Source organism: Acomys russatus, chromosome 13 (assembly GCF_903995435.1).
Source record: "Acomys russatus chromosome 13, mAcoRus1.1, whole genome shotgun sequence".
Lineage (NCBI taxonomy): Eukaryota > Metazoa > Chordata > Mammalia > Rodentia > Muridae > Acomys > Acomys russatus.
This window is the reverse complement of record NC_067149.1, coordinates 57,612,027-57,683,467: the sequence shown is the minus strand read 5'-3', so window position 1 is coordinate 57,683,467 and position 71,441 is coordinate 57,612,027. Positions and strand designations below refer to the sequence as shown.

General features: G+C 45.5%; 2 protein-coding genes and 1 long non-coding RNA gene across 3 annotated transcripts; all 3 read right to left on the bottom strand.

The window, feature by feature from the left end:
- Positions 1–10,168: 10,168 nt before the first annotated feature.
- On the bottom strand, positions 10,169–12,829 carry Apold1 (apolipoprotein L domain containing 1). The gene is made up of 2 exons (XM_051155477.1): positions 12,552–12,829; positions 10,169–11,107 (listed from the first exon to the last, which is right to left on the bottom strand). Exon 2 carries the CDS (start codon positions 11,102–11,104, stop codon positions 10,406–10,408), a length of 699 nt encoding a protein of 232 aa, XP_051011434.1. The 5' UTR covers positions 11,105–11,107; positions 12,552–12,829; the 3' UTR covers positions 10,169–10,405.
- Positions 12,830–40,467: 27,638 nt separating this feature from the next.
- LOC127197552 (uncharacterized) lies at positions 40,468–62,475 on the bottom strand. Its single transcript, XR_007831694.1, has 3 exons — positions 62,344–62,475; positions 41,074–41,211; positions 40,468–40,710 (listed from the first exon to the last, which is right to left on the bottom strand). It is a non-coding gene; the product is annotated as an uncharacterized LOC127197552 (long non-coding RNA).
- A 4,603-nt stretch (positions 62,476–67,078) lies between these two features.
- Positions 67,079–71,225, bottom strand: Cdkn1b (cyclin dependent kinase inhibitor 1B). Its single transcript, XM_051155478.1, has 3 exons — positions 70,241–71,225; positions 69,572–69,705; positions 67,079–67,396 (listed from the first exon to the last, which is right to left on the bottom strand). The coding sequence occupies exons 1-2, from the start codon at positions 70,713–70,715 to the stop codon at positions 69,584–69,586; spliced, it is 597 nt and encodes a 198-aa protein (XP_051011435.1). The 5' UTR covers positions 70,716–71,225; the 3' UTR covers positions 67,079–67,396; positions 69,572–69,583.
- Between the last annotated feature and the right edge of the window lie 216 nt (positions 71,226–71,441).

Here is a 71,441-nt window from a genome sequence, read left to right as displayed (position 1 = left end):
TTTGAGCCACAGCAAGGACTTATCTTTCAACACACATTAAAACTGGAGCGTTAGAAGTTGCCAGTTGCTTCTCGGTCCTGTTCTCACCTTTCCTGTGGGTTCCACATCAGCATGTCTTACAGACTCTGCAGCTAAGACCCCCGCTTCTCCCCACTCCCCATCACTACTACTGTGGACCTTCATACTGTCTGGTATCCCACAAGGGCTGTAAGCAGCACCCTAGGAGAGGCCCCTAGAATAGCACCAAATGGGTATTGACTGATACTTGCCCAACGAAAGCATAAGAATAGTGTACAGGGGACTGTCCTGTGCCAATATTAGTGCCAAGTCCCCAGAGCTTATTCATTTCATGAGTGTGCGGATCTTAGGGATGTTTGAACCTGGAGGGATCAGCCTCCGTAAGTGGTGATTGACCAGCCAGTCCTGTGGGGAGAGCCACCCTACAGTGTGGCCTGGAGAAAGTGGGTGTAGCAGGGGTGAGGGTGTGATAGCAAAGCCACCTTCCCTAGCAAGACTGCCATTTGAGCACTAGATTCCCGCAGCCCACTCCGGTCTTTAGGTCATTAGAATAAAAGATGTTTTTTATCTAGGATCCTAACCCTAAGATATAAATAAAACATGAAAATAGTGGTTCTAGCCTAGTCAACAACAACAAAAAAACATGGATGTTATATTAAAACCCTTGCGTCAAAATCCATAGAAGCTAGGGTTTCAAGGTCAAGTTCACTCTACTGCTTGGGCAATAAAAAGGAGAAGCAGCTTTGACTCATTTCCTGGTTGTTTCAGATTCATTACATACAGCACAAGTGTTTTCTTTTTAAAGGCATGCACGATTAAGAGAAACACAGGTTGCTAAAGAAGGGAATGTTTATGAAACTCCTTGGCGACCAGATCCTGTTGCCATGATGACGTGATGATGATACGCACATACATTTTGCCATGATGACATTCACAGCAGTGCTGCCACGTTTTAAAACAAGAAGTTTTCCAGCATAATGAGCTGACAGCAAGATGATTGCAAGCAATAAGCATGAGCTGCTACGAGAGTTCCTCACTCAGTGATAATTTAGCACCTTTTGAACTGTTTCCAAGTGTGGGGCAAATCCACCCCATGCTGAGGCCATGGTCTTAAAGGAGAAACAAGCTAATCCCCTCACTCTCCCTGAAAGACATTGCTTGGCTTTCTTCAGTGGTGTATGATGGTCTCTGATTCTTTTCTCCTGGTCATTCAAAATCTCTGGGCTGGGCTGGCGTAATAGTTCAATGGGTAAAGGTGCTTGCCGCCAAGCCTGACGACCTGAGTTCAATCCCCGAGGCCCACAGAATGGGGGAAAACTGACTCTGCACGGGGCCCTGGCTTTAACCCCCAGTTTCATGAAGATATACACCCCTATGGGTGAATATTACCTACCTATTTTTGCTTTAATTGCTTTGCTTCCTGTGTGTTTCTCCCTCCTAATCACCTACTAACTCGAACCTCCACCCTGCCCCTGTTCTTTCTGACTCAGCCCCTTTAATAGTCCTACAGTCCATCATTATTTATGTTATCTTAGCTTGTCCTTAATGATACCACCGCCCTAATGCACTGAGGCTGCGGAGCAAACCCCATAGGAACTCGGTATGCCTCTGAAACCCGCACTCAAACTCAGAACCAAGTCCTATTTATTTAGAGGTTTTTTTTTTTTTTCCTTGACAGATTCAGTTTTCCAGGTCTGGAATTCAGAAGAATCCTGACTCAACACACATACATTCAAGCAAACCATACATACGCATAAAATAAAAATAAATATTTTCTTTCTTAAAAACCAAATAATTTTAAAAGGAAAGGAAAGAAAGAGAGAGGGGGTACATTTAGTGAAAACAAAACAAAACAAACAAACCATACTTCAGGAAAGGTATAGCTGAGAAATAAGCCTTTAGGAGCTATGCAGACAATGAAGTTACAAGCTAGGCACCTGGGATACTCGAATTGCCTTTTCCATCTCTCTCACGTAGCTCAGTTTGGCCTCCCTCTTACTACCTAGCTGAGAATAACCTTGAGCCCCTGGTTCTACATCCATTTCCCAAAAGCTAAGATTATAAGGGTACAGCATATGCTACCTCTGATGGAAGCGGAAGAGCTGTAAAAATTGAGACGGTTTCACAGAGAAGAAGATGGATGGGGGACTCTACATGGTGAAACACGACATCAGAGCCTCTGTGATGATGTACAGTGCTCTTCCTATGTCCACTCAACAGGGCAGGAGCCAGAGGCTCCAACATGGGGACACTTGTGATTCCGTTTCTGTCTCTAAGAACCTTGGAGTAAGCACAAAAACCTTCAGTAAGAGCCACAAACGCAAGGCTTTTAGACACAAAGTCAGAGTGAGACCACATCTGGCTGAAATCACAGCATGGCCCTGTGGTGACAGACATGCGTCGCAGGGACACAGCCGGACCTCTCTTTCTCCTCTGTATGCTCCACCTGCAAACTTCTTACTCGGCCAGTTTCATAGTTCTTTACCTCACTTAATGCCCATCAAATTCAAGTTGACTCAAGAGGAAAATGTTTTCCAGCTAGGTCCTACACTGTTCAGGAGTGAGACATAGAAAGCGGGCATGCACCATAAAGGGCTGGGTGAAGGCAGGAGAGCTAAGAGGGTAGCATTTAAGAGTCTAAAATTAGGGGACACTTGAAATTAGGGCTGGAGGATAGAGAAAAGCTACCAAGGAAGTTAAGAACCAGAAACAACTGTAGAGACTGCTGTGAGAATTCAAGAGAGGAAAAAGGTTTTAAGAACTGATGTGTAAGCCGGGCAGTGGTGGCGCACACCTTTAATCCCAGCACTTGGGAGGCTGAGGCTGGTAGATTGCTGAGTTTGAGGCCAGCCTGGTCTACAAAATGAGTCTTGCACAGCCAGCTAAGGCTACAACAGAGAAACCCTGTCTCAAAAAACAAAAAACAAAAGCAAAAGAGTTGACATGTGTAGGGCCCCATGTTTGGTCACCAGCACTAAAAACCAGGAAGTAAGGAGAAAAGAGGAGTGAGGGAGGAAAAGATAGAAGGAAGGAAAAAGGAACTGAGAAGCTAGGCCTGAGGAGATAGCACAGTAGGTAAAGAGCTTGCCAAAGTAGCAGGAGAACAGTTCAGATTCCTAGGACATATCTGTAACTCCAGCGCTGAGGGGGTGATGACCGCTGGACCCCAAGAGCTAGGTTTCAAGCTAGCCAAAAACGTGAGCTCCAAGTTCAGCGAGAGACCCTGTCTCAAAAAGAAGGTAGAGAGCAGTCGAGGAAGACAACTGTTACCAACCTCTGTCACGCAATCACAACCACACACACACGAACACCACATGACAACTGAGTATTTGGTTTTTTTTTTTTTTTTTTAATTAAAAGATGTAAAAATTAGGTAGTGTAAAAACATCATGATCTCACAACTCAACAGGTCACAGTCCCTCGCCGAGGAAAGTCAGGGAGAGAACTCTAGGCGGGAAATGAAGCCGGGATTTACCGCTTGCTTTGCGGTGGTCCGTACAGCCGGCTTTCTCAGAACCCCGGACCACCTGCGCATGAGCAGCACCACCCACGGTGGGCTGGCCTCCCACGTCAATCACTAATGGAGGAACTGTTCCTCGGGCCAATCTGATGGAGGCAATAATACCTCAAATGAGGTTTCCTCTTCTCTAATGACTCCGGTTCATGTCAAGGTGACACAAACAAACCAGCCTAGGCAGTGCACAGTGTCAAATGCTAGAGGGAAGTTAGAATGAACTGCGGACAACAGATAGCGTTTTATTGCATCTCAGAGGGTAAGGTCAAAAGCAATTCACCCATATGAAGCATTAGGGCTGGGCATCGCTTAGTGGAGCCCAGAGTCTTTATCCATTCTCCCACCCACTGACTCACCTAGAAGCTTCCACCAGTGAGTCTATACAGCTGGACTGAAAGTGAGAGCACACCCTAGCTGGAAGAAGCTGAAAAGTGACAAGCAGGCTCAGTGGTGGTTTTGATGGAGCGATCTCAAGAAGTTTCATTTTATAGAGGTCGGTTGATCCAGTATTTCAGTTTCTGTTGCTGTGACAAAGCACCCTGACCAAAAGCAACTTCGGGAGGAAAGGGTTTATTTGACTTCCGCTTCCCAGTCCGTCATCCAGGGGAGTCAGGGCAGGGACTCAAGGCAGAAACTGGAGCTAAGAATTGAAGCAAAAAGACGCATAGAGGGTGCTACTTATTGGGTTTCCTGCGGCTTGCTCAACCTGCTTTCTTATATCGTCCAGGACTACGGGGCACGGGGGCGGGGGGAATGGACGCGGGGGGGGGGGGGCACGCACAGGGAACTGGGCACTCCCACATGATCATCAAACAACAAAGCATCCCACGGGCTTTTACCCACAGGTCATTTTGGTGGGAACATTTTCTCAATTAAGATTCCTTCTTCCAAAATGACTCTAGCTTGTGTCAAGTTGACATACAACTAGCCAGCATATTCAGTAACCCCTATCTTCACGGCTGTGTTGCCCTCTGCTAACACCTAAAGTCTCCACGCTTCAGCAATTAGAAAAATTCCTGCCCTTCTTATCTTTCCAGAGTTTAGTTGGGTTTTGGTTTTTGTTTTTCACAAGAGCTTCACCCTTGGTTTTGGATTCCCTCCCCCCCCCCCTTTTTTTTCTTTTCTTTTTCTCTTTTTTTTTTTTTTTTTTTTTTTTTGTTTGTGTGTGTGTGTGTGTGTGTGTGTGTGTGTTTCGAGACAGGGTCTCTCTGTATAGCCCTGGCTGTCCTGGACTTACTTTTATAGACCAGGCTGGCCTCGAATTCACAGTGATGCACCTACCTCTGCCTCCCAAGTGCTGAGATTAAAGGCATGCGCCACCACACCCAGCTTTTTCCCCTTTATTCCCTCGTTCTTTTTTCTACGTAACTCAGGTTGGCCTTGAACTCATAAATCTTCCTGTCTCAGCTTTCAGAGTGCTAAGATTAGACACATGAGCCACCATGCCAGGCAGAAATACGTTCACTAGTAAAATAGCTAAGAGCATAACTCTAGAATCAGTCCGTTCTAGGATCCAAATCCCAGGTTACTCTCGTCATTGGTCCCTCTAGCTCCTTGCTGTATCTAACAACACAAGGTGACTAGAGTCAATTTGCTAAGATTGTTGTAAATTAAATGAGATAATATGGTCAAATTGTACTTCAAACAGAACTAGTAAGCTCTTAGTAACTGATAGCTATGATTATTAACTACCTTACAAGAAAGGCTTTATGTCTTGCCAGAATCTAATTTAATAAGCACTGAAAAAAGTATAGGCTTTGTTTGTTTGTTTTTGGAGGCAGAGTCTTAGCCTAAGCTAACCTCAGATTCTCTAGGTGGCTGACTCTGGCCTTGTGCTCCTGAGTCTCCTCCCTCATCTCCCAAGCACTGGGATGCTATGTGAGTACCACCAAGGCTACCTGAAACAGCAACAACAACAATAATAGTTTTTAATTATACTGTGAGAGTTCCGTTTAAATCATAAGGCGAAGGCAGTGCTGCTTGTTGACCTAGAAAAAGCAGCTTCCGTCTATGAGAAAGATTAAAGGCAGAGAACTCCCTCCCTGTTCTACCTACATAAACAGGTACCTCCGCAGACTTGGCGTGGGAACCAGTCAGTGTCCAGTTTGGGTAGGGAGACTGAGACCCGTTGTCAGTGGTTCCTCCTCCTCCTCCTCCTCCTCCAAGGCAGGGCCTCTTACTAAGTGGCCTAGGCTGTTCCACAACTTAAAGTTCTTCCTGCCTTAGCCATCTGAGCGCTGGGATCAATCACCACAACCAACCAACCTTCATTTTTTTTTTGTTTTTGTTGTTGTTTGTTTGTTTGTTTGTTTGTTGAGACAAGGTTTCTCTGTGTAGCCTTGGCTGTCCTGGACTCACTTTGTAGACCAGGCTCACCTCGAACTCACAGTGATCCGCCTGCCTCTGCCTCTTGAGTGCCACCACCACCCGGCCAACCTTCAAATTTTTAAGATGTGCAAAAGCTTGCTTTCTAAATAACACAGGAATTCCTGTATATTGTTTGATTAAACAAATGATTCATATAACTTAAAACCATTCAATGACAAAGATGGGATTAGTAGTTATGAGGGAAAAGAAGTAGGCTTGAGCCACTTAATCCAGTAGAAAGGGAAAGACGAATTTACTACTGTGGAAAAAAGTCAACTAGGGTGCGCCATTCAACTTTATCTCCACTTATCACTACACAAACTCTTTTTAAGACTTATTTTTAGTCTATGTCTGTATGAGGGCATGTAGGTGCCCACAGAGGCCAGAAGCCGGCATCAAACCCCCTGAAGCGGGAATTCCACATAGGTGGGAGCCATCTAAAACAGGGGAACCAACCTGGGCTTCTCTGAAAGAAGGGCAGAGACTCTAACTGACCTATCGCTTCAGCCCCTGCACAACTTCTTTGTCTAATTTTCTGTATTTTCATACCAAGCTACTGAAGGAGAGACGTAGGAAGTTTAGTGTTTGGTGTATCCAATCTAAAATGGTCTCTACAGCACTCCTTTCTCTTTCCCAAGCCCCCAGCAAACACTTTTACCTTTGACAGTCACCATATTGGAAATGGCAGGAGCCTAGGGCAAATAAATACAGAGGAGTTAAATACCTCAGTAAGATTTCTTTTCTTTCTTCCTTTTTCTTTTTTTCTTTCCTCCTCCTCCTCCTCCCTCTTTGGTTTTTTGAGACACGGTATCTCTTGTAGTCCTGCCTGTCTGGACTCTTTTATAGACCTGGCTGGCCTTGAACTCATAGAGATCTGCCTGCCTCTGCCTCCCAAGTGCTGGGATTAAAGGTGTGTGCCACCATGCCCGGCTCTTTTTAAGATTTATTTTGTATGTATGAATTTTTTGTCCACATATATGTATGTGTACTATGTGCATGGCTGGTGCATGGGGAGGTCAGAAGAGGGCATCCCATGGAATTGGAGGTACAGATAGTTGTGAGCTGTCAGGTGGGTGCTGGGAATCAAACCCCAGTACTCCGTAAAAGCAGCAAGTACTCTTCATCGCTGAGCCATCCCTCCAGCCCCAAGGATTATTTCTTAATGGAACAGAATGTTGCTTTATTGGCGCTCTAAGATGCAGGCCCTAGGATGTATTCCCTTAGCTGTGAAACACAACAATCCAGGGAATCGTAAAGCCAAGAAAGAAACATAGAAACACTCCAACGTTTAGAATGAACATGTATTTTCCAAACCCTGGCATCTCTCTCTCTTCTTCTCTTTTGCAACAAACCCTTCCAGCCCACTTGCTGATAGAACGAAGGCCATAAGGGAAAGCCCATTTCACAGTCCCATGAAAGAATTACACAATTTGTCTCTACGATCGACTGTACTAAATTTTGCTAAGCCCCAGCAAAGTCTCCAATCTTCACAAGCTGCTCATAATAAGGAGAATGACCAAGTGGTCTCTCCTAATACAGCCAAACAGTGAATTAGTCAATCATGTTTTTGCTTTTTGTTGTTGTTATGGTTTTGTTTGGGGGGCTTTTTGTTTTGTTTTTGTCCTTTTTTTTTTTTTTTTTTTTAGATAAGGCCTTATTATGTAGCTCAGGAACCCTGGAACACAAACTCTAAATCCTTCTGCCACCATGCCTTGCTTGTAGGCTGAGTTACTACCATGTCCAACTATTGACCAAAAGTAGACACTCTTCCATACATGAGCACAACAGACCACTGATAAAAACATCAGAAGCTTAGTGGTTTGCTATACTCAAAATACTGCCATTTTGTCTTAAATGGAACAGCTCAGGACTAGAGGAATGTAATCGAAGGTGATTCATGATGGCGTCAGGGAATGGCTTTAGCTGAATGACATGAAAGGACAGTGTGACCTGTACTCCAGCATCCACACAAGGCAATCTAAAAATGACACCAGTTCACAAAAAAACAAAACAAGCTGTGCATGGTGGCACATTCCTATAATCCCAGTACTCAGGAGGCAGAGACAAGCAGATCTCTGTAAGTTTGAGACCAGCCTGGTCTACATAGTGAGCTCCAGGACAACCAGAGCTAATGTCAAAAAAAAAAAAAAAAAAAAAGCCAGTATCAATGTCAAATTAAACCATGATATAGCTCAATTAAAATTTACATGAAAAGTAAACACATATAGAAACAGCAGCCCCCACACACACACTCCCAATGCCAAAATTACATTTCCTTAGACACATGGCCATCTTTGGGAAGCAGAGGGGTTGCACAAATGTATAATATTAAATAATTAAAAAATATAGCCAAGGTTTCTTGGGTGTGATCCCAAAGACTCTCCAACGTTTCTTTTTACAATAATTTAGGAAAATAAGGAATAAATTAGAAGTGCTTACTTAAACATAGACAACAGGTTTTTTTTTAACAGCCCTAAAGTAAAAAAAAAAAAAAAAAAAAAAAAAAGTATCTCTACAATAACACAATCTTATAGGACAGAATTTCAGGTTTCCAAGGTCTAAATGTTTCCTTCCTGTGTCTCTATCACTCCATCCCACTCTGAAAAAGGTTTTCTTCTTCAAGTCAAGTGTTTTCTGGCCAAGTACCTTCAGGACACATAGGCTTAATCATTCATGTATTCCACAAGTCAAGACTCCATTCACTAGTTTAAAGACCAGCTTAATCTCTCTATTCAGGACCCCACCCCCACCCCATTTCCATCTTACTTACAAGGATCATGTAAAACACTAGAGGGAAAAGTCCTCCCTGAGGGGAAAAGACTAGAAATTCAAACTTTACCTCCTAAAAAGAGCCTCTTAAGACTCTCATTCAGGCGCCAGGCATGGTGTGACACATGCCTTTAATCCCAGGCAGGAGGCCAGCCTGGTCTACAAAGCAAGTCTAGGACAGCCAAGGCTACACAGAGAAACCCTGTCTGGAAAAAAGACTCCCAGACACCTGCTATTCTCATTATTTTCTAAATGTGATAGTTAAATAAAAGTAAATGTAAATAATAGGAAGTAATTAAATAACTCATTTTAAATAAATAAAGATGTTATCTGAAGTTTTCAGAGAATAGAGAAAGATGTTATGCTTTGTTTTGTTTTGTTTTGTTTCTGGTAAGTTCACATTCCTTTCTGTACCAGTTTCTACAAGGAACTGGCAACACTGCCCTCTAAAGGGCCTGTGGTTTTCAGTCTCTTAGTCCACAGGGAACAGAGCTTTACCAGCACACACGCAGCACAGTCTTTCTCCCGGCTTCCGGGCCAATCTGTCCTGACTCTGAAGACGACAGTGTCCCCTGGAGAGACTTTGAAAAACTGTAGGGAGCCAGAAGTTAACGTCTTTTGGTTTTGGTTTTGGAAGCCATGGTCTCATAATCCTGGGTGGCCTTGGGTTTACTCTGAACTCCTGCTCTCCTGCTCTCCTGCTCTCCTGCTCTCCATCTCCAAGTGCTGGCTTTACAGGTATGTCCCACCACACTAGGCTGGAGATAAGCATTTGCTGCCATGGTTTTCAAACGTTAGAGGCTTCAGAATCAAGCCAGTGGCGGGCCATGATGGAGCCCAACAGTCTACATCACCAGCAAACCGCCCCAGGCCAGGGGCTACATTTCGTGAGCTCTCACCACCATCTGTGTTTCACTGAGCAAGAAGCCATGTGGCAACAAGATAAGATGGCTAAGTCACACGATGGTATGAGACGAAGCCTGTGATAGATCCAGGACCGTTTAACTCAAAGGCCGGTGCTCACCCTAGCTAGCATGTTAATCATCCTTTTTATTCCTAAACACCCCCCACACACACACACACACCAGCTTTTTTATGAGTGTGGAAGGGGTGGGTGTTCGAATTCAAGTGACTCTTCAGGGGGTTTTCCCTCTCAGGGTACCTGAAAGCATGGGTCTGAAGCCATTCTGGAAAAATCAGGCTGGGTCTGTGGGTTCACAAACTGACTAAGGTGGGAAGAGTCGGGCGAGACAGCTCTGCAGCCCAATCTGGGTCTACAACTCCTACAAAGACAAGAAGGGCCTTTCTTGTTCTGGACTCTGGACTTCTGTGTATCAGAAACTATAGACCCAATGTTGAAAAGTAAAAGTCTTCTCTTGGCAACATTTGAAAATCTCAGGATTCTAGTAAGAACTTAAGAGGTCCCGGGGGAGACACCTCTCCCGATCTCTGCTCAAAACCATCAAGGTGTCCCCCCACCCCACCCCTACCGCTCCCGCAACCCCAATAACTCTAAAAGAGGGAGAGTCTGTCTGCCCAGCTGTGCGCAGCCGGAAAGGATTTTTGACCGCCGCCCCAAGGTTAGTGTTTAGGGTCACATACTCAATTGGGATTACACAAGTGAAAAGTCCTTCACACATAAGGAGTTGAGGACCGACTGCAAGAAGAGTTTCAGCCATCCCTGCCCTCCATATAGCTAAAGGATGCTCTTAGAAAAACGTGTTGCATCCTGCTTGATCAGCAGAGATGGCCGGCTTTAGTGCAGAGCTGGACCCGGGACTCCAGCTGCTCACTAAGTTCATCCAGGGCGCCGGTGCAGGTCTCCAGGCTCTCAGACAGTTTCTGAATCTTAGCCTTCAGCACCGCCTGGCTGACTTTGGTGGCCCCTTCCGCACGCCTGGGGATCAGGAAGCCACGTGAGCCGAAGAAGACGATGAAGTAGACAGAGTTGTAAATGGCCATGGAGGCGTCCCTCCCGCTCTGCAGCAGCTGGCGGTCTCGGCGGCCCTGCCACTGACAGAAGAACTCCAGGCAGCTTAGGAGCTCGCGCATCTGGTCCTGGCAGGTAGCGGCGATCTCCTGCACCCTCCGCACCTCCCGGGAATTGCAGAAAATCAGAGAGAGGTCGGACGTTATGGTGACTGCCCCTCCGGCGGTGGCCACCCCTAGGCCCACGGCCGACGCCACGAGTGAGGCCCCCAGGGTGACTGGGCTGAGTGACAGCCCCACGATGGCGGCCACCGCGCCCGCGGCGCTCAGAGAGCTGCCAGCCACATTGGCCGCCAGGGAGCGCTTGCGTAGACGCTCGAGCCTCCGGGCCACTTCGCGCAGGCGCAGCACTTGGCCATGCAGCCGACCCCGGCGGTCCAGCAGCAGTCCTTGGAAGCGCCGTAGCGCATCCGCGCCCTGCGGCTCCCAGGCCGCCCGCCTCTCCATGCCCTGCGGGGATACAGACACACAGTTAGCCTGGAGTATTCGCGCCCGCCGCTGCCCCAGGCTAGAGCTGGCAGGGGCACAAGAGGGAGTCCTCAAATATTTAATAGATCTTGGGCTTGGGAGTGTGGGTAGGTCGCTTGCCTAGTGTTCAACCCCCAGATTTAATACCCAACGGCCCCGAAATGAATACATGAATAAATAAATAAATATCGGCTGCTACCACTCGGGACGGGGAAACGGGGCGGTAGGTGTCGTGTGTCAAGTTTTCAAAGGCCAGGTCTGGAGTCTGGGACAAGTCACACAAGTTCTCAGAACCCGTTAACTGTGCATGCAAATAGAGATTATGCAGTCTTCTGCTGTTCTCCCAGGGAACAGGATGTATGGACTTCATCCTCTGGCAAATACCATTTAAGCGGGAAGAAGGAGACTATTAGAAGGCTTCTCCAATACGACACTTTGCTGTTTTCAAGATGACCCTTGGGCTGAGGGTGTAGCTCAGTAGTAGAGCCGTTGTCTGGCGTGACACCCTCATCCTATACCCTGTCTCTCTCTCTCTCTCTCTCTCTCTCTCTCTCTCTCTCTCTCTCTCTCTCTCTCTCTCTCTCTCTCTCTCTCTCCCCGTCCCCCCCTTTCCTTTCCCCTCCAGTCTCCCCTCTAATCCTAGGACTTGGTAGCCAGAGGCAGAATCATTGGTTCAAGTCCAATTCCATCTAAATATTGAGTTCTAGGCCATCCAAAGTTATATAACAAGAACCTGCCTGAAAGCAAGGGGGGAAAAAAAAAAGAAGTGGGTAGGGGGTATAGCAACTCACTGAAGGCTTTTTTTTTTTTTTTTTTTTTTTAAATCAAGTTGAACTGAAGCCAATAAAAGGCGACTAATGGAGAAAGCTGAACACACCAGGGTAAAAGTTCATCCGTCCTGGTTGCCAGAGACCCCCATTTGCATATTCACTGTACTTGCAACCAGTCAGACCTCCTTAAAGGTGTCAAATCAGACACAGGGCAAGCGTATCAAAACTGAACTATCAGGGCAGAAGTTATTAAATATTTCGATCTCTCTCCACTGGTTGTTGTTATTTTGTTTTCAAAGACAGGCTCTTACATAGCCCAAGTTGGCCTCAAACCCCTGACTCTTTTAGCCTCTGCCTCCTGAGTGTTGGTACTCCAGGCTTGAGTCAGCATGCACAGCCGACCCCGTTCTCACCTATTAAGATGACGGATTTTAGAGGCAGGCTAGAAAACCTTCTCAGTGCCCCGTGTAGAACACTGGTTTGACTCACAGGCCCTACTGTTCCTTGCTGACCTCCATGACCTAGCTGACTGGTAAGTTTTCAGGTTAAAAAGAACGAAGGAGGAAAAAGTCACCCCAAGTACACAACGGCCCAAGAGGTGACTCCCATGTCACCAATCCCATTTCAGATGCATCCCCTTGAACTCCCCCACTTACCCTTCACTCTGGCCTCCAGGAAAAAAAGTGAGAGACCGTTTCTGGATGAGCATGCTTTATAGTTCCCAGGAGCCAATGACCGCTCTGGGAAAGCCTTGTCTCATTCTGAGAAGTTGCCATTTCCTGCCCTGACCCCTGCTGCCTTCAGCCAGGATATGACATGTTGGAAAATGAGCCGCTAGCAAAGCACGTCCCGTATTTAGGAAATGAACATTATGTGTTCGCTTTCCCCTCTAAGCGCAGGAAGAGAACCACAGGCTCTTCCCCAACTTGAAACAAGTGCTGTCATCTCCCAGTGGGGATACCCTGCCTTTCCTCTCCTGAGAATAGCTACTGACGCCATCGGGGGAGGCTTTCCCACATGCCTCAGGCTGCCCAATTATAGTGTTTCTTTGAGAGGACTCCACCAGAGAATAATTTTCAAAAAGAAATAGGAGGGGCTGGAAAACTCAATTATGATTGATAGAGCCACTCTCGGCCCATTTCAAAGAGCTTTGAGGGCCTGAGTAGCTGAAACTACCCATCGAGGCGGGGCAGTCAACCCCAAGGAGAGCCTAAGAATGCAAGGCCACGCCCACAGGAAGTGCTGCGTGCAGTTTGGGGCATCTCCAGCTGTGGAGAAGACACAGGAGGTCTCAGAATGGGCGGACTGCGGGCCAAAATGCGTCAGAAAAAATCAGTGGGGTCAAGCTACCCATCGAGCTAATTATACACTTTGCATGGCCGCAGGGACATGATGGCTATCTTCTGTGTGCATACCCAGACCAGATCACAGAGAGCCACCATCCCTGAAGCAGTCGCAGGTGGCTGGAGATTAACAAGGAAACCCAGCCATACTGAAGGGCCCCAATACAGGAGCCATTATCTGACACTGTCGGTTTCAGATTAGAAAGTCCAAACTGGTTTTCTCTTAAATGATTCATGTCGCCTGCTGGGGATGTGGTTGCCCGGCATGCAGGAGGCCCTGGATTCTACCACCAGCTAGCTCCCCATAAACCCATCATGGGACTCACACCTGCAATTCCATCACCTGGAGGTAAAAACTTGAGGATTAAACATTCAAGGTCATCCTCAGATAACAGAGCTAGTTGGAATCCAGCCTGGGCTACACGAGACCCTGTTTCCAAAACAAAACAAACAAACAAACAAAATCTTCCTGGTTCATTTGGAGTTGTTTGCTTTGTTGTGTGAAGTGGAGTCTCACTATGGCTAGCCCTGAGCTCATTAAGTAGAGCAGGCTGCCGTTGTGCTTGGGTTGACCCTCTTGCCCCTGCCTCTTGGAACATTAAAACCCCTCACCTTCGTATGGACAATCTATCCATCAGAGCAATGCCTGCTGCATTTGAACCCAGTCAAGCTTTAGTCTATATTCAAGTGTTATCTGAGCAACATGGCTCCAGTGCCTACTTGTATTTTTGATATCAGAGGCAGAACGGCTGGGCATGGTGGCACAAGTCTAAAATCCCAGCACCAGGAAAGATGAGCCATCAAAGTCAGCCTGGGCTGTACAGTGAGATTTGGAACCACAAGGGCCTGAGTCCTGAGAACCCACATTTTTAAAAATGCCAAGTGGGGCTGGAGAGATGGCTCAGAGGTTAAGAGCACCACCTGCTCTTCCAGAGGATCTGAGTTCAATTCCCAGCAACCACATGGTGGCTCACAACCATCTATAATGAGATTTGGTGCCCTCTTCTGGCCTCTAGGTATAAAAGCAGTCATATACATTAAATAAACAAATAAATAAAGCCAAGTGTGGTGTCTCTGGTTGCTCAGCCTAGGCTACTTCAGGAACCCTATTTCAACAAAAGAAAGGAAGCCAGCACACAAGGAACATTCAAAGTCATTCTCTTACCCCTACATGCATGTGCCACGTACACATACACACACATACAGGGGTAAACCTCACAGCTTTGAGGTTCCAGCGCAAGACCTGTTAGCCCCATGGCTTGGACAGCACATCAGGGCAGAGGTGGGTGCCAAGATGCTCATCCTTTCAGAAAAAGCAAAACACAGAGGAAGCAGAAGGAATTGGGTCCCATATGATGATCATCTTGACGGCTATACCACCAAACACACCAAACAAAGGACAGCCCTTTCAACAAGCCTAGCCCGGAAAAGGTCCACCTACAGCAGTGTCAGGCTGCAGAACAAGCTTTTAACTCATGGGCCTTATGGGGCCACATCCAAACTGCAGAAGGTCAGTATGAGCTATACAGTGAGGCCCAAGCCAGCCTGGGCTACAAAGAGTTCCAGACCAGCCTTAGGCTACAGCATGAGACCCTGTCCCAAAGAATTAAGAAGAGGGAGGGATAGGGAGAGGAGGAGGAAGAAGAGACTCTAAAATCACTGGACGTGCTTTTAATCCCAGCACCGAGGAAGCAGAAGCAAGTGGATCGCTCTGATTTTGAGGCCAGCAAGTTGCCAATCAGTGGGGCATTTTCTTCTTTAGTGATTATGGGCATGTGCCATTCCTGTGCAGGTGCCTGGTCCTGGAGTGTATAAGAAAGAAAACTGGCAAGCAGGGAAAGGCAAGCCAGCAAGCCCTGTTCCTCTCTGGCCACTGCGTCAGTTCCTGCCCTGACATCCCTGGATAGTGGAGTACAAGAAAATATAAACTCTCTCCTCCTCAAGCTGCTTTTGGTCACGGTGTTTCATCACAGCAATAGAAACCCTGACTACGCCTGGCATGGGGGCGCACGCCTTTAATCTTAGCACTCAGGAGGCAGAGGCAGGCGGATCACTGTGAGTTCGAGGCCAGCCTGGTCTACAAAGTGAGTCCAGGACAACCAAGGCTACACAGAGAAACCCTGCCTTGAAAAAACAAAAACAAAAACAAACAAACAAACAAAAGAAACCCTGACTATGACACATGAGCAAACATAAAAAAATAGAGTGCTGGAACACATCTGCTGTTGTGCACTCAGGAGGTAGAGTCAGAAGAATATCAAATTTGAGACCATTCTGGTTTCATAGTAAGATCTGGTTGGGGTTGGGAGAAGAAGGAGAGGGAGAGGAGGAAAATGTCACTGTTTTCATAACAGTGTTATGAGAAGCTAGCATTGAATATCTCTTTGGAATATTCTATCTCCTGGTAACAGAGTACTTATACTGAAGGCTTAAATTTTTATTTAGAGAGAAGGATATGTGTGTGTGTGTGTGTGTGTGTGTGTGTGTGTGTGTGTGTGTGTGTGTATACAAGTTTGTACATGTGAATACAATGCCCTTGGAACCCAGAAGAGGGTGTCAGATCTGGAACTGGAGTTATAGGCTGTTGTGAATGGCCTGTATGGATGCGGGGGGCGGGGGGGGGGGTCAAATCCAGGTCCCCTGCAAGAGCAGTAGATACTCTTAACCACTGAGCCATCTCTCCTTAGCCCCTGAAAACTATTCTCAATGCTTTTGCTTTGCTGTTGCTGTTTTCTGAGACCAGGACTCATTATGTAGCCCTGTCTGGCCTCAAAACTGAGGTCTGCCTGCCTCTGCCTCTGCCTCTGCCTCCAATAAGGACTAAGGATGTAAGCACAAATACCAGCGTTTGCTTTGTTTTTTGAGGCTAGATTTTAAGCAACTCAGGCCAGCCTATTACACACAGGCCGAGGCAGGCAGACCTTAAAATCCTGATCATCCTGCCTCCTCCTCCTCCTACGTGCTTGGATTATACGCATGTGCCACCACACCAATTTCTGCAGAACACCTTAGGGTAGCTGGATTGCACGAAATCTCAGCTATTATTGTGATAAATGGATGGAATCCTCCGGCTCCAAAACTGAAACCATTTTCTTTTTCTTTTCTTTCTTTCTTTTTCTTCCAGATTGGCCTATGATCTTTATTACTGTGTACACACGTATCCTTAAATGCCAGCCTGTGCTCTTTTTTTCCTACTTAACATTCCTGCCAGTACATAAGTCTCTGTGTTGACAGTTCTCACCTCTGTCATTTTTAATAGCTATATAATAATCCCATTGTTTGCTCAGTCATTTCCCTGTTAGACACTTGGACAGCTTCCAGTTTTTTACTGTTATAACTACGGTTGCCAGGACATCTGCGTAGGTTTTCCTCTTTGAATCCCACCCCCCCAAACACCCTCTCCAGGAGTATTCACAAATGGGAAAGCAGCAAATGAGAGCCGATGCCTGTTACAGGTTACTATGTTTCTGTTCAAAAGAGCCAATCATTGTATGATCTGCCCCGTGACTCAGAGGCTTTGACACATATACAGAGTTTTCTTTTGCTGATGTTTGCTTCGGCTTATTTCAGCTCCACTACTGTGGATAGAGCACCTTCTGTAGGCCAGATGCCATTCTAGATCCTGGGTTTGAAACGTTAAGCATGGTGTGGTCCCTGCCCTCAGCAGATGGTAATCTGTTGAAAGAGAAAGACACAAAACAGACCATTCCAATTTGGCATGGAAAATATTAGAGACGCGTGCAGGAGGTGAGGAAACAGGGAGAAAGTACACACTTAGGAAGTTCTAGAAAGACTGAGACACTAGTACGGAGCTGAGCCTGTAGTGGGGGGCGGGGGCAGAGGAGGGTCAGCTGCTGAGGAAAAAGACAGAGGCACAGGGGAGTGTCCAGGATACGTCAGGCACTTAAATCCTGCTGAGCACAGAGAGGAGCCAGGACTAGAGAGGTTGAAGTCTCTACAGATGCTGCGGACTGATCAGTCAGTGCCTCATGGAGTGAAAAACCACCTAAGGACTTTTGTGGCCTTGAGGTGGCTTTGGCATCTCTGTCAGCTATGTGAAGGGTGGCTTTCTTGCTTTCTTTCTTTCTTTTCTTTTCCAAGACAAGGCTTCTCTGTGTAGCCTTGGCTGTCCTGGACTCACTTTGTACACCAGCCTAACCTCAAACTCACCGCAATCCTCCTGCCTCTGCGTGAGTGGCTTTCTTAATTAAGTACATAGCCAGGAGATACATTCTTGCTCTTTGGTTAAGCCCACCTAGGTCATATTTAAAGCTTGTGCTCAGCTGTAGTACCTATCTGCTTACCTTGTATTGGTCAATAAAGCCAGTAGCCAATAAAACACAAAAGGAGAGGAAGTGCCCTCCTTCCATTTGGAGAGGGAAACAAGAGACGCTCCTCTGAAGAGCAGCTGCCTGAGAGACAGCAATTCCAAAGTGAACACACCACCACCACCACCACATTTTTTTTTTTTTTATCCATTCATCTTCTGTAGGACTTCTTGGTTGCCTCCAAGTGTGGGTGGTTATGAACAAAACTGTATAACATCAGTGCGTAAGTTTCTGTGGACCTAGTTTTTAAGTTGGAGTAAATACCAAGGATCTTATTGCTGGATCTTATGGTCAGACTATGCTCAGGTGTGTGTGTGTGTTTGGTTTGGGTGGTTTTCTTGTGGTGGTTTTGAGAAGGGTGTAGGCGTCAGGTTACTGTGTCATTGGTTGCAATCCCTGTTCTGAGAATCTCCTGTCTCAGTGTTGTGTAAACACTGCTCCCCAACTGTCCCTTGGTATGCCAGTAAAGCAGCTTACAGACAATCGCTGAGCAGGGGAGAGAACAGACCTGGACTTCCTGCCAGCCAGGAGAAGAGGAGATGAAAGAGGAAGTAGAAGATTCAGCCATGGGAGACGTCCAAGAGAGATCAGAAGAGGGAGCTGGACCAAAGGAAGCTACAAACTGCAAGTATCTCTGGGATATTCGCTAGGAGGAAGCCAAGTTAGCGTAAGGGTTAAGAATAGTGTAATAACTGCTCAGTTCTTGTGCTGTGAAGCTTGTCTAAATAATAGGAAAGAGTCTCAATTATTTGTGTGATGGCAGGGTTAAGACACAAATTGAGAAATAAACACAGTTTTATAAAAATAACACTAACAAAGCCGGGCGGTGGTGGTGCACACCTTAAATTCCAGCACTTGGGAGGCAGAGGCAGGCAGATCTCTGTGAGTTCGAGGCCAGCCTCAAGTTCCAGGACAGCCAGAGCTGTTACACAGAGAAACCCTATCTCGAAAAACCAAACCAAAGCAGCCAAACAAAACCCCCCAAAAGGCCCTGTCTTCCTAAACACTTGCACCATTGCACTCTGTTAGCAGTGAGCGAAAGGCCCTGTCTACTGTTCCACCAGCAGTTAGTGAGTGCTCTACACTTCGACTATTGTAATAGATGTGTAATACACTGGTGTGTACATATGAGAGAGAAAGAAAGAAAGGGAGAGGTGTTTGGAATAAAACCCAGGGCTCCAAGCATGCTAGGCATGTCACTAACTTTTCAGATTTATTTTAAAGATTTATTTATTTATTGTTTGTACAGTAAGTATTCTGCTCGAATGTGTGCCTGCAGGCTGGAAGAAAGCACCAGATCTCATTATAGATGGTTTTGAGGCATCATGTGTTTGCTGGGAATTGAACTCAGGACCTTTGGAAGAACAGACAGTGTTCTTAAGCTCTGAGCCACCTCTCTAGCCCTATTTATTGTATTTTTAATTAGGTGTGTACATGAGTGCAGGTGCTCCAGGACCCAGGTTCTTGTAAGAGCAGTAAGGCTTTTCACTACCGAGTCATCCCTCCGGGCCTTCTTCCGTACTTTTTAGAAACAGGATCTCATGTATCCCAAGCTAGCCTCAAGCTCACTAAGTAGTGGAGGGTAGCCTTGAACTTCAGATCCTCCCAGCTCCACTTCCCAAGTGCTGAAGCACCACACCCTGCGATGTAGTGCTGGGTAGCAAACCCAGGGCTTCGTGCATGCTAGGCCTAGCACTCTGCCAACTCAGCTCCGTCCCCAGTCCACCCTTCCTTTTCCTTACCTCTGGAAAAATATGATCCCCAGCATAGGAAGGAGTATGCTGCCACTGAAATATTTGGATCAGCCAGGCGTGGTGGCACACATCATTAATCCCAGCACTCGGGAGACAGAGGCAGGCGGATAAGCTGTGAGTTCAAGGCTAGCCTGGTCTACAAAGCGAGTCTAGGACAGCCAAGGCTAACACAGAGAGACCCTGTCTCGAAAAACCAAAGAAAAAAAAAACAAAAAAACATTTGGATCAATCCCCAGAGGCAAGGTCACAAGACACTGTCTATGCTCTTTTCAACATGACCCTGCCCTCCTACTCTTTTGTCCTGTGCTAGACTTCAGACTTTTATTTTGTGCTGAAAATTCCTCTTTTTTTCTCATATCTAGAAGATGACATTGTGCTAAGAGTCAACAAACAAACAAACAACAACACTAAAATGAGGGTGGGAGTGAAAAAATAAAGAAAACATTAGAAATAAAAGTTTCCCTCTGATTTTCCCTCTTAGAGATAATACTGTCGTTGACAGTTTACTAGGTGTTTCTTTCTTTCTTTTCTTTTCTTTTTTTTTTTTTTTTCCTTCCTCTTTTTTCGAGACAGAGTTTTTCTGTGTAGCCTTGGTTGTCCTGGGATTACAGGCCTGTGCCACCACGCCCAGCTAAGTGTTTATGTTTCTGATAAATCAACCTCCTGGCTCCTGCTCCATCTGACTAGTCTTTAGTATGTTACCCAGACTGGACTTTAACTACTGGGTTCAAATAATACTCCTGCCTCATCCTCTGACTACAGTATAGAACTGTAGCATGTAACACTAAATACAAAGAGGGGTCTAGAGAGATAGCTCAGCAGTTAAGAGCACTGGCTGCTCTTACAGAAGACCTGGGTTCAAATCCCAGCACATACTCAATGGCTCACAAAGATCTGTAACCCTAGTCCCAGGAGATCCTATGCCCCTCTTCTGGCCTCACACGCACAGCACATTACCCATAAGGTGCCATTACATACATGCAGACAAAACCACCCATATACATAAAATAAAAATAAAATACTATAATATTTTAAAGATGTATGTATTTATTTTACGTATATGAGTGTTCTGTCTTCATGCACACCAGAAGAGGGATTCAGATTCCATTTAAGATGGTTGTGAGCCACCATGTGGTTTCTGGGATTTGAACTCAGGACTTCTGGAAGAGCAGCCAGTGCTCTTAACTGCTGAGCCATCTTCAATACAAGATCACAATTTTTTAAATAAATAGAAATGTAGGGTTTCTTTTTTTTAACACTTATTTTTGATCGTCAAGGTGGCATGCACATGCCAGGATGTGTGTGGAGGTCAGAGATCAAGCTGCAGCTTGTGGGAGTTGGTTCTCTCCTTTCTCCATCTGGGTTCATGGGATCAAACTCAGGTCATCGGGCTTGGCAGCAAGCACATTTACTCAATGAGTCATCACACTGATCCCATAGGTATGTGTACTTCAAATGTGTTGTTAATTTTCCTTCACACGAATAACATATTGCACATTGATATGCAGTTCTTTTTTAAATGAAGAGTATATGGTACAGTGCTGGGGCTGGGGCTTGGTGGTAGCATGTTTGCTTTGTTCAGTATGTATGAGAACCTGGGCTCAATGCCAAACTCTGGGGAAAGGGTGGAGGGGGAGATAGTGTGACAAGCAAGAAGCCTGGGGCTAACCTGAGCTACATACATAGTGAGACCCTGTCTCAAAAACAAAGAAATAAAAAATATGTTCATTTGAATCATTTCTCACAGAGGTCCTTTTTATTTAGACAGTAGTCCAGGATAGCCTTGAACTTAGCAATATTCCTGCCTCAGCCTCCCAAGAGCTGAGGTTTCAAGTGTGATCTTCTGGAACACAGCTGGAGAGCACCTTCACTTTTGGACATTCTCCCAAAGGGACACTTGGCTCTGTTGCTCATAACAGGGACTGGGTTATGACTCATTTGTCTGTCCAGTCCTTTACTAAAAAACAAATACCTAATCCCAGCACTCGGGAGGCAGAGGCAAGTGGATCATTGAGTTCAAGGCCAGCCTGGTCTACAAAGTGAGTACAGGAGAGCCAAGGCTACACAGAGAAACCCTGTCTCAAAAAACCAACCGAACAACCAAACAACCAAACAAAAAAACCCACCACAAATACCATATTTTCAATTGTTTTGTTATCAATAGTTCAGTGGATATCCTTTTGTGTCAAAACTCTTATGTTTCTTTTTTTAACTTTTTTTTTTTTTACTTTATGTGTACGAATGTTTTGCCTGTGTGCAAGTATGTACACCACGTGCGTGCCTGATGCCCAAGGAAATCAGAAGAGATGTTGGATCCATGTCAGCTAGGATTATATAACAACACCCAGTCTCAAAATAACACAGAGGGAGGGAGGGAGGAAGGGAGGGAGACAGACAGACAGACAGACAAAGACAGAGAGAGACAGAGAGACAGAGACAGAGAGCTCTAAAGTCTAAATCTGATAATTTTCTTTACTTACTTAATAGAGATTCAACGATTTCCTCTCCTGGGGACACAGAACTAATGAGCAAGAAACAAACTCCAGCCACAGCCAAACATTCATATTTAAGCCATTAATCCAAAAGAAATCATGGATATTTTTAACCCCCAAATAAGTGTGTCTTTATGAGAGTTTCTGAATCTTACAGCTGTTCAGACAGTGTAATCCTTCCATCAGCTTTCTGTCAAGGAGAGAACAATCGCTAACTGTTTGGACTAATCTGACCAGAAAAGGTTCCAGTAGTTTCCAAGTGTGTTGGATTAAGCACATGATTACAAGTAAAACCCAAGACAATCTTGATGATAAATTCTACAGAGCATTCACATAATAGACAACTTCTGTTTGTGACCCAGATGCCAAGACATTCGCCACAGTAATTCCATCTTTAAATTTACACATTTAGTATCTCAAAAGCGCTTCAGCGCTGTCTGTAAGAAGTGACAAGCAAACTAAATTCCTATTGCTAAGAAAACAGGCCAGGGGAGCATCCATAACATGGAAACTTTGGTGTGTGTGTGTGTGTGTGTGTGTGTGTGTGTGTGTGTGTGTGTGTGTGCGCGCGCACACGCGCGCGCAGATGTACATGTGCCAGTGGAGGCCAGCAGGTGACAGTTGGTGTCCTAGTTTCCTTTCTGTTGCTCTGACCCTGACAAGATGCAACGTAGAGGAGAAATTTATTTCCCCTGATTTTAGTTTACCCCCACGTCCGTGCCCTAGTACAGCATAGCAGGAGGCCAAGGTGGCAGGAACGTAAAATATCTAGTTACGTCATACCCATGTCAGGAACAGACAGGGCTCCGTACGTGCAAGCTTCCTGCTCAGCTAGCTTTCTCGAACTGTGTCAAGGGCTCGTATCCCAGGAATGCTGCCATCCACACTGAGGCTGGGTCTTCAGGCAAGCAAGACAATCCCCTGTTAGCATGCCCACTGACCAACCTGACCTAGCAATCCCCAAGTGACACTCTCTCCCCAGGTGATTCTAGGATGGCCCAGGATGGCAACCAAAGCTAGCGATCACACTGGGTGTCTTCCTCAAATTCTCCCCTACCTTATTCTGTGAGGCAGGCTCTCTCGCTGAACCTGAAACTTACCGGTTCACAGTGCTTAGATTACCAGCACACTCTTTCGGTGGGTGATGGAGACGACTGACGGGTCTCCATGCTTTTGTGGCAAGCATTTCACAGATTAAGCCATGTCCTCAGCCTTTGTTATTTGCTGTTATTTTGAGACAGGATCACATGTACGCCAGGCTGGCTTCAAGCTCACTATTAAGTTAAAGATGACCTTAAATGTCTACCTCTGCCTACACCTCCCAAGAGTTGAAATTAAGGTAGGGGTGTGTGTGTGTGTGTGTGTGTGTGTGTGTGTGTGTGTGTGTGTGTGTGTCCGTCCTGCAGCTGGAGTTACAGATGGTTGTAAGCTGCCTAGTGTGGGTACTGGCAACTAAACTCTCGTCCTCTCAAAGAGCAGCCAGAGCTTTCAACTGCTGAGCCATCTCTCTAGCCCCTGAGTTGCCATTTTAAAGTACACTTCTCTGGCTAGCTTCTCTCAGGAGACTGAGGCAGAAAGATCACTGTGAAGATGAGGTCAGTCTGGGCTACATCGTGAGACCTCGTCTAAGAAAAAAAGAAAAGGAGGAGAACTTCCTTGATTACTGAGACCCTTTTAGAGGTCGTTTGAATGAAAATGACTTCCTACCCCACTACACACCCCTGCAGGCACTATTGGGAGGTGTGGCCTTGCTGGAGTAGGTGTGGCTTTGCTGGAGTAGGTGTGGCCTTGTTGGAGGAAGTGTGTCACTGGGGGTGGGCTTGGGGTTTCAGATGCTCAAGCCAGGCCCAGTGTCTCCATCACTTCCTGCTGCCTGCTGATCCAGGTGTAGAGCTCTCAGCTGCCTCTCAAGTCCCATGTCTTACTGCGGCATGCCTCCATGCTTCCCATCATGATGATAATGATCTAAACTCTGAGCCATAAGGCAGCCACAATTTAATTATTTCCTATATAAGAGTTGTCATGGGCCTGGAGAGATGGCTCAGTGGTAGAGCGCCGCCTGCTCTTCCAGAGGTCCAGAGTTCAATTCCTAGCAACCACATGGTGGCTCACAACCATCTATAATGTGATCTGATGCCCTCTTCTGCAGAGAAAGCACTCATATAAAATAAATAAATAAATAAATAAATAAACAAACAAACAAACAGCTAGTGCTCTTTAAAAAAAAATTGACTTGCCATGGCCATGGTGTCCCTTTACAGCAGCTGAAGCCTTAACTAAGAGGCAGTGAGGGCAGGACTTACCTTTCTGTATTTTCATATAAAGTATCCATTCATATTTTTTTTTTTCCGATACAGGGTCTCTCTATGTAGCCTTGGCTGTCCTGGACCCGCTTTGTAGACCAGGCTGGCTTCGAACTCACAGCGATCTACCTGCCTCTGCCTCCCGAGTGCTGGGATTATAGGCGTGTGCCACCCATTCATAGCTTTTGCTCATATTCCTGTTGGTTTTTTCTTTTACTTACCAACCTGTACGTGTTCTAATATAACATGTATACTGATTCTTTGTTAGGTATGTAGTATTTACTTTCACTCTATTGCTTTTTTGCTGTTGGTTCTTTGCGAATTTTACATAGGTATGTAACTTATTCTGTTTATACTCTCTTCACATTCTCTCTTTCCCCCCTCCCACCTCTCTCCACTCTGCCCCCTCCATAACTGTTCTTTCCCCCACAATAAAATGATTCAAAAAGAAAGTTAAGAGGAGCAGTCTGAGCAACATAGTGGCACCTTGTCTCAAAATCCAAACGGAAACAGAAGCTGTTGAAAGGACAAATAGCATACTGTTACATTTAGATGAAGCACCCGCACCAGTAAGGGTTAAGGGAAGGACATGGAATTTAACAAGTACAAAAACTTATGGTTGGGAAGATGAAAAAGTTGTAAGAAATGGACTGGGAACATGTCTCAGTTGGTACAGGATACACAAAGCCCCGGCTTGATTTGCCAGCACCACATAAAACCAGGAGTGGTGAGAAACACCCGTAATCATAGCACCTGGGAAGTGGAGGCTCTCTAGTTCAGGGTCATCCTGCACTATATTTTAAAAAATTAAATTAAATTAAAGGAAAAGAGGCCATGAATTTGAAAGAAGGCAAGCAGAGTACAATGGAGGGGTTGGATGGTAGAAATGCAATGGGGACATGAGGTAATTATTTAATTTCAAAAAATAAATTACTAAATAAATAAGTATGTTCCTTTAAAAAAAGTTGAGGGCTAGAGAGATTTGGCAGCATGTAAGAGCACTTTCTGCTCTCTGGGGGGGGGGGGGGGCAGGGCTTGGTTGCCAGCAGCCATGCTGGATACCTGTAATTCCAGCTCCAGGAAAGCTGACTCCTTGACCTGGCTTCCACAGGTGCCCAAGCACATGTGGCACACACACCCATGGATACAAACACGTGAATAAAAATAAAAATAAATTTTAAGCCAGGCAGTGGTGGCACATGCCTTTAATCCCAGCACTCGGGAGGCAGAGGCAGACAGATCGCTGTGAGTTCAAGGCCGGCCTGTCTACAAAGTGAGTCCAGGACATCCAAGGCTATGCAGAGAAACTCTGTCTTAGAAAACCAAAACTAAATAAATAAATAAATTTTAAACCAAGTTGTGTTGGGGAAGTGACTCATGAGTAGGAGAGTATACTATACACATATGGGGACTGTTTTCTGAATTCCCGGCACCCACAGAAAAAGCCACGAATAGCTGTATGTGCCAGTATTTGCTGGCAGAGAAAGGCAGACCCCAGCAGCTTACCAACCAGCCAGCCTAGCCAAGACAGTGAGCATCCAGTTCAGTAAAACACTGTCTTGCAGCAACAAGGCAGAAAGCAATAAAGTCACCAGCTACATACCTCTGGCCTCCACATCGTGTGCCCATACACACACACACACACACACACACACACACACACACACACACACACACACACACACACGTGTAGAGAAGAGGAAGACTATGCACTGAAATGCAAACCACATTAAAAAACAAAAACAAAGCCGGGCATGGTGGCGCACTCCTTTAATCCCAGCACTCAGGAGGCAGAGGCAGGAGGATCGCTGTGAGTTCGAGGCCAGCCTGGTCAACAAAGTGAGTCCAAGATGGCCAAGGCTACACAGAGAAACCCTGTCTCGAAAAAAAAAAAAACAAACAAACAAAAAACAAAAAACAAAAACAAAAAATACTTCAGTGCAGCCCAAGAGTGTTTCACTAGCACCTAGACAATGTCAAGCCATGCCAACACCATCACATGGGCCATTTTCCTCCAAGATTCAAAGCCCATTTGTTCATGGATCCAATGGAACTTCTACTTCCTGCTCCCCGCAAAAGACATATATGGATTACCCAGAATAACTCTTCCTCTGTCTAGCCCATCTAGGCATTCCTTGTCTTGCCTTGGTGGCTTGCCTTGTCTTAGAATCTTCTTTGCAGGTTGGCTGGTCCGAGAGTGACTCTGACACAGGTCTTACTGCCTGGGAAGGAGCAACTTAGTCTGGTCGGTTTCAGGGACTTCCTGAAATTAATTTGAGTTGTTTACTTCCTGTCTTTGGGAACTTGCCTGCAGGATGAGGTGTTTCATCTCCTACACAACCATCTTGCCTGAAAATATGCTGTTGTTTCGCCTCCTTTTTTATGTCCTACATCTTAAGAAGTTTCCCTTGAAAATGGAAGGCTTTAACTAGGAGGAAATTGCTATCCAACAGGCCAGAGGTTGTCATCTGTCTTTATGCCTCTCTCTTACTATGGAGTTTATGATTTTCCAGCTAAACTGGCTGGCCAGCAAGCCCCAGAAACCCCATCCCAGTGCTGAGGTTACAGATGCACATGGCCACACCCAGTTTTCATGTAGGTGCCGAGAATCCAAACTCCGGTCCTCAGGAGCATGCTGCAAATGCCTCATCAGGTAAAAGTGCCTGGTCTCCCAAGTTCCATCCTTGGAACTCACATAAAGGTAGAAGGAGAAATTTGACTCCACAAAGTTGTCCTTCGCACAAGTGGGCCAACAGCATATGCATCCACATGAACACACAATGATAATAAGATGTTTTTTCCTGTTTTTCAAGACAGTGTTTCTCTGTGTAGCCCTGGCTGTCCTGGACTCACTCTGTAGACCAGGCTGGCCTCAAACTCACAGAGATCTGCCTGCCTCTGTCTCCCAAGTGCGGGGATTAAAGGGGCCAGTGAGATGTCTCAGTGCATTAAATAAAGGCTTGCCACTAAGCCTGGACACTTACAGTGGGAGGAGAGAGGAGAGAACTCACACCCACAAGATGTCCTCTGCAAACATACACACACACACACACACACACACACACACACACAGTGCAGCACATGAGTACCCCCATATATAAAGGAACACAAATAAATAAATAAATGTAGTCATTTAAAATTTTAAAGATGGAGCTGGAGGTACATACCTGTAATATCAGCACTTTGGAGGCAGTGGCAGGCAGATCTCTGTAAGTCCTATGCTAACATGGGCTCCATATCAAGTTCCAAAGCAACCAGAGGTACGTAGTAAGACCCTGTCTAAAGCAAAGAAACAAAGCCACAATTCCTAGAAAGGAGCTCAAACTAAGGCTCTTGATTTGTTTGGATCTAAGCACCCATCCCAGAAAGTGGCAACTCCAGTTCCAAGTGACCCATGCATGCACAGATGCACCCACCACACACACACACACACACACACACACACACACACACACAACAGGACCTTAAATTTTTTTCTTTTAAATCACATACACAGATTCAAGGGGCCTGGCAGAGTAGTTCCTCCAAGACCAAGGGAGGAAAAGGCGAAAAGATTTCTGTAAATTTGAGACCAGCCTAGGCTACACCCACAGAACCAGTACCAAAGTGTCAAAGTCAGTTGCAGAAATTATGACCTCACGAAGATGCTGGCTGGTCAGCTTGCTGAATGCATTGCCTGTGAATGCAATTTCAGTTCGTGGAGCTGTCCTAACCAATAACTGCAGGACTGCGGCAGTGTGCTTGTTTCTCGGGGAACACCCCATCAGAGTATGTGCAAGGATGACTTCTTGCAAAGTTCAGAAAGGTAAACAGCATAGCATCCCACATCAGCACAGCTCATCTGAGGAGCTGTTCTTTCTCATCTTTTTTCTCTCCATGGTCCTGTTACATCCCAGGTGTCTGAACCACACTGCTTCAGTGAGTGTGAGCTCCCGGTACCAGTTCCCATGGTTGCCCTGTGCCTGCCTGGATTATGCAGGCACCTTGTGAGCTCCTGACTCTGCCCTTCATGGTGATGGGATTACAGGTGTACCCTGCCACACTTAGCTTGGTATGTGTGTATGATTTTTCTAGACAGGGTTTCTCTGTATAGCCTTGGCTGTCGTCCTTGACTCACTTTGTAGACCAGGCTCGCCTCTAGCTCACAGCAATCGTCCTGCCTCGGCCTCTCTGAGTGCTGGGATTACAGGCATGTACCACCACGTCTGGATCATGCTTAGCTTTTTTTTTTTTTTTTTTGTTTTTCGAGACAGGGTCTCTCTGTGTAGCCTTAGCTGTCCTGGACTCACTTTGTAGACCAGGCTGGCCTTGAACTCACAGCGATCCACCTGCCTCCCGAGTGCTGGGATTAAAGGCGTGCACCACCACGCCCAGCTCATGCTTACCTTTTGAACTGAGTGCTAGAGATTCGAACTCTGGTCTTCACAATTGCACAGAAAGAGCTCTTACCCACTGAGCCACCTCCCCAGCCACCAAGGCAATGATTCTTGAGCCTTGTGGATTCACATTTAATTCATCTACCCTTCCCTCTTCTGCCCTTGAGGATAACTCATAACAGTATAAAAGAAAACTTACAACAAGGGCTGTACGTTTACTTACCTAGACCTAACCTTTGCTCATTGAAAGTGAATCTCTTGTGATTGCTCTGTGGTCCATGAAGAGTCAATCTGTCCCACAGTTAAACAAACAACAACAAAAGCCAGAGCAGGCTTCATTCTCCATAAGATTGAAAAAGGCAACACATGAAAAGAACCCCCCCCCCATAATTGAACCCCTGCCCAAACTGTAATAGACTATAAGTCTTCTCCACCCGGCTGACCCCCGCTAAGGCCCTAACACAGCCCTGGGGCCCTTGCCAAGGCCCTCCAAGCTCCCAAGTGCCTTTTCCAAGGTCGTTCCCCAGGCCACAGCTGTCACGTGATCTAACTGCACCATCATTAAAACCTACCTGGCCCAACATAAGCCTATACAAACCGCCCGCCTGAGATAAACATCCCACACATGAAAGGGAAGGCTCCAGGACCAAGGCCATCCGCCCCCTCTTGAAACCTTGGTCTCTCTGTGTTTATTTTCTTGCTTCCCTCTAATTGTGTTTATTTCTTACTTATCAATTTTCTGACCAACGCACTAAACGCTGGAACGTTGACAGGGTGCCCAGTGAACAAATTTCACCCCTCCTCAGAGCTCTAAACAAAGCCAAACAAGACAGAGGAATGGAAGGAGACGCCAGATCATTGTTTATTCTTGATCGAGCTTGGTTGTTAAATGTAGTTTAATGTGAGAAGCAGAAGAATTCCCAACCTTATGCTGACAAGTAAGATTTAGTGGTCTGAAGCTGTATTGGAAAGAGCCCAAAGCTGCCAATTAAGCCACCAGCCCAAGGGCAGAGTTAGAAAAGGGGGCTAGGGAGAGCCAGGCTGATACCAACACAACTCTTTACCTAGAAGGACAGCCTTGGTTGGTTTGCTTTTGAGACAAGGTGTCATATCTTACAGGTTGGCCTTAAACTTGATTTGTAGCTGGGACTGACCTTGAATTTCTGGTCCCTTAGCCTCCACCTCCTGAGTGCTGAGATCACAGCTTTGAGCCACTGCCCAGTTTATGAGGTTCTAGGGATCCAACCCAGGGCATACTGCTAGGCAACTGAACTACATCCCCAGCTTTGGTTTGTTTCTGTTTATTATTGTGTTGGATGTGTGGATGCGTGGATAGGAACAAATGTGGCACAGCACAGGTGTGGAGATCAGAGGACAACTTTGTGCGATGGGTGCTCTCCTACAACCATTTCTTGGGCTCTGGGGATCGAACTCAGGCTGTGAGTGTTACTCCACAGGTACTTCACCCACTGAGCCATCTATTTGACCTTTGGTTGGTGTTCTGGTGTTTTGTTGTTTGAAACAGGGTCTTGCTGTGTTCCTGAGGCTGGTTGGCTTAGTAAGGGTTTTATTGCTTTGAAGAGACACCACGACCAAGACAACTGTTTTTTGTTTTGTTTTGTTTTTGTTTTAAGATTTATTCATTTATTACACATACGGTGTTCCGCCTGCATGTACACCGACATGTCAGAAGAGGGCACCAGATCTCATTATAGATGGTTGTGAGCCATCATGTGGTTGCTGGGAATTGAACTTGGGACCTTCAGAAGAGCAGACAGTGCTCTTAACCTCTAATCTATCTCTTCAGCCCAAGGCAATTGTTATAAAGGAAAACATTTCACTGGAGCTGGCTTACAGGCTCAGAGGTTTAGGCCATCATGATCATGGCAGGAAACACAGCGGCAGGCATCAGACATGGTGCTGGAGAAGGAGCTAAGAGTTCTACATCACAATCTGCAGGCAGCAGAGGGGGACTATGTGCCACACTGGGCATACCTTGAGCATAAGAGACCTCAAAGACCCCCTGTACAGTGACACACTTCTTCCAGGAAAGCCACACCTACTCCAGCAAGGTCACGCCTCCTAAATGCGCCACCCTATGGGCCAAGCATTCAAACACATGATTCTAAGGGGGCCATTCGAACCACCACGCTGGCCTAGATTTCCATGTGTAGGCTGGGCTGATGGCTCTATCTGTGTAGCTGAATATCCCATGACCCTCCATAGTAATCAAACCTAAGGCCTGGGACATTCTAAAAACGCACTCTACCACTGAGATATACTTCCAGCCCTCTGCAAATCATTTTACTTATAATAGATATGTTTGTATTATTTCAGTAGTTAAATCTTGAAAAAGTAATTTTTATCTCCTGATGCAATCTCCTGATGTCTGGGAGGCTTACTGCCTCCATCTGCTAACATAACATAGGCCTAGTTGGGGAAGCTTCTAGCCTCCAAACAATCTAATCTAGGCCTGGAATGTTTTTAGCCTCTGAGACTTACTACTGAATAACCTCACCCTTTCTAGCTCTTTCTGAACTCTGGCTAGCTAGCTCAACTCAGCTGTTCTGGCTCAAACTCTTCTCCAAGCTGATTGATTCAAACTGGCTTCTCTCAGCTTCTAACTGAATTGCTCTGCTTGGCCTCAAGCTAACTGTAGCAATCTGTTCTAATCTTCTGGATCCTTCTCATTCTCTGCCTCCTTCTGTCTTCACCTGTGTCTAGCTGTTCTCTCTTCAACCTGTTTCTGTAAAACTCTCAGTAAAACTGCTCTCTCTGCTCCCTCCCTCCCTCTTTCCCTCTCTCTGTGCTGCTCTTAAGTCACCTCTCTTCCCTATCTCTTCTCCTGAGAGTTGGGCATATTCTATTCTGTCAAATCTTTCTCTGATTTGTCACTTTGTCTGTCCCTCAATTGGACATGCCTTTCAAATACCAATGCTTCCTTCTTATAAACTAACTTTATCTTCATTGTTTGGGATTAAAGGTGTGCTGGATTAAGATTCCTCTACAAAAAATCTCTCAACTAGCCAGGCATGGCTGCAATGGCCTGTAATCACAGGAAAGAGGAGATGGGACAGGAAGATCATGGAGAGGAAAAGAGAGAAAAGAAACTTTGCTTAAGGCCAGCCTGGATGCCACAGTGAGACACTGACCCAATTGATCAATTATCACTTAACTAATCAATTAATTAAAAGAGAATTTCCTGAGTAATCATGGAGTGGCCAGCTGACACCACTAGGTGCCTCTGAAAGCTTTGTTGTTCTCAGGTAGACAATGAACTCTTGGTAATCCTCCTGCCCCAGCCTCCTGAGTTCTGAGATTGCAGGTATGCACCACCCTACCCAACTTGAACATTTTAAAGAAGAAAAAAGAATGTGAAAAGTTAGAAAACTTCCTTTAAAGTCTTATTTATATTTCCTTCTTTTTCTTCATCGCCCTATTTTTGTGTTGGGAAGAGCCTTTTGGCCTCCTCTCAGCATTTCAGTCACTGCCAGTGACCCTGCTTACTTCAACAAAAGCGCTCTGGTGAGGACAAAGCTCACATTCTTCCTTGTAGACCAGAGGAGGGGTGCGCCATTTGAATGCATGTCTCCTCTTCCACACAGGCACAAAACAAGATTCCAAGTAGGCCAGAACTCAGCGGGGAAGAGAAGCCAATGTCAAGGGTCACTCAGGAATGCAATCTACGTAAAAATCAGAAATGTGACTCTTGAGTTGAGGCAGACACGGAACAAAACCAAATTCCTAGTGGGGCCGGGTCCCCTCTGTAGGCCAGGGCCTGGGAAAGGATCTCCAGAGATGCTCTGCATGGTCACAGGATGAAGGTGAGGAGCAAAACATCCCATAAATTCACAGCAAGCATGGATGTCACACACAGTGACAGATTCTGGGAATGACAAGTAGAGCCAGCACCAGGGTCACCTAATCAACCTATATCAATCCAGAGCCAATTAAGAATATCACCAGCCCCATGTGTGTTGTTTAGCCAACTGCTGGTAGGGAACATCTGAAAAATATTTGCACCTACTGTGAGCTGTATAGATTTTTATTTTTCCTGTTTGCATAGCAAGCATTCTAGAGATGATTTGTAAGATTTATTGTGTTTTTAATTATATGCGTATGTGTCTGTGTGGGTTTATGTATGTACATGCAGGTGCCAAGTTGTCTAGAAGAGGGTACTAAGAAGCTGGAGTTGTAGACAGTTGTGAACATCTCCAGGTTTGTGCCGAGAATGGAATCTTGTTCTCTAAACAAGCAGTATGTGTTTTTAACCACGGAACCTTCTGTTCAGCCCATCGAGGATCACTGAAAGCCTAGAGAAGAGCATGCACAAGTTCCGTACAGATACCATACAACTTTACAGGAGTGCTGTGAACATCTAGGGGTGTTGATTCCAAAGGAGAGCCTGGAATGAATTCACTGGGATATCTAGGGACACGTGGAACCATTCTTGCATATTAATGTTATTTTTATAACAGTGCGTTTGTTTCTCTCTTAACCCAGCTATCACACAAATAATTGAGACTCTTTTATATTTTTTAATAATAAGCTTCCCGGCCGGGTGTGAGGGCACATGCCTTTAATCCCAGCACTTGGGAGGCAGAGGCAGGCAGATCACTGTGAGTTCAAGGCCAGCCTGGTCTACAAAGTGACTCCAGGACAGCCAAGGCTACACAGAGAAACCCTGTCTTGAAAAACAAAACAAACAAACAAACAAACAAAAGAAAAACCAGGCATGGTGGCACACACCTTTGATTCTAGCCCTCAGGAGGCAGAGGCAGGCAGATCACTGTGAGTTCGAGGCCAGCCTGGTCTACAAAGTGACTCCAGGACAGCCAAGGCTACACAGAGAAACCTTAACTCAAAAAAACTAATAATAATAATAATAATAATAATAATAATAATAATAATAATAATAATAATCAACAGCAGCAGCAGCTTCATAACAGAATAACTGAGCAATTATTACTCTATTCTTAACCCTCTAAGCTAATTTGGTTTCCTCCCAGTGTATATCCCAGAGATACTTGCAGTTTGTAGCTTTCCAGGTCCTTGTCCTGATGTCTCTCAGCTCTCTCCCCAGGCTGAACCCCCTACTTCCTCCTCTAACTCCTCCTCCTCCTCTGGCTGTCAGGAAATCCAGCCCTATTCTCTCCCCCTACTCAGCCATTGGCTGTAAACTGCCATATTGGCATACCAGGGGACAACTAGGGACCAGTGTTTACACAACGTTGAGACAGAAAATTCTCAGAACAAGGATTGCAAACAGATATAGGGGGGATAGGTACAGAAAACATCATTTGAGTTACACAGTAACCTTATGCCTACACATATAACAAATGACCACCAGCAGCCTAGCACATAGTCAATATCTCCCAGTTTGTAAGCTGCAACCCCACATGAGACTGTAAGATGGCTCAGCACGTAAAGAGACCTGCAGTCCCAGTTTGATCTCCAGGATGGACCCACATGGCAGAAGTAGGGAACCACCCCCTGGAAGTTGTCTTCTGACCTCCACTCAGGATCTATGGCATGCGAGGATACACACATACATACCAAATCCATGATGGGTTCCGCCGGGGTGGAGTTCCTTCACAGATCTTGTGGGGCACAATCTACCTCCCTGAATTTCCAGATTCTATGGCCTTCTAGCATCTCTCTTTCTTTAAAACTTGCAAGCCAGGATCAGTTCCCATGTCATTTCCGTCCTGTCTGCTCTACATTTCAAGATGTTGTAGTTACAATAGGTCCACCAGAATGACCCAAGCTGACTTCCTATTGTAAGGTAAGCAATTAGCAAACATAATTCTCTGCAGCCTTAATTTTTGTGTGGGTTTTTTTTTTTTTTTTTTGGATTTTCGAGACAGGGTTTCTCTGTGTAGCCTTGGCCATCCTGGACTCACTTTGTAGACCCGACTGGCCTCAAACTCACAGCGATCTGCCTGTCTCTGCCTCCCGAGTGCTGGGATTAAAGACGTGCGCCACCACGCCCGGCCCGTGTTTTTGTTTTTGTTTGTTTGTTTGTTTTATTTGCTTTTTTGAGACAGTCTCTCTGTGTTAGCCTTGGCTGTCCTGGACTCGCTTTGTAGACCACGCTGGCCTCGAGCTCACAGTGATCCACCTGTCTCTGCCTCCTGAGTGCTGGGATTAAAGGCGTGCGCCACCACGCCCGGCTAATTTTTCTTTGTGACTTATTGTGCTTTATTGTGGCTCACTGTTCAGGGGATGCAGTCAAGGTAGTCAGAATAGACTGACCCATCAAGGCAGCACACGGGAAGCAGTGAGTAGCATTCGAAGTGAACCAAGGGCTGGCCTAGAACCTTCAAGACTCACTCTAAAGCCCTACCAAAGAGGCCTCATGTCCCAAAGGTCCCACGACCTTCCCAAACTGAGCGTCAGGTATTCAAACTCATCCAACACATGAGCCTATAGAAGGGCATGTCACACCCAAACCACAACAGTCCCTGTTTGCAAAGCGAATGTTTCTTCCCACCACTCAGCCTTAAATGCTATGGAGACCAAGGAATAGGAAGAGGAACAGAGGCAAGCCTTAGCCATAGCTTCCTTGGACAAGTGGAAAGTTTCTCTAGGTTGAGTTTTGTGGTTTTCTTGCTGTCATGTTGTGTTGTATGGCAGGGTCCAGGCCGTTGTTGAACTTTTGATCTTTCTGCCTCAATGTCCTTATTAGCTTATGGTAACATATTTGGTTGCTCCTGGCTTTTGAGGATTCATTTGATTACAGCCCCCTGGGATAATCCACAGGCCTCCCATTCAAGGGCCCAACGTTAATCTCATCTACAAAGATCCCCTCTTCCTCCCCCCCCCACCCCAGAAAGAGTTTCTCTGGGTAGCCTTGGCTGACCTCAAATTCACAGCGATCCACCTGCCTCTGCCTCTCAGGTGCTGGGATTAAAGGCATGCGCCACCATGCCTGGCTCAAAGACCCTTTTTCTACTTAACAAAGCTATTTACAGATTTTACAGGTTTCTCTGAAGCCACCAACCTGCCTGCTACATCATATTTAGTATGGAATTCTGCAGGCACCTGGGGTTGTCACTAAGTCTAAAGTTTCACATTGCTAATCTCTATAACCCCCTTATAAAGACTTTGTTGATGGCTATGATTGTTTCAGTTTAGTCAGAAAGCAGAAATTAAGAGTCACTGTGAGACAGGCCAACCTGGGCTCTATAGCAAGATTCTACCTCAAAAATAAATAAATGAATAAATAAATAAACGAATAGGCTGGAAATATAGCTGGGTAGCTTGCCACCAAACCTGATGACGTGGATTCCTTCCCTAGAATCCATATAGGGGGAATAACAAGCCAGCTCCCACAAACTGTCCTCAGACCTCCATACTGGAACACTTCCTCTCTCTCTCTCTCTCTCTCTCTCTCTCTCTCTCTCTCTCTCTCTCTCACTCTCTCTCTCTCACACACACACAGACACGGTTTTTAAAAATTGGAACAAGGGCTGGAGAAGTAATTTAGTGGTTAAGAGCTGGCTGCTCTTCCAGAGGACCCAGATTGAATTCTCAGCATCCATATGGCAGCGCATGGCCATCTCTAACCCCAGTTCCAGGGCATTTGCTGCCCTCTTCTGACTTCCTCAGGCACTCCTTCAAGTAGTGAACAGACACAGCAGGCAAGCAAAGCATCCATATACATAACATAATACAAACAATAGAAACTCAAAATAAATAAATAAATAAAATCAACTGGGTGGTGGTGGCAGACCCCTTTAATGCCAGTACTTGGGAGGCAGAGGCAGGTGGATGGATCTCTGAGCTGGAGGCCAGCCTGGTCTACAGAGTTTGAGAAAAGGCTACACAGAGAAACCCTGTCTTGAAAAACTAAAAACAAATAAGTAAAATCAAAATAACGAAACAAACAAATAAGGACTGGAGAGACAGCTCAGCAGTTAAGAGCACTTACTGCTCTTCTACAGGACCCAAGTTCAATTTCCAACTATGACACTGAGGTGCTTGCAATTACCTATAACCTCAGCTTCATGAGCTCTGATGCCCTCTTCTGGCCTATGTGAGCATCCAAATACATGTGGCAAGCAGACAGAGACACATACACATAAACAAGATTAAAATGCATTAAAAAATCCACAAATAAGCAGATCACAAAGTTTTCTATTAGCTCCCTAGACAAGGAATGTTCACCTATGTGCATTTTTTTCTTATCTTGGAAGCCTGCCCTGTCACCACCACAACCATACGGTATAATTCTACCAGCCAAACTAGAATTTTGTTTTGTTTTAATTTATCTATTTACTTATATACAGAGCTCTGCCTGTATGTACACCTGCAGGCCATAAGAGGGCATCAAATCACACTGTAGATGGTTCTGAGCTTGCTCCTCACCACACCACACACACCCCCCCACACAAAATAAAGTGATAACCACCATTTCTCTTCCTCTCACAGCAACTCTGTAGCACAAATGAAGTAAAAAAAAAACAGACTGTCATGTAAAAAGAGAGCTGTGAGTTTTGCTGTTTATTCTTTTTGTTACGTGTGTGTGTGTGTGTGTGTGTGTGTGTGTGTGTGTGTGTGTGTGTGTGTGTAGAATTCAGAGGACAACCTTTGGAGATTGGTTCTCTCTTCTACCATGGGGTACCAGGGATTGGACTCAGGTTGTCAGCTTTAGCAGCAAGCACTTTTATCAACTGGTCTTTGTCACCAGTCCTCTGTTTCTTATTTCATTTACTTTTGTTTTTGTTTGTTGAGGTATTTTGTGTGTGCGTGGTTTGTGATCTGCTTGATTTATTACTGTTTGACATTCAGAGGCAGGCCCTCCATGGGACAGAGCCCTGTCTATCCAGAGTAGAGAGCGGGCCATCTGCAATGCATTCTCGATACACTACAGTTGATTTGGGCCAGTTTCCCTAGAAAATAACCCCCTCTTTAGACAACTAATGCTGATACAGAGCACTTGGTTTTATGGAAACAATTATAGGGCTGGAGACGTGGTTCAGTTCAAGTGTTCACTTACCATGCACAAAGCCCCGGTCTGATAAACTGGGCACACCTTTAGTTTTTGTACTTAGAAGGTGGAGGCAGGGGGATCAGAAATTAAAGGTCATCCTTGGATACACAGAGAATTCAAGGCTGACCTGGACTGCATGAGACCCTGTTTCAACAACAAAAAGAAATTATAGAAGATATCAGGGTATCATTTTTCAATAAAATGGCAGGGCATCGCTGGCCAGAAATATTTAATCACCATAAGGTCTTTCAGTTTGGCAGAGTGAAAGGATAAATGTGAGATCAAGTGTCACATGGAGACAGTTGGCCTTGTTCTCCCCCAGATTATTCATAAGAGTGACAGGCCAGCCTCTGAGCCACACGGGAGGCAGCAAGACCTTAAGTTGCCCTTGTTCGGCTGCTCACTGTGGCCTTGAGCCACAGCTCCGAAACTGTTTCCTCATCAATATGGCTGCTTCCCAGACTCTTCATCAGGATTGAAATATGGATCAGCAGCTTAGCTGCCTGCACACAGTGCCTCATAAATGGCAGCAATTGTTATCATTTACCTGGAGACAGAGAATATGTGCACACGTCTGTGTGCGTGTGTGTGTCTGTCTGTCTGTCTGTCTGTCTATGTGTCTATGTGTGCCTGTGTGTAGCATATTGCATGAATCAGTTTATTTTCTCCTATGTACACATCTTATTAAAATGCAGCCCAGGAGCCAGGCGTGGTGGTGCACACCTTTAATCCCAGCACTCGGGAGGCAGAGGGAGATGGGTCACTGTGAGTTCAAGGCCAGCCTGGTCTGCAAAGTGAGTCCAGGACAGCCAAGGTTACACAGAGAAACCCCGTCTCAAATTCCAAACCCCCCCCCCAAAAAAAAATGCAGCCCAGGAAGTCCAGGGAAGTATCATTCGAACCTAATATTTGAAGCTGGGCATGGTGACACAAGCCTATAAACTTAGCTGATGCAGGAAGATTACCAAGGGTTATGGGCTACCTAGTAAGTAGCAGGCTAATCAGCACTACATAGCAAAACTGCGTGAAAGAAGAGAAGAAAGAAAGAAAGAAAGAAAGAAAGAAAGAAAGAAAGAAAGAAAGAAAAGAAAGGAAGGAGGGGCTGGAGAGATGGCTCAGCAGTTAAGAGCACTGCCTGCTCTTCCAAATGGACCCGGGTTCAATTCCCAGCACCCACATGGCAGCTCACAACTGTCTGTAAAGCCAAGATCTGACACCCTCACACCAAGGCACATAAATTAAAATTAAATTAAAAATATTTTTAAAAAAAAGAAAGGAAGGAGAAACAAACAAAGCAACACACACACACACACACACACACACACACACACAAGAAAAGAAAGAACAAAAATTACCTTGAATAAACTGAGTGCTAGCTCATATTACTATAAAATCCTTTGGCAAAAAATGTAGAAGTCTGCAACTGAATATTCAGTAGCATTGGAATTCTTGCATGTCATTTTGATAAAAATCGAGGCAAAGGATGAGGAGACATCATTAATTAAGAAGATACTTCAGGTTTGAATCTGTCCTCTATGTGGGGAAAGGCTGAAGCCAATGCACTGTTTCAACGGACTTGACACATGGAGGTGTTATTGAGGCCCCTAATTACTTATCTATGTCAAGTTTGAACAGAACTTTAGAGTTCCAGCTTATGTTTTTAAAATTATTCATTTGTTTATTTTTATGCATACGGGAGTTCTCTCTGCCTGCACATCTGTGTACCGTATTTGTGCTTGGTATCCAGGGAGGCTGGAACTAGAACTGGAGTAATAGACAGTTGTGACCTGCCATGAGGGTGCTGGGAATGGAACCCGCGTCTACTGGAAGAACAGCCAGTGCTCTAACTGCCGGCCCATCTCTCCAGCCCCAAACTCATTTTCAGAAGTCAAAAAGATAGAATAACAAGCCAGTACATTTAGTTCACAAAAGATCTATGCCCAAGCATTATTATTATTTTTAATTATTAAAATTATTGTTTTTAAATTTAATAATAATGATAATAATAAGTTTATTATTATCATTATTAATGGTGGGGTGTGTGTGTGTGTGTGTGTGACATGTGAAGTGTGTATGAGTCCAGACATGTGGGTGGCAGGGTACAGGTGAGGAAGGCAGAGGATAATCCTCAGGAATCGGTTCCAGGGATCCAACTACGGCTGTCAGTCTTGAGTGGCAAGCACTTTTGCCTGATGAGCCATCTTGCTGGTTAGGATTCAGCAGAAAAACATGGTAAAATCCTTCCTTACACAGTGCTGTGCTAATCCCTGAGTTGCTCCAGCAGCTGTTCTGTAGAACTGAACTTTTGTTTTGTTGAGAAGAGGGCCTAACACTGTAGCCCAGGGAACTCACTATGTTACCCTCTCTGTGCCTCGGCCTCCCAAGTGCTAGGATCACAGAATGAGCCTACTTTTATTTTTATAATCCATATAAACAATAAATGGCTTCTAATGTGAAAGTCTTGCCTAACCTTACAATGCTGAGTGTATTATGAAAATAATGAATTAGAAATATGAAGCATTAAGCTGGGTGTGGTGGCGCACACCTTTAATCCCAGCACTCGGGAGGCAGAGGCAGGTGGATTGCTGTGAGTTTGAGGCCAGCCTGGTCTACAAAGTAAGTCCAGGACAGCCAAGGCTAACACAGAGAAACTCTGTCTCGGGAAAAAAACAAAACAAAACAAAACAAAACAAAACCAAGGGCGGATGTGGTGGTGCACGCCTTTAATCCCAGCCAGCAGTCGGGAGGCAGAGGCAGGTGGATTGCTGTGAGTTCGAGGCCAGCCTGGTCTACAAGGCGAGTCCAGGACAGCCAAGGCTACACAGAGACACCCTGTCTCGAAAAACAAAAACAAAAACAAAACAAAAGAAAAAGAAAAGAAAAAGAAATACGTAACATTTGAAATCACACTGTAAATTAGAACAAGATATAAGTTTTGGATATTATTTACCGTTGTTGCCCACTAAAGGATACCATCAGCAGAAGATCGCATGGAACGCCATTTTCTTTCCTTGGAGATGCTTGCAGGCAGTTCACATGACTTTCCTGTAATGCTGATACCCCTTTCCTGCTCCATCCTTCAACTGCTGCTTTTTTTTAGGCACAAAGAACACCCATCTTCTCAATGGCCCACCTTTGAGGCCAACTGACAATAGCTGACTTCAAATTACACCATCAATAGACATTTAAATAGCCATGTACAACAGGACTTCACCAGAGGTGTCCTGGGGGAAAAGAAAATCTGACCCCATATGAGGTGTATTCTTGCTGTCTGCCCCCATCTGCCAAACCATCTTTATCTCCTGGTACTCTCCAGGACGCCCCACTCCCCCGAATCTGCCCCAGCAGAACCACCAAAGGGGCAGAATCCATCCCATGCTCAAAATCCATCAAGGACTTTTCTATCAGTTAAGATTTGCACTTGGCAGCTAGCAACGGAGCCCAGAAACAGTAGTGGCTTAAACTAGATAAAAGTTTATTTTTCTTTTCTGTAAAAGAATTCTGGAGATAAGAGACACGGGGCTGCTAGGGCCTCGCCTATACAGTTCCTGTATCTCTCTCCTCCACAATGGGCCTTCTATCCTTACAGACAAAGATGCCTCCTCGGGTTGCTTCCGCCTTCTCCATCTTGTGGATAGCCAGTAGGAGATGGATGGGCCCAAAGCAAACTTCTTTTCACACGACCTCAGGGCTTAACACATCCAGCATACACGGTGAACAGCCCCCTAAGTAACCACAAAAGAAAAAAAATTCCTTTACTTCATTTTAATTTATTATTAGCATATGTATGTGGGTGCATTCATGTCGTGGCGTGTGTGTGCGTGTGTGTGTGTGTGTGTGTGTGTGTGTGTGTGTGTGTGTGTGTGTGTGTGTGTGTGCTGAGCACATCTCACCTTCCCCAAAACAGAATTTTGTGGCAAGAGAGGGAGACAATCTGCCACTCACAAAACTTCAGTAAACATCAACAGGATAGCCCAGCCTGGTACCCTAGGCCTGTAATTCCAGAACTCTAGAAGGAGATAAAGAAGAAAGAGGATGCTTTCAGGTTGCGTGTCTACACAGAGAGGCCACCCTAAGCTACATCGCAAAATCCTGTCTCAAAACAACGAACAACGAAGCAGGCAGTGTTGGCACACACCTGTTATCCTACTGGCACTTTAGAGGTGGAGGCAGGAGGACCAGGCGTTCAGGTCATCCTTAGCTGCCTAATGAGTTTAAGGCATGCCTGGGCTGAATGAAACGTTGCTGAGAGAGATGGGGGGTGGGGGACAGTATACCAATATTAGAAACTATAGGTGTAGTTTGAGACTTGTAAACTTTAATGAAATATGAGATATAATATAAAATATGAAATATGCACCACACAACAGATATGATATTGAGAGGTTTATTATATGAGCATGGGAAGAGAAAGGGGACCCCAGAGGAGAGAGAGACAGAGACAGAGAGAGAGACAGAGACAGAGGAAGAGAGGGAGAGAAACAAGAAAGAAAGAGACAAGAGAAGAGAGAGGAAGAGAGTAGAGGAGTGAGAGCAAGAGGGAGAGGTAGCTGAGTTTGTCCTTTTATATACTTCTGGGCAGGAGGCTGGCCAGTGGCAGGTAGACGATGACATCACAGGTTACTAGGCAGACTGGGGCAGAATCCTAACAGAGTCTCTTACAAGGGCACTTTCTTTTTAGAACTGTATAACTAGGCAGGCAGTGGTGGCGCATGCCTTTAATCTCAGCACTTGGGAGGCAGAGGCAGGCGGATCTCTGTGAGTTCGAGCCCAGCCTGGTCTACAAAGTGAATCCAGAACAGCCAAGGCTACACAGAGAAACTCTGTCTCGAAAAACAAAAAACAAAAATAAAACCAAACCAAAACAAGAGAACTGTATAACTAGGCTAGGTGTATAGGTATTTGCTGCTGCTCTAGTTTGTGCAAGGCCCAGCAGGGGCGTGGGGATGAGAGGAGTAATAATAATATAGTAAAATAGCGACATAGTTAGCTCACTATAGTATATGAAATTCCCAGAATTAAATATTTCACCTGTTGGATTAAGAGACCACACCTCCAATAAAATGTACCACACTACACCAAGGAAGTAGGGAAGGGTACAATAAGAGGAAACTCTTTTTGGTTTTGGTTTTGCTTTTTTTCGAGACAGGGTTTTTCTGTGTAACCTTGGGTGTCCTGGACTCCCTTTGTAGACCAGGCTATCCTTGAACGCACAGCAATCTGCCTGCCTCTGCCTCCCGAGTGCTGGGATTAAAGGCGTGCACCACCACCACCACCACCACCACCCAGCCAAAGGCAACTTTTGACGTGCTCAAACTTAAGGTAAACCCACAAAGCTTTATTTTGCCATGCACCAGGCCTCTTTTTCAATCAATCTCCACCTTATTTCTGGAATATTTTAAAAATTGTATCTATTACTGTTTTCTGCTGGTGTGTGTGAGAGTGTCTCAGCTCAAAAGAACTCTGAAGAGTTCACCAGCTCCTTCTGCCTTTTCAGGGGTTCCCAGCATTTGAACTCAGGCCACCAAGCTTACTCAGCAAGCACCTTTACCTGCTTACTGGGCCATCTTGCCAGCCCTCCATCACCCTGAACCTGGAGCTCACCAATTCTGTTAGGCTGGTGGGCCCGTGAACTCTAGAGACCTGCCTGCTTCTGCCTCCCCAGCATGGGAACTTCAGGCACGTGCCATGGGGCTCAACGTTTTACTCAAGTCCTGGAAATTTAAATCCAAGTGCTCACTGTTATGGGAATAACATCTTACCCACTGAACCATTTCCCCAGCCCTTTACCTTACTTTTGATCTCATGTAGACCCGGCTCACCCTGAACACCTACCTGATCCTCCTGCCTTTGCCTCCCAAGTATTGGGATCACAGGTGTATAAGCCATGCCCAGCTTCTAAGTAAATTTAGAGAAAGGAGAAAAAGATGCCTGCATTAGTGCAGACGCTGCCAGGTGGCTGATTAACGGATCCAGGTACTAATGGGGGCTCCTATAGGGTATTGCACAACCTTTGAAGAGGAGGAGGAAGTATGTTTGACTGCCCAGAGCCCAGCAGTGATGGGGCAGGTGTCTCCCAGACAGTGTGGCTTCAGGGCAGGGGACACAGCTCAGCTGGCAGAGTGCTCATCCGGTGTACACGAAGCCCTGGACTTGCCACCCTGCACCTCATAAAGGATTATGGTGGAGCACACTTGTAATCTCAGGTAGAGACAGGAGGATCCCAGGGGGCTCACTGGCCAGCCACTCCAGACATTTGGGGAGCTCCAGGTTCAGTGGGAAGCCCAGGCTTAAAAATACAAATGTTGGGCAATAAAGGAAAATATTTCCCTCTGGTCTTCAGAAAGACAGACAGACACACACACATGCCCTCTTCTCATGGGTAGAATATAATATTCTATAGCAACAATATAATAAAACACTGAATATACATATAACTACTATTTTATGCAGGCCTTTACTTAACTCTACACATGTATTAATTTTTTTCAGGAAAAAAAAATGCTTTTAAGATTGTGCAGGGAAGCCGGGTGGTGCACACCTTTGAGGCAGAGGTAGATGGATCTCTAGTAGTTCCGAGACCAGGCTGGTCTACAAAGAGAGTTCCAGGACAGCCAAGGCTACACAGAGAAATCCTATCTCGATAAACAAAAACAAACAAACAAACAAACAAACAAAAAAAGATTGTGTAGGGAGCCAGGCATAGTGGCATCCACCTTTAATCCCAGCACTAAGTGTACAGAGACAAGAGCGTCTCTGTGAGAACGAGGACCATGTACTCTACAGAGTAAGTTTTAGGACAGTCAAGGCTATATTGTGAGGCCCTGTCTCAAAATAATTATTATTATTAGCAGTTGATGATGTTGTTGTTATTTACAAAGAGACACAGCTGTGAGTGAGTGGTAGCACAAGACGCAGAAGGATCAAGAGTTCTAGGCCAGCCTGGTCTTTATAAGATTTTTGTCTCAGGAAGAAAAAAAAAAAAAAAAAAAAAAACCGCAATTAGGGCAGGTGAAGTTCTCAGTCCAAATACACAAGAGAAACTCATTGTTTTCAATGTCTCACCGAAGGTCCCCAGGAGACAGCCCCTTTTCTCCTCTAGATAACCAACCAGCACTCCTCCATTGTGCGCCCTCTTTCCCACGGTCAACGAAGCAGCCCCCGGGGCCGTCAGAAGGAAGTTCAGGTCTTCTCAGGTGTATGGCAGCCATTGGGTCCCAGCCCTGGCACTCAGCTCAGGATCTGCCTGAGATAAGCGGCCACTTCCCTCCGGCTCACTTTCCAGAGTGAAGATTGGTTTTACTTTGTCTTGCTTGGTGATGGGAGGCAGGGCAGAGGGAGGATGGAGGGCAGAGCAGTGAGGGCGGGGAAGGGAAGGCATGGGGATGGGGAGGCAAGGCAGTGGGGGTGGGGGAGAGGCAGGGCAGTTGGGAGGAGGCAGGGACAGAAAAGGGAAACAGAGGTGATAAGATAAAGGAGTTATTTCAGGACTGCACTGATAGTTATTATTTTCAAGAAGTATGAAACACGAGGCTTTTAACCTTTTTCTTTCTGTCTCTTTCCCCTCTCTTTTTTTTCTTTTCTCCTTTTTTTTTTTTTTTTTTTTGAGAGAGAAAGAGAGAGAGAGAGAGATCGATCGATCTTGAGGTCACTAGCAGCTGAGGATAATCTCCTGCCTCCACCTCCCAGCTGCTAGGGTTAAATATGTGCACCACCACCCTGGTCACCATTCTTTAGGTGTTCGTATTTTGGCACGGGGGCCTTACTCTGTAGCCCAGGCTGGTTAGGAGCTAACCATGTAGCTCAGGCTGGCCTCAGATTCATAGCAATCCTCCAGAAGAGCCTCCAGAAGAGCCTCCGAAGTGTCTGGAATCACAGGCATGAGCTACCATACCCAGCATGAACCCTTTCTCCTAAACACTAAGAGAAAAACAGTGGGAGGTTGGGATGTAGCGCCTTAGAAGAGGGCTCGCCCAGCACCCGTTTTGCTCTGCAGTCCCCACCCCACCCCACCCCCGCCGCCCGGGCACTACATAAAACTGCCCAGGGGGCGCTCACCTGTAACCCTAACACTTTAGAGGTGGAGGCAGAAAGATCGGAAGTCCAGGGTCATCTTTGGCTACACAGGAATGAGAGGGTGGGGAGGCTGGGTTGGGGATTAGAACTCACTTTCACAAGTTCCAAAGGAACCTGAGTTGATGGCTGAAGAAATGGGCAGAAAAGTGTCAATTTGTTAATGAAAAAACCCAAAGATAGGTGACATCCATGGCGGCCTCGGGCCAACTCCAGTCACTATGTCACTTTAGCCAGTAGAGGGCTCTCTTTGCTAATCTTCAAGTTCCAAAATTTAAAAAAAAGAAAGAAAGAAAGAAAGAAAAAAGAAGCACCAACAACAAAATCCCTGGGTTGTTCATATTTATTATCCGCCCCTCCCCCCCGCCCCCATCGAAGCGTCTTTCAAAGCTAAAGTAATCAAGAAATAGCAGGAGGTTCTTTATCACAGCGCTTGGGGGAGAGGCCGAAATAGGAGGTTCAAAAACTGAAGACTAGCCTGGGTAGCTCGTGAGACCGTGTCTCAACATTAATAGCAGTAATAATTTTAAAACAAGAAGAAGGGGGGAAAATGAGACAAATATGAGCTGCGGGTGTGACGGCGCATGCCTATAATTCCTCATTCAGGAGGATCCCGATTTCAAGGCCAGCCTCTGCTTCCTAGGCAATTTAAGGCTCACCTGAACTACATAAGACCTCATCCTCCAAAACCACGGACAAGAAGGGCGAGAGAGATGCCTCTTGCACAGGAACTGAGTTTGACTCCCAGCACTCTCGTGGTGGCTCACAACCATCACAACTCCAGTTCCAGGGTATCCGGCATCCTCTTCTGAACTCCACATGCATGCGGTGCGCCTAACACACACACACACACACACACACACACACACACACACACACACACACAAACAGACACAAACAGGCATAACACGTAAAATAAATAAACAACACAAGAAATAGAAACAAAACAAACTGCCAAGAGCCTTGAGGATAGGTGCTTTCTGCCACCCGCGACAAACTGAGTTCAAGGCCTGGGACTCACAGGGTAGAAGAAGTAACTTCCAAAGCTGTCCTCTGACCTTCACACATTTGCTGGGGCACAGGCATGCTCGAGTGTGCACTCATTAATTAAGTTTTTTTAATGCTGAGTTCTTTAAAGAAAATGAGTCTCTTTTTTTTGGCTGTGGGCCCTTTGCTTACATAGCCAAAGAACTCGCCCCTAAAATAGCACACATAGCCACTTATCTTGATAATAAAAAGGGACAACCAACCCCCCCCCCCCACCCCCGATGCTAAAACCAGTAACTGAGTGGAGCAGTAGCTGTGATGAGTCTGTGTAATCCAAACCGACCTTGGGTTCTCTCTTTCTTCAGTGCTGGGGAGCCGTCTATGCTAAGCAAGCCCTCTACCACTGAGCTGTATTCCCAGTCTCTAGCCTCACATGTCTGGTTCTTGCTGGGAAATCACCTTTACACACCTAATTCATATCACTATGGCCACTGTGTGCTCAGGGATCCAAGCATGTCATCCCATATCTGCTCCACGTGATGAAGTTGCAGTTTTTCTTTTAATAGTTCTTGTTTCTTGTGTGTGTGCTAAGCAAGGCGTTGCAGGGAAGGTACAGGCCAGGCTGGGTGTGGTGGCACAAGCCCATTGTCTCAGTGCTTGGGAGGTGAAGGCGGAAGAAGGGTCAGGTCTGGGGCTCCGTAATTATCAGCACAAACTGCACTTGCAAAGGACCCAGCACACACATCAGGCAGCTCACGCTACCTCCCTCCAGGGGCTGCTGACAGACTCTTCTGCACATTAGCAAACATATACACACATAATTTTTTTAAATGATAATAAGCCGGGCGGTGGTGGCGCACACCTTTAATCCCAGCGCTTGGGAGGCAGAGGCAGGCAGATCACTGTGAGTTCGAGGCCAGCCTGGTCTACAAAGTGAGTCCAGGACAGCCAAGGCTACACAGAGAAACCTTGTCTCAAAAAACAAACAAAACAAAACAAAAAGATAATAAATCTTTCTTTGAAAGAGATTTTGAAGGCTGGAGAAATGGCTTGCTGTCTGTTCTCCCAGAACTCCTGAGTTCCATTCCCAGCAACCACATGGTGGCTCACAACTGGGATCTTTTCTGGCTTGCAGGTGTAAAAACAATTGTAAGAGCAACTTTTGTTCTCCTGGCTCAGTTGTCATCTGGGAAGCTTACTGCCTCCTTCTGCTAACCTGGGGCTGGTCCTGGAAGCTTTTAACCTCCGTAACCTCCGTACAATCTAACTCAGGCCCAGAATGTTTTCAGCCTCTGAGGCTTACTGCTTACCAAACTTACCGTTACTTGTTCCCTCCGTTACTTGTTCCCTCGGAGTTCACAGCTGCCTGGTTCAACTCAGCTGTTCTGGCTTAAACGCTTCTCCCAGCTGACTTATTCAATCTGGCTTCTCTCTCTCTGGCCCAGAATTGTTCCAGTTGGTCTCAAAGTAACTCAGCAATCTGCTCCAACATTCTGGCTTCTTCTCATTTTCTGGCTGAGTTCTCTCTATGCAACCCATCTCTCTATTACTGTCCTGGTAAAACTGCCTCTCAAGTAGCTTCCCTTTCCTCTCTCTTCTTGTGAGAATTGGGCATATTCCTCTGTCACATCTTCTCCAGTTCATCACCTTTTCTGCCACTCGGTTAGACATCACTTTCAAACATGGGTGTTTCTTTCTACAAACTAACTTTACCTTTGTTTGGGATTAAAGGCATGCACCACCACGGCTGGACCTAAGCTTTTCTTTACCTGATAGTTGTTCTATACCAGGCTGGCTTTGAACTCAGATCTGTTTGTCTCTGTCTCCTGGATTAAAGGCATGTTTGTATTCCAGCCAGATCACACAGTCCTAGAAGATCTTTGGATGTGATCTCTTTCCAGAACAGCCATGCTGTGAATTAATATTCCTCTACAGCAGACAGAGCACACATATACATAAAATAAATAAATGTTTAAAGAAGGGGGTGGGGTGGGACTGGAGAGATGGCTCAGTGGTTAAGAGCACTTGTTGAGCCGGGCATGGTGGCGCACGCCTTTGATCTCAGTACTCAGGAGGCAGAGGCAGGCAGATCACTGTGAGTTCGAGACCAGCCTGGTCTACAAAGCAACTCCAGGCCAAGGCAAACACAGAGAGACCCTGTCTCAGGAAAAAAAAAAAAAAAAAAAGAGCATTTGTTGATCTTACAGAGGACTCAGGTCCTAGCACACACATGGCAGCTGCCAACCTGGGTAACTCCTGCTCCAGGGGGATATGACATGGGTACTGTACACACATGTACAGACATACATGTGGCCACAACACTTACCCACATAAAAATATAAATACATCTTTTGAGGAAAAGTTCAAGTTGCTCCTGTGTTGAGGAGCTCTAGGTGCAGGGAGACTCAAAAACTGTTAGAGGGTGAACCAGGGGGACAGCCAGCTTCAGCCTCTGGCTTCCATAAGCATGCACATACATACATACAAACACATACAGACATGATACATATGAATGTACACGAATACATACACGTATGCACGTAGTAATTAATACCACAATTTTCTTTTAAAATACTTATTCTGTTTATTTATTTATTGGGTATGGGTGGCACAGGTGAGTGCACACACATGCCACAGCCCAGGGGACAATTTGCAGGAGTCAGTGCTCTCCTCCCCACCACATGGATTCCAGGGATTACACTCTGGTTGACAGGCTTTGTGGCAGCTGCCTTTACCCACTGAGCAATCTCCATGGCCCTTTTTCAGTTTTCTGAAACAAGGTCTAATGTAGCCCAGGCTAGTTTCAAACACCTTGTGTAACTCACGCTGGCCTTGAACCCCTGACGCTCCTGCTCTACTTCCAGCATGCCCAGGGCATTTCTAGAACTTTTTTTTTTTCCATTTGTCTATTTAACAACAGATAGCGTTACATTCACAGATGAGTTAAGAGGGGGGTGTGTCCTTTGTTTGGCTTCCAAGGCACATAAGGGAGGTATAAATATCATCCCCATTAACTTGAGGATGCCTTAACAAACCACAGAAAACGGAGCCTCTTCCATCTTTTTACCACATGAGATCTTACTGGTAACATTATCCCCAAACTCATATCCCTTGATCTTTGGCAGCTGGCACCCTTGGAGATGCTGCCTGTGACTAGCTCCTGCCACCGTGAGTTACTCCAGAGCACTGGGCAGGGCAGATCATTTTATACTTCCATTAGCTGGCCTGTCTTTAGCTGCCACTCTGCACTTGGCTGACCTAAGCTAGATCACAGAATATTGGATACACGAGGTCACTCGTCCAACCTTTCCATTTACAGATGAGGAATTCCTAATTTGTGATTTCCTGCGGGGGACATTAGACAAGATGACTTATAGGTTCCTTCTGGCTACAGTCCCGGGATTCCTATTTCCTTGTCGGCATCATGTATTCCACTGACATGGATCAGGTTATTTTCCAAGAAAGCTAAGTTCCTAATTTGTGGCCACAAACCACACATTCACAGGAGTCTAAGGGAAAAAAAAAAAAAAAAAATAGTACCACTGAGTAGGATAAGCAATTAACATTCGTGGTCTTACTAGAAAAAGAAAAACCAAGTGACAATATAACTTGCTGGCTAAGAAGAGCCAAACTCATTCTGCCGCTACACTCGGGTCAGGACGTTATCCTCAAGGTGACTAGTGTGCTGTGCTCAGAGGCTCCAGCGCGCTACATACATGGGATGGACAGGAATGTAATTACCACTGAGAATTAGGCAAGAGGTCTAAAGGACAAGCTCTGTGACAGAGCCTCAGAACTTCAGGTTTATGCTCTGACAGTTTGAGGCCCGAGATATGAATGGTGTCTAGCCGAGCAGTGGTGTAGGAAATAAAATCAAAGATCTTTCTCCAGGCCAAACTGTGCTAGCACTAAATAAACACACAAATGAGAGGTAAACAAACAAACAAACAAAAACAGGGACCTTAAAAAAAAAAAATCCATCCCCAAGATTGAAGTACGATGGTACGCTCCCTTAATCCCAGCACTGGAGAAATACAGTTTAAAGTCTGAAGTCAGCCTGATCTATAATAGCAGGTCAACTCGGCCTACATAGTGAGAAGAACAAAAAACAAAAACAAAAACAAAAAAGAAAGAAAGAAAAAAAATCCAGTCTTAAAACTGGGCATGGTAGTACCCACTTGTAAATCCAGGACTTGGAGGTGGAGGCAGGAATGATCAGGAGTTCAAGGTCACCCTTGGCCCTGTGGTGAGTTTGAGGCTATCCTGGGCTACATGAGACTTTGATAGTTAATACTGTCAACTTGAGTGAAGGCACTAGCCACAAAGCTTGACCTCCTGAGTTAGATCCCTGGGACCCATGTGGTGGAAGGAGAGACTTGAGTCCTAAAAGCTGACCTCTGACCTACACACACACACACACACACACACACACACACACACACACACACACACACAACCCAAATAACTGTTTTAAAAGTCTGTATAAAGCCAGGAGTAGTCATGCACGCCTCTTAATCCCAACACTCAGGAGGCGGAGGCAGATGGATCTCTGTGAATTCGAGGCCATCTTTGTTTACATAGACAGCCAGGGACATGTAGAAAGAGACTTTGTCTAAATATATAAATACAATATGTATAGACATGCACACACATTCACACACTGCCAATTGGGCTAGATCGAAGATTACTTTGTCTTAGTTTGTTTCCTGTTGCTGCAACAAAATACCCTGACTAAAGCAACTGAAAGAAAAATAGGCTTATTTTCAGCTCACAGTTCCAAGCTATAGCCATCATAGACGGCAAGTCACAAAGGCAAGAGCCTGCGTCTGCTGCTTACATTTCACTCATAGTCAGGAACAGAAAATAATGAATGCATGTGCACTAGTGCTCAGCTCGCTTGCTTTTTCTTTCTTTTTTTTATTTTTATTTTTAAAATTTTTTACTTTTATTTTATTTTTATTTTTTGAGACAGGGTTTCTCTGTGTAGACTTGGTTGTCCTGGACTTGCTTTGTAGACCAGGCTGGCCTCAAACTCACAGTGATCCGCCTGCCTCTGCCTCCCAAGTGCTGGGATTAAAGCTGTATGCCACCACGCCCGGCTCAGCTCGATTTCTTTTAAATTTACACCACCCAAGGTTCCCTGCCTAGAGAATTGTGCCTTGTCTTCCCACACCAATTAACACATCTCCCAAGTTGACTATTAGGAACAATTACACACATCAAAGATTCTCTCTGGGCACATCTGTAGGGAGTTTAAAGATTGAGTTCGCTGAACTAGGAAGAGCCACCTGTGTGTAACAAACTCCACCAAGATTGAAACATTCCCACCTTGCCTGGAAGCTCTGTTAGCAGGAAGCTAAACAGCTCAAATGGGCCCCAGGAAGTCCCTGAAACTGACCAGATTCACTCTGCCTTCCCCGCCAGAATGAACAATAAAAACTGAAGAGTCCCTCTCAGAAAAGCCCAGACAAAATGTTAAGGAGACTCTCAGACAAACAGAGCTGCCAGGAAGACTGCTAGGCAGAAACCAACCTAGCAGCCTGGAAGTTTAGACCAATGAGGCACCTGAAAAGGACATTCTCTGCTGTGCAGTGGTCTTCGGGTCCCCAGTTTTGTGAGCTGTCACCTGTGCTGGGGTGGACTTGGAGATGCAGCTGTCTTTAAATCATTTCTGCTCCTGTAAGTAACCCCTCACTTACATTCCTGTAGTTAACCCCAATAAAACCAAGTCGGACTTCGGTGGTATCTGTACTTTGGTCTGTCATGCATTTACTATCTGGAGTGAGTAGATGTGTGTGCTGCATCTCCTCAGGGAAAAATCATACAACACTATCTTAAAGGTGAGAAGTGGCACTGTCTCCATCAAGGACCAGAGTACCAGATTAAACAAAAAGGAGAGAGTGAGCTAACCACTACCAGCATTCATCTCCCTCTCTCTGTTTCTTGACCATAGTAGCAACGTCACCTGTTGCTAATGAGCATCCTAATTCACGTGGGGTACCATCCCTATGTTCCAGTGACTTCCCTCTAAGACCTATAACTTTGAGCAATGCTTCTCTGTTCCCCCAAAAGGATGTCTGCAAGAGACAGAAGTGTTTCTAGAACCAGCAGGCTGAACTGTGGCCCCAAAGCAGGAAGCAACAGGTGGAAAGCTGGCACGCGCGAATCATAGGGCTGCTGCCAGCAAGAGCCACACATCACCTGAGCCTGTGAAAATGAAACATCTGGGGAGGTTATCAATCAGAATTGAGCCTATGGAAGAGCAGATTAGCAACACCATGAAAATGGAAGCCAAAGGAGAAAAGCCAGTCACTCCAGATCAGAGAATACCCGAGCTCCAGATACCAAAAGAAAATTGAGGAAGAACAGCCAAGACCTGAGTTGGGCGCATCAGCAGGGAAGCCTGGGTTAAAGAGAAATGAAAAGAAGACCAAGAAGAGCATCCAGGAGACAGAGCTGCAGAGCCCAGTGATGGAACCAAGAAGTCTACATCTAGGGGCAGGGGCAGTGGGAAAAGAAAGGTGCTGAAGGTCCCCAGCCTCATGCTGCAGAGGAGCAAAGAAGTGAGAAACATGCTGACAGGAAGGAATCTCTTCGGCCTCAGATGTTGGGTGTTTGCGAACTGGAGCCATTTTACTTTGGTCAGTGAACCGCAGCCAAGAGTAACTCGAGGTATAAAGAGAAAGAAAGAAAAAAGAAAAAACCCAAAGAGATTGTATACACCAAGAAATTGGGAACAAAGGAGTCACAGGGACAGTGAGAATATGTAGTAGGAAATTTTGGCGTAGTGATACATTTCAGCATGATTTTTTTTTTACCTTTAGTGTAAAGGGAAACTATAAATAATGCTGCCTGGGGTTAAGAAAGGAAGCTTCAAGCTTTTCTGATTGTACTCTTCAAACTCCAATGGAGATCATGATGAGGTGCGGTGGAGGGTGGTCAGGGATCTGAGAGCAGTAACAATTTAGCAGTTCTGGACTGTGCAGACAGAAGTGCAGCCTGCAGTCCTGCACAATAAAGCTCTGCAGCTAAAAAAAGAAAAAAAGAAAAGAAAGAAAGAAAGAAAGAAAAAAAAAGTAAGGGGGGGGGGAGCCTGTTTTGAGAGAGCTGGCTCTGCAGCCACTCACAGGGAAGTGAGGTCTAGGAGACAGGAGGAGAGCTATAACGGGGCAGCCCACCTGAAAGGAGCTAACCGAGAAGGACTGGGCAGAGCCAGCTCAGGCGCGAGGCAGGAGAGGTTTTCAGAGAAGAGTGTGGTGTAGCCTATAACTAAAATCCAAGCACTTAAGGCTGAAGCAGGAGAATCGTTACTACTTCAAAGTCAGCGGGTGTGGGAGTGTGAGGGTGGGTTAGAAAGAGGGAGGGAGGGGGGGGGAGAGAGAGAGAGAGAGAGAGAGAGAGAGAGAGAGAGAGAGAGAGAGAGAGAGAGAGAGAGAGAGAGAGAGCGAGGGAGAGAGAGAGAGAGAGGGAGAGGGGAGAGAGAGAGAGAGAGGAGGAGAGAGAGAGAGAGAGAGAGAAGAGGGAGACACTTCTTAGGTGCTGTGTTCTCAACCTGGCCTAGCAGAAAGGATTTAACATTTTCCCCAAGTGTTGCTGTCACCTACTACCACCACCAAATGCATAATAGTCTCACTTGAAACTTTAAAAATTTTGAGGATACAGTTTGAAGGAAACTCCAGAATAGGACGGTGAGTTTGGAGCCCCAGTTACTGGTAGCATAGAGCACCAGAAGCCGCTGGCAGAATCTCGCTAGACAGCTATACTGGCCGCACGAGGCCACCTGGGAGTTTCTAGAGTAAAGCAGGTGACACCACTAAGCCAAGGCCTAGATATTTTGAGGACAGGGATCTTTTAGGAGCCTGAGTGAAGCTGCAGAAAAGTCACTCAGCCTTAAAGGGAAGTAACAATGAAACTCAAGAATGGCCATATTTGCTTCTGGGTGATGCTATTTCTGATTCAATTTACCTAAACTTTATCATCCTTGCATGTGTGCGTGTGCATGTGCGTGTGGTTTCTTTGTTAGTGGTGGGTTCTTTGTTTTGTTTGGGATTCGTTTGGTTTTTTGGTGGTTTGGTTTTGGGGTGATTGTGGAGTGAGACAGGATCCCCTGCGTACTGGTCCCCAACTCGGTGTTGCAGAAGCTGACCTCAAACCGATTCCACTGCTCCCATCTCTGGGCTTCTGGCATTACTAGCAAGTGCTCAGACACGGCCACATCCAGGAGTGCTTTCTCTGTTCCTTTGTTTGAGCCAGGATCTCACTGTGTAGCCAAGGCTAGCTCAAACCCATCGTTCTTCTGCCTTCGTCCCCAAGCATTGTGATTACAGGCAGGTACAACTACCACCAGCTAACAAATTACCACTTTGATATCTAGGTCACAACTTTTTTCTACTTCATATTGTCTTGTATGTGGGTGAGTTACTCATTTCTGTAAACAAACCTATGCTAGGCCATTTCAGAAAGCATTAGAGATGGGCTTAAACCCAACAAAAGTCTTTAAAAAAAAAAAAAAAAAACCTGCCTCAATCTTCATTTTCGGTTTTTTTTTTTTTTTTTTGGTTTTTCGAGACAGGGTTTCTCTGTGTAGCCTTGGCCATCCTGGACTCACTTTGTAGACCAGGCTGGCCTCGAACTCACAGCGATCCGCCTGCCTCTGCCTCCCGAGTGCTGGGATTAAAGGCATGCGCCACCACGCCCGGCCCTCAATCTTCATTTTCAAAAATATAAAACTTAACTATTTCAGCCATTTTGTGGTATATTAATTCTGTTTATTAAATGTCCATTTTAAACATTTGTTTTCCAGCCAGTCATGATAGTACATGCCTGAGAAAATCACCTTGAGTTCAGACTGGGCTATGGAGCAAGGCCCTTTATCGACAGAAACACAGAAACAAACGTTACCTAATAAAAAAGCCAGATGTGGTAGCCTACGCCTGTGAGCCAAGCCCTCTTGAGGCTAAGGCAAGAGGAACACAAGCTCAAGGCCACCATAGTGCATTCTAGGCTAGTCAAGGTTATATAGCAAGACCTGTCTCAAAAATAAAAAATAAAAATAAACAAATGAGCAATAAAAGCAAAATTTTGGTTTTCTTAAGGATTATAATGGCAGTTATAAAAGCTAGAAAAATAAGCCTGAGCCAGGCAGTTCATGCCTGTAATCCCAGAATTCCAAAGGCAGTAGCAGGAGAATGACTATAAGTTTGAGAGCAGGGCAGCCTAGGCCCTGTCTCCAAAAACCAAAAGGGGAGAGAGAGAGAACATCAGTACCTGGGCATGGTGACATAGGCCCATGATCCTAGCACATGAGAGACAAGAGATGGAAGGAAGCATCAACGATTCAAGGCCTGTCTACTGTACAAAAAAAAAAAAAGAGAGAGAGAGAGAGAGAGAGAGAAGCCAGGCACGCGATAGTGCACACCTGTAATCCCAGCACTCAGGGAGGCAGACACAGGTGGGTCACTGTGAATTTGAGGCCAGCCTGGTTTACGGAGCAAGTCCAGGACAGCCAGGGCTACACAGAGAAACCCTGTCTCAAACAATAAAATAAAATAAAAATAAATAAATAAAAATAGATTTACTGGCTGTGGGTACTGTAAAGAAAAGTAAACAAAAAATACTTGGAGAGCTTCACTTTATATTATTTACAAATATATGATTGTTTGTTGTTTATTATAAACCAGGTGGTGTGCTCAGTACTGCACATGTATTAATTAGTTGACTGGATGGGGCTGAGAGACAAGATCTCACATAGGCTAAGCTGGCCCTAAACTAGATATTGACAAGGATGACCTCAACTGTTCCTGCTGTCTCCACCTCCCCAGTGCCAGGACTATGGACATTTTCCACCACACTCAGCCTCCACTAGGGATTTTAATAACTTTATGAAAACACTAAGCATCTTCATATGTTCATTAAATAAACAAAGAGAGAAACTTTCAACAGTAGCTTGAAGTTAGATGGTGGAGGCAGAGATCCGTAGTCTGAGGCCATCCTCAGCTCCATACTAAGTTTGAGGCCACCTACGTGAGACGCAGTCTTTTTTTTTTTTTTTTTTGTGAGACTGCGTCTCACAAAAAAAAAAAAAAAAAAAAAAAGAGGAAATGGGATTCAAACCCAAGCAGTCTGGCCTCAGAGCTTGAAACCAAACCTGTGTTTGAGTGGTGTGAATGTGAAAATTCTTTCTAGAAAATCCTATCTAGAATATGAGCTAACTTTAGTCTCCTAATAGTTTGTGGGTTTATTTTGTAATATTTATTTACCTTTGAGTACACGTACATGTGTGTATCTATGTGCATGTGTGAACAAAGGCCTCTGAAGAGGCCAGGAAAAGACGTGGAGCTGGAGTTACAGGTGATTGTGAACTTCCCACGTGAGTTCTGGAGGGAACTCAGTTCCGGTCCCCTGCAAGAACAGCACGTGCTCTTAACCACTGAGCCATCTCTCTAGCCCCTGTGCTTTTTATTTTTATTTATTTATTTTTTTGAGTGTGTGATTAAATGCACATATCATGAATTTTACCACTTAAAATTTTGTTAAGAGTACTATTTAATATATTCGCATTAGGCTGGAGGGATGTCTCAATAGTTAAAAGTATTTGCTGCTCTTTCAAAGGACCCAAGTTTGGTTCCTAGCACCCACATGGTAGCTTAAGGAACTTCGGTAATGACCTCTTCTCACCAAACACACTCTTAGTGCATATTCATACACGAAGGCAGAACATTCATCTATCTGAAAATCCTTAGAAAAAAATTTTTCTTCATTCCCATTACTGTCTAGTACCACGTCTTTTTTTTTTTTTTTTTTTTTTTTTTTTTTTTTTTTTACTTTGCTTAGGGTACATTATATACTGGAAAAAAAATTTTTTTAATTTTAAATCTATGTCACTAAATGTATCGTTATTTCATTTTATGACTCTTATGTTTTTCTATCATACTTAGAAATACCTTCCCCACTGTGAGATTTAATTTTCAAAATGTTTCTCAGAGGGCTTGCCAGATCACTGTTAGTAAAGTGCCTGAAAAACAGGCAAGAGGACCTGAGTTGCATCTGCAGAGCCCGTGGAAAAGCATAGTCCAAACAGGCTCTGGGTAAAGGTAGGGAGACCCTGAAGCATGGGGACCAGCCTGAGTTTCAGGATTGAACTTGGGCTTTTGCTCAGCAAGTCTTTTTTTTTTTTTTTTTGGTTTTTCAAGACAGGGTTTCCCTGTGTAACCTTGGCTGTCCTGGACTCACATTGTAGACCAGGCTGGCCTAGAACTCACAGCGACCCACCTGCCTCTGCCTCCCTAGTGCTAGGATTAAAGGTGTGTGCCACCACGCCCTGGACTCAGCAAGTGTCTTTACTTGCTCAGCTATTTACCGGCCCCTCTACTGCATTCTTTCTAATTCTTCAAGAATTTATCCCCATGAAAAATGTTGTTCCTTGGTGCTGGTCATCAAAACCAGAGCCTGTGCATACTAGACAGTCATTCTACCATTACTCCTGGCTCGCTCTTCCTTTCCTTTCCTTCCCTCCTTCCCTTCCTTCCTTCCTTCCTTCCTTCCTTCCACTACAAAGCTGAGGATGACCTTGAACTCTTCATCCTCCTGGCTCTGCCTCGAAAGTGCTAGAACCACATGTATATGCCACACATCTGGCCTCTCCTGTTATTTCATTAAAGCCAACAATAATTAAAATCAGAAATTTAAAAACCATATAGGACAAAAGAAGCTGAGAAAATTCCGGAAGGGATGGGGGGGGGGGCAGACAGAGCAAAAGAAGTCACGGGCGGGGGCGGGGGGGGGGGAATTAATCTCACCAGAAATGAAACCATAGTCTGCACTCAAAGAAGTACCGTAGCCCTGGGTACTTCAGAGACTGAAGGAAAAATACAACAAAGAAGAATAGCAAAAGGGCACTAGTAAGGGCTATCTTCTTTCTTGTGGCGAATATTCCTAAGAATACAGTTCCCTTTTTCCTCGGTCCAGGTCAGCTGTCGGAGATTCTCCCAGACCGAGAACTCCACATCATCTTCCCACCACCTTCGCATCCCCTAAAGAAACGTCATTACCCGTGGCCTGTTTTGAGTTTCAGAGTTTGTTTCCTCAGTCACTCCTAATACGCTGGACTTCCCTGCCTCTCGTCACAGAACGGGAGAGCTACAACAATCAAGTATGATTTCATCAGACTTGCAGTCATGTGTTGCTGATCACAGGGACACCTTCTGACCAGTGTGGCGTTATGTTGTGTGAACGCCACGGAGCTGACTGCAGATGGTAGAGTCCGCTGCACATCTAGGCTTCCGGATAGAGGCTGCAGCGCCTAACCTGTAATCTGAACGTCTTGTCCTAGCCTAGGCTGGACGCTTGAAGTGACGGTAACAATAATATTTGTGTACCTAAACATCGAAGCCCAGAAAAGGAGGCATACTATATAAAATAGCTTATACAGTGTATTAAATACTGAATAAAAACATAGTAGAAAAGATAAGAAATGGAAGCTGGTGTGGCAGCATCTGCCTATAATGTGAGTACCTGAGAGGCAGACAGGAAGGCCAAGTGTAAGGCCACCCTGACTATAACTGGATAGGACTGTTACTAAGACTAGAATGTGCACGTGTGAGAGTTGTCCTGGGGTAAGCAATGAGAAAGCAATAGACATGAATGGGGAGACCACTGCTACATATTGCTATGGCCTCAATGGAATCAAACGTCATTTATTTTAAACAATTTCTTTCTTAGATAATAAATTAACTTCTATAATATATTGTTTTTTATAGCATTAAATTATTTACTTTTTTTTTTTTTTTTTTCTGTGTAACCCAGACTGCTCTCAGCCTCACTGTGTAGCCAAGAATGCCTTTGAAGCCAGGTATAGTGGCATACCCCTTTAATCCCAGCACTTGGGAGGCAGAGGCAGGCAGATTGCTGAGTTTGAGGCCAGCCTGGACTACAAAGTGAGTCCAGGACAGTCAAATCTACACAGAGAAACCCTGTCTCAAAAAACCATTAAAAAAAAAAATGCCTTCTTCACCACTTAAGTACTAGAATTACTAGCATGTGTCACTACGCCTGCCTGCCTTTTTTCTTTTTAATTTTTATTTTTTTTAACCTTTTGAACTCTTGTAATAACACCTAGCTCAAAACACATTGTACAGATAATATTTTCTTTATGTGCTTAATCTGTGAGATTGTTTTTTGTTTGTTGCTTGGTGGTTGTTTCGTTTTGGGATAGTCTCATATAAGACAGTCTTGGCCTACTAGCTCGCTGTGTAGCTGAAGATGACCTTGGCTTTCTGGTCATCCTGCCTCTGCCTCCTGAGTGCCAGGATTACAGGCGTGCACCAGATTTATGTAGAGCTGGGGATCACAGCCAGGGCCCGTTCATGCTGGGCAAGCACTCTGCCAACTGAGCTACATCCCTAGCCCTATTTTAATTTATTTACTTAAAAATTCTTTTTTCGTTATTGTTCAAAACGAAGCTACACACACACACACACATGCATTCGCCTACACAGGATCAAGCGCATGATTATCTGAGCCAGGTGTGGTGGTGGACATCTGTAATACAAGTGCCCGTGGGAGGCAGAGGAAGAAAGAAAGACTGCTCCAAGTTGTAGGTTCGAGGCCAGCCTAAGATCCACTCAGGTTTAGTATGCTTACCTACCATGCATAAGGCTCTGACTTCTACCTAGGCACTGAAAAATAAAGTCAGCATGACATCATTTGCCTGTGCATTTTATCCTGTCTTCCTGGAAAGTGGTTAGGGGCTGGGGCATGCATCGAACTATTGTCTCCTGTGATGACAACAATGAACTCTGAAGGAACAACTGGAAACTCTTCTACAGTTAAGTTTATATACACACTAAGAAAGAGTATACCCAAAAAATGACAATAGAAAGTATACCGTAATAAATGCACAAGCCATTAGCAGTCATTTATTATTATTAAATATTGTAGATAATTATGTGGCAGTACTCTTACACAACTGGCAGCACACTTGGCTTATTTACACCAGTAGTACCACAAACGTGTGAACAATGCACAGTGCTATATTTCAATCTATAGTACTTTTCCTGCTCCATTCTTGTGTCTGGGACACTGTGAGCAGTAACATGGCCCAATAATTTGGCTGCAGCCTAGTACTGTTTAAAGGTTAAAGATTTTCACGTACATGCATGTGTCATGTGTGAGAGCCCCCATCCATGCCCAAGTAGAGGCCAGAGGTCATTGCTGGCATCTTTTATCGCCCTCCAGCTCACTGAACCATTTGAGCTAGAACGGCTGGCCACCGAGAGCCCAGAAATCTACTTTTCTCGGTCCACTCAGCAGAACTCTGGGATTAAAAAAAAGAGCACTGCCAGTGCTGGCATCCAAACTCAGATCCTCGCGCTGGGGCAACAAACACTTAGCCTCCATCCAAGCCCTAAATGTCAGTACCTTTGTATTTGGCTGTGCCAGAGCCTTAGTTTAAGGCTTGCTTTGGCTTTAAGAGTTAGGGTGGGTGCAGTAGCCCAGGCCCATAGACCTGTCTAGTCAGGAGATAAAGTCAGAGATTTGCTGAGTTCAAAATCAGCAAGAGGTGGGGGTAGGGAGAAAGAGACTTACTATTATTATTGTTATTATATTTTATTTTTAATTTTTGACCTGGAACTCATAGAGAATCACCTGCCTCTGCCTCATGAGTACTGGGATTAAAGGTGAGCACCACTGTGCCCAGTGGGGTATTCTTTAATGATCACTTTTGATCGTACCCTTGTTTGTATGTTTGAGATAGGGAGGGTTACATGTAGCCCAGGCTGACCTCACACTCTCTAAGCATCTAAGGCAAGCCTTGAATTCCTGATTCTCCTGCTTCCACCTACCAAATGCTCAGGTTACAGGTGTGCTCCATCATGCCAAGCCCCGGTTTCGAAACCAGGCTGCAGCATCATTTGCTATCTGGATCTTATCCATAACGCCTGTATCGGGAGAACATCCAAGCCAGGCTTGACTCACACTCAGGATGGAGACCTGCTGCCTGACAGGAGCTAATCCTCACCTCTCAAATTTCCTCCTTATGCGGACAAGTGTTTCCATATGGATTGTCCACTCTGAAAGGCAGAGGGACCAGGGAGCCTCTGACAGAGCCAGTGAACGCAGCCTCAAGAACAGCTCACACAGGCTGGTTAAGGATGGAGCCATAGACCTTAGTGGGCTGGGAGAGTTAAGGGGTTTGTCTGGGCTGTCCAGAATGGGATAGCTAAAAATTCAGAACAAGGTCTACTGTGGAGAGGCTGAAGCTGGACATCTGGCTAAAACAGACTGAAAGAGACACGAGGGGAATTTTTTTAAAAAGAAAAGGGGAAGAAAGAAAGAGAAAAGATAAAGGTTATGCTAGCTTCACTAATACAGAGAAAGATTAGTTTAGGACTACCGTTGAATTATTATACACTTTTAAAAGCTTCACTGTAAAGAAAAACATAGTTGGATCACTTCTTGTATTAGACCCGTATACCAATCAAATCTTCCTAAATCTTAACATACTCTTTCCAACGACTTTCTTGATCCAGAAATCAAAAGGTCTTTATGTTCCCTATCTCATCCTCATGTAAAACCACTGGAAAACAGAGATAGTTTTCTTTAAGGTAAAAAAAGAAGAAAATGACACCGACTGCCTTTGTCATTGATGGATTTTGCCACTGTAACCCCTAGAATAACACATCTTTTGCTCTATATAGAGACTATAGCCACACTTTGTATTGGGTTGGTTTATTTCCTTGATGGGTAAATAATCATTTCCAGGATACCTACCCACTCCCGCCCTCCCCCAAATCTACCTTTCCAAGGCAGAGGAAGGCACATCCTCGTCGGGCTCCCGCCTGTACCTTCCTAGTACCTCTGGCCAGCAGCCTGTGGGCCCGTGGTCCCTGGGCATCCATGAATGTTTGATGCTACATCTCTACCCCAGCAGAACCTTCCCGCCTGCACTCTGTCAACGGCACTTGGGCGGGGCGGGGCGGGAAACTTTTGGAACAGAAAGCTCCACCCATCCTGCTCCCTACCACTTGCAACCAAACCAGCTAAAACACCCCACCTCAGGCTGCCCAAGTAAGTCTCATCACATGATCTACGGCACTGTAATTTTTTTTTTTTTAAACAAGAAAACAAGCATCCAAAAAAAAAAAAAAATTCAAACTGCACGCGCGAGCCAATGGGGAAGCAGAGGAAGGTGGGCGGGAGAAGCGCGGCGGACTGGGCGGGGGCCAGAGGACCTGGGGACCGATGGATTCGTAAAACGCAGCGGGCCCTTGGTTTGGGCTTTTTTTCCTTCCAAAACTAAGTTAAGAGCGAGGCTCCGCCTGCAGCTGCAGCCTCTCAGATCCACCTTAAATCTTCAGTGGACTCCGTGCAGGGGTCAGTGGGCGCAGCCAATGCCAATCAAGTTTACAACCACCAGCTCGGGCGGGGGGGGGGGGGGTTGCAAGGAAGGGGGGGGCACAGAGACACAGAGACAGACCAGACAGAGAGACAGAGACAGAGAGACAGAGGCACAGAGAGAGCATGAGAGCATTCAACTTCTTCCTTCACAGGCACACATCACATACGCGCACACGCAAACACACGTACGCACGCACATGCACACGCACACAAAGGGAAGGAAGGAGCGAGAGACCGGCGCTCCGGGGCCAGGGAACATGTTTGCAAACGCTTCTATCCAAACTCACTAGACGCTCCGGGACGCGAGAAGCGCGGCCTGACCCGAGCGCCATGATGGTGGCTGCGGTTCGCAGCCCAAATTCTGAAGGGGGAGTCGCAAATGATGCAATCCCCCGGCCGGCGCCCGTACCGCGCGCCCATCTCCCGGCTTTTCTCTTAACGTTCCTTTTAGAGGCGCGTCGACGTTTCGCGCCCAAAACATAGATAAGATTTTTTTTTAAATAAGATTTTTCTATTTTCTGGTTCCTGCCTCTCCTCTAAGTCCACATGCATGACAAGTCTGGGACTTGGATGGAGGCCCGGGGGACTTGAGACTTGAGTTTACGTGGAAATAAATGCACTTTCGGTTCTCAGGGATTCGCCTGTGGATGACCCCACCCTGTTCTAACCCCACGCGAGTGAAATCAGGGAGGCGACCTCATAGGTTTCTAAGCAGGCTTCTGGGCCCCTTGCCCCCTCAGCGACGTTTGCAAGGTTTTTTTTTTTTTGGCCAGGAAGGAGGGGGTGGCAGGAGTAGGGTGTGGCTCAGGTGAAAGCTTGCAAATGAAAAAGAATCCAAACTCTGAAAAACAGATCAGGAATCCTAAATGAACTTCTAAACAAAACACTTTTTAGTCCAAAGAGCCAGAGGAGTAATCGTATCTTCTAGCGATGATGGTGCAATGGCGAAATCAGAGTTCCCTTGGCTCCTAGGAAATGTCGCTTGGTGCGGCCAGGGTGGTGGGCACACTGTGGCCTGAAAGGCCGACTGCTTGCTCCCTCCCACTCGTGAATGTATATGGCCCCCCTTTAACCCATCACGCCGCCCCCATCCATATTTCCCCAGTTCTTCCCTGGCCAGGTCTGCAGCTCTGGACAATGGTGGGGGGACACTTTGCAACACAGAGTGAAGAGCAGGGGCAATCTCCGAAAGCGGCAGTGAATCTCTACAATTCCGCGCGCTTCGGGGACCGTTCCTTAGCCGCCGGCAAGCAGGGAAGGCTTTCGAAATGCGCGGGGCTGCGGATCATTGGAGCCCTGCGGTAGGGGTGGGAGCAGGCTGCTGCCCTGGAGGGTCCACGAACTCTGGGAAGTTGGTCCCCTTCGGGCAAGTCCCCCACAGCTTAGTGGGCGGCGGGGTGTCCTCTGGGAAGGCCTTCCGTAGCGATTTTCTTCGCTTGGAGAATCGATGGTAGGGAGGAAGGTTTCTGAGAAGTAATCCACCCTGGCTGCGCGGTCAGAGGCGCGGCCGCCTTTTGCGGCCTGCGGGCGCCCGGGGCGCGGGAACTGCGCGCAGCCACCCTGGCAGTGCGGGTCTTGCAAGTAGCTGGCGACATTAAAGAGACTTTTGGTCTCGAGGAGCCAGCTAGCCGGACTACGCAGTTGCCACAGCGAGCGGGAGGGACCGGGGCTGCCCGACAGTTGAGACTACCGTGCCGTGGCCAGGGTAGTGGGCTAGCGGGTGTCTGACGCCGGCGGCCGCAAACTCGCAAAGGGACATTCGCGGCGGGCGTAGGAGTCCAGGTCCCGGGAAAAGGACCGTTTGAACCGTCTGATTGTTGTAGAGGTTTGACACATACGTTCGGAGGATGGAAGCCACAGTGACTTGGGCAGGGGGGGTGCGTTCCTGTGGACGTGCCTGGTGCAGAGAGCATCCACCTCTTCCCGGCCCAGCATTCCTAAAATGCAATCTCCCAAAATTCACATAAAAAGTATATATATATACATATATATATAAAAGCTAAAATGAGGTCCGTGTAGCAATAGAGACTTGTGTTTTCCCATTTTGAATGGATTTTCTGACTTTTGGTCCTCTTGCAAGTCACCATTTATGTTTTAAACAGAACCACAAAAACACCTTTAGTCTTTAATTAAAATACCTACTTGAAGAAGGACTTGGCCCAGCGACCAAAAGACCTATTTTCCCATCCAGCACAGGAAAAACAAAACAAAACAACCCCCCCCCCCAAAACCCAACTCTTGCTTTATTTAAAAAAGAAAAACAGAAAGAAAAGAAACTTTCCAGTCAAAAATGCTAGAACTACCCTGTTTATAATCCTCTTTGGGTGTGGTGATATAAATGGTAGAATTTCAGTGAATGATTTAACTCAGATTTAGATTTTTCACAATTTACCCATAAATTCTCTCATAATTTACTTTACACCTTAACCACGTTTTAAAAATAGGAATTGGTGTTTTGAGAATTTTTGATAATCCCAGCTTTAAAATGCCATGTCTCTATATTTTTAAAGAAATGTACACCTCTGCTGAGCAGATATGAGGACAGAAGACTCAGTTTTAGTATTTTAACTTTTTTTTTTTGGATTTGTGAACTATAATTCAGAAACTGAGGAATTTGTTATGACCAACTTCATTTCGCCAGCTAGTGTGAGAAAACATGGTGAAGGACCTGTCTGTCTGTCTACTGTGACAAGCTTGGTAGGTTGGGGGTCTGGACATGATTTTCCTTCCTCACACCACTTCAAAAGTGTAAATAGAGAATATCTAGAGAAGCCGGCCTATCACTTTCATTTTCAGTACTGCAGATGTGTGATCAGACTAAACTTATGTAAGGGCTCCCCCCTTTTGGTTCTCACACGCTCATATCCTAGAAAACATAAATATTTTAACTAAATGGGGACTGCTAACATGTAAACGTGCCTTTTTCTCTTTCCATTTAAGCTTTCTCTACCAGTACAGGACTAAGATGAAAATGGCCAAAGTATAATCAGACGCCCACCACACACATACACACAATTAAAAAAAAAAAAAAAATCACCTAAAATGTAGGCCTAAATTTCCCAGATGTTTGTCACTTCACATTGAGTTTGTGTGACAATCAGGAGCATGCCAGGCTGAATACCTCAAGCTCAGTAAAGCACATGACAGTTGCACTCAGTGAATAACTATGCAAGTTTTCTTTATTGATTGCTCTATGTGTAACAATAATTGGCATCTTTTTCACACATTACAAAAATTATACTTGGCTCAGTATGCAACCTTTTAAGCATAGCCATATTATTTAACAAAGGGGGGGGGGGACTAATCTACCCAATACAGCATTTACAAATGCACAAAACATGCCACTTTGGCTTGTATATTGTCTAGATTAAAAAAAAAAATCTCTTTTTAACATAAATAAGTTAGTATAATTTTCAGTGTCTTTACAGAGTTATATACACAGGCACACTTCAAAGGTTTCCCATACACAGGCAATGAAGAAACACTGTTTAAAGATGTAGTATCCATTTCGCTTGTTCCACAACTGTACTTTTTCTAAAAGCACACTTCTTTTTTCCTTTAAAAACAACATTTTCCTTGGGGGCAAATTAACAAGGTGAGAAAATTTGAATTAAAAATTATTTCATTATTTGTGTAAAGTTACAGACTTCTAAAACTATCCAGGGATTTAGGATTATTTTCACTGTCTACACAGCTCAAGTAAAAAGAAAAGAAATTTTCTCAGATAGTCAATTCTAAGAATTCAGAATTCCCTATCATGCACCCCCCGATTTTTGCCCAGTATTACCTGGAGTGATTACTGCTAAACAATTAACGGGCTAATTCCAATTTTAAAGAAGAAGAAAAAAAGTTTTTTTTTTTCTTTTAAGCCATTTGTTGCTACAAAACAGACTCTTCAGAACACTGAAATGAGAATAAGCTTCATGTAAAAATAAATAGCAACTATATGTAGCGATTATTCAAATTTTAATTATTTTTTTTTTAAAGGATCAGTTCTTACTGAAAGGGACACTACATCTTTAAAGAAAGCAACTCAAACCCTTTCCCCCACCCAAGTTGCTTCCCTTTATGCAAGTCAAATATTTTTCTCCTTGCTACAAATTGAAGCAAGTTCTTCACACCCTCCCATGCTGAGTCCTCAGCCCCACCCTCCCCTCCCCCATCCCTAACGTTTATGTGCTACATAGTAAAAGATAAAAACTATATACACAGGTAGTACAGTGAAGCAAATAAGGAAAAACCTAATTGCGCAATGCTACATCCAACGCTTTTAGAGGCAGATGGTTTAAAGAGTGCCTAAAATGTTTAGTGTTATTATGTTTTTGCTTTCTCAGTGCTTATACAGGATGTCCATTCCATGGAGTCAGCGATATGTATTTAAATTTTTCATGTAAATCTTCCTTGCTTCATAAAGCAGTGATGTATCTAATAAACAAGGAAATATTCGTAATTCTGCAAAAGAAACAAAAGAATTAGGAAGAAGACACTAGAGTAACATTGCCAAAGTACAGGAATTACATTGTTTCTATCTTGGTTAACAAATATTTCAGTGACAGTGGATAAATACAGGCTAAAGGTCTGATGACTTATGGTCACTGGATTTTTGTTCTGTGCTGTGTGGTGTTAGAATCATGGTTCTTACCAAGTGGGCAATTTTGTGCAGCCCTCCCATGCCCCTAGGGACATTTCTGATGTCACAGCTTCAGGAAGAGGACTGCTACTGGCGTCTGGTAGGAGAGGCCAGAGATAATGCCAAACATTCTAAAATGTATAGGACAGCCTATCACAATAAAGAACAAGTTAGCCCAAAATGTCAGCAGTGCAGAGATTGAGAAACTAACTCAGTCTAAAGAATCTGGGTCAAAGAGGGTAAGAAAGAAAAAAAATTCAGGAACCGTAACACTTCAGAGTAGCATAATTTCCTAACTTTGAAAAATACCTGGAAACGCAATTATAAAAGCCTCCCTCCCCCCCCCCAAGTCTATGAATGCTTTTAAAATTGTAATGTCTTACTCATATGCAGAATATCTGCATGAGGGCTTTTGACTAGGGCCTTTTGGCTACTTGACTAATAAATGCCTTTCTTGGAATGGGCCAGGTAAAAATCCAGGAGGCTTACCTGAAGAGGAAGGCCATAGGCCACACAAACCAACTAAAGCTACAGGTGTGATGGCCATTTAGAAAGAACTTCCACCTAATTTTCCCACTTTATAGTGGAAATACATGCAAATTTTGCTCTTAAAAAAAAATGCTAGGTCTGTAGAAGCTGTATTATGACATTAGATTTACAAACACAACAAACTGATGTCCTCCAGTTATCTCTATATTAATTTGACATTTCTATGAATGAGGATCTGAAAAGTTAACATCAACTGTTAAGATCTCTCTGTATGCTGGGTTATGAGTGGGTTTTGGAAATAGAGACCACTGTCTTTATTTATAATGAGCTTATAAACTATTAATATATGTAGTCAGATCATTATGAAATAGTCAATCTATGTAAACTTAGGGGCTGGGTTACTCTAATTAAGTAATCAGGGTGATGAGATTTTGATACCTGGAAAAAAAAAAACAACCGAGGAGGTTGGTCCTAACTAACATCTACTATCCATTTCCCCTATAAACATCCAAACCATGCTATTTCAGCACATTAGCATACGCAGTTGACGTGGTGGAGGACTGCTTCCTCTGGCTGTTCGGGTAACTTCTGCTTTGTAACCTCAGGGTTAAAATCAGAAATTCTGTGGGGAGAGTTAGTACTTCTGAACTTTCCATTCTAGCTTTTTTTTTTTTTTTTTTAAGTATGAAGTTCCCTTCTTTCTCTCTCCTCTCTCTCTCCTCCTCTCTCTTCTCTCTCTCTCTCTCTCTCTCTCTCCTCTCTCTCTCTCTCTCTCTATCTCGCTCCTCTCTCTCTCGCTCCTCTCTCTCTCCTCTCTCTCTCTCTCTCCTCTCCTCTCCTCTCCTCCTCTCCTCCCTCTCTCTCTCTCTCTCTCTCTCTCTCTCTCTCTCTCTCTCTCTCTCTCTCTCTCCAAAACTTACCAGGATACAAGGAAAGTCACAACTTGGTAAAAATTATGAAAAAGAATGCAGGGCACGGAGACCCTATTTACACTCCTAACCAAAGCTGTTCTATAAGTACCTAGCTTTTCTCTTAAAAATTTAAATGTAATTATATATTTTCCATTTTCTATTAATGTTTCAAATCAGGTTATTGGCAAGTGAACTTCTGGGAAATGGATTCCCAAGAAGTGAGAGTCGGGGTGCCTTGGTCCTTGTTTAGATGGGCGAAGAGAATTGCCATTCCTGGCCTAAGTTTTAACGGGATTCAGAAGGATATGACCTTCCTTATCCTTTGGGGCCTTGGTGACAAGTACTTGCTTGGGACACTAGTTCTGGTTCAGTTTTAAGGTAAAAATCTTGGGACACAAACACTTCATTACAACCCCGCCCCCACTCCCCACCCCCAGTGATTCCAGCCTTCCCCAGTTTTTTGTTTTTTTTTTTAACCTAGGAAAATTATTCCTCCTGGCAGGCAACTAATCTGCCAGCAGTGCTGGGGTCTGCAGGCCCCCCAGGGAGTGCAGACCAGCTGGGGTGTCAGCTTTGTGCTCTTCCTCATTAACCCACCGGAGCTGTTGTTTACGTCTGGTGTCTTCGAAGGCCGGGCTTCTTGGGCGTCTGCTCCACTGGGCCAGCGTTCGGGGAACCGTCTGCAACATTTTCTTCTGTTCTGTTGGCCCTTTTGTTTTGCGAAGAAGAATCTAAGAGGGTTGGGAAGGAGAAATTTTTAAAAGAACACACACACAAACCATCTTTATTAGCGAGAACAAAGGCTGACAGAAGTCGGCCCAAGAGTCAAGGGATGAACAACCACCACCTCCACCCACGACCCCTGGACCCGTCATCCCCGGCAGCCTCTAAGGGCACAAAATGAGGTTGTTTCTACCAACAGACGAATTATTCTACACCCCACATCGCTCTCTCTCCTCCTAGCCAAGAAGGAGGCAGTTGGTAAACATCCCAACCTTTGTCACATACCTACAGCTGGCTAGAGGGGAGGAACTGCGATGTTGTTAGGCGGGGGAAGCTATCAGATCTTACTATCTCCGGCTTCCGACTTCAAAATCATAAACAGGCCAAGCAGTCGGCTAGGGGGTATTTCAAACCTAAGTTTCGCACAAGCTCGATCTCCTAGAGCTAAAGCAGAACATGCTGGAAAAACCAACTGAATAGGGTCTAGTAAGCAGGCGCTACGGAAGACAGACAGACATTTTACATTTTCCAAAGGGTCATTACCGCCTGCTGCAGGTCGCTTCCTCATCCCTGGGCACTGCTCCGCTAACCCCGCCGGACTGTCTGACGGGTCATGCATTTGGTCCACCAAATGCCGGTCCTCAGAGTTTGCCTGAGACCCAATTAAAGGCACCGCCTGGCGGCTCCCGCTGACATCCTGGCTCTCCTGAGCCGGCACCTTGCAGGCGCTCTTAGGGGGTCGCGGGGGTCTGTAGTAGAACTCGGGCAAGTTGCCCTTCTCCACCTCCTGCCACTCGTATCTGCCCTCCAGGGGCTTATGATTCTTAAAGTCGAAATTCCACTTGCGCTGACTCGCTTCTTCCATATCTCGGCAGTGCTTCTCCAAGTCCCGGGTCAGTTCTTCGTGATTGACCGGACCGAAGAGGTTTCTGCAGGCGGAAGGCTTGGGGTGCTCCGTTTGTCTGGCGTCCATCCGCTCCAGGCTCGGGCTCCCGTTAGACACTCTCACGTTTGACATCTTCCTCCCCGGGCGGGTGTGGACCACCGCCTAGGCTCCCACTCTCCGAAAAAAATAAAATAAAATGAAATAAACAACAAAACCGAACAAAAGCGAAACGTCCCGGTCGCAGCGCGAACCCCTCTTCGAAGTTCTGCGACTGCACCCGGGTAGTCAAGTGGAGCAGAGGCGGTCCAGCGACCGCCCGAGCCGCAGGAGCGCGCAGGTCTAGGGGAGAGAGCAGGGACGTCCCGGCCGCGCAGCTCGAGGCTCTGGGATCAAGTGTACTGGAGGGCGGGGAAGGGAGGGGAGGAGGCAGGAGGAGGTGGCGAACAGTCGCAGTGTAGGCTGGGGCGAGCCCGTGGGTCCCGCGAATGCAGCCCCTCTCCAAACCTTGCCGCCGCGCGAGTCTCAGAGCCGCGAGTGAGTCAGGACAAGGGATGAGGAGGAAAAAAACACCCCGAAAGCACTAGCCCCCCCTCTTTTTTAGTTGCCCAATATGGCGGTGGAAGGGAGGCTGACGAAGAAGAAGATGATTGACACAGCAAGTCTATTTAAACAGAGGAGGAGCTCCATTGGTCTCCGCGCCGGGAGCCGCTCCGCCCAGGCTAGTGAGCGCGCTCTTAAGGTGGCCCCGGGCGCGGCTCCGCCGCCTCTCCGCGCTCCCGAGCGCGCCGCCTCCCCGTAGCGCTGCCAGGACATTGGCTAGTCGCGTGACTGCTCGGAGGTGTACGGCTGCCAACAAAC

Coding starts and splice junctions, on each gene's coding strand:
- Apold1 (XM_051155477.1), bottom strand. CDS start 11,104: ATGGAGAGGCGGGCGGCCTGGGAGCCGCAGGGCGCGGATGCGCTACGG.
- Cdkn1b (XM_051155478.1), bottom strand. CDS start 70,715: ATGTCAAACGTGAGAGTGTCTAACGGGAGCCCGAGCCTGGAGCGGATG. Junction 69,706..70,240: donor GAAGCGACCTGCAGCAGGCG/GTAATGACCCTT, acceptor CAACCCTCTTAG/ATTCTTCTTCGCAAAACAAA.